At 42.0% G+C, this 72,089-nt stretch overlaps 1 protein-coding gene across 1 annotated transcript; it reads left to right on the top strand.

Annotated features, from left to right (window-relative positions):
- Positions 1–19,661: 19,661 nt before the first annotated feature.
- Positions 19,662–59,994, top strand: LOC126484121 (DNA-directed RNA polymerase II subunit GRINL1A-like). The gene is made up of 4 exons (XM_050107507.1): positions 19,662–19,944; positions 41,838–42,086; positions 55,214–55,514; positions 59,624–59,994. The coding sequence occupies exons 1-4, from the start codon at positions 19,793–19,795 to the stop codon at positions 59,846–59,848; spliced, it is 927 nt and encodes a 308-aa protein (XP_049963464.1). The 5' UTR covers positions 19,662–19,792; the 3' UTR covers positions 59,849–59,994.
- The last annotated feature ends 12,095 nt before the right edge of the window (positions 59,995–72,089 follow it).

Genomic DNA, 72,089 nt, shown 5'->3' with positions numbered 1-72,089 from the left:
TGTCTGTCACCTGTAGTAGCACAGAGCATAAATGTCATGGAGTGAGCATTCAGATGCACAGAACGAGAATTCAGCCTGCAACATCTGCTGCAGCCCAAATTACATAGTTTTGGGATGGCGCATTCTAGCCTGAATAACACTTAGCGTATTTTGAGTGTTATTACTTTGTTGCAACAGGCAGGTCACCTTCAGATCTACCAAACTTTGCATACGTGTTTTACAGATATCTTAACAGTATGATACCATGGAAGATGTGAAGAGCAATGGTATAGTGCTCTTTCACAGCAGTATCATAGATCAAATTCCACTTTATTTGCGTTTTTTCGGTGATGGAATAAAGATGACAGCCAGTAATATTATTTTTCCATTTTCTATTGTACTTATTCATATTTTTGGATCCCTGTTGTATTAATTACGTTATAATGCTACTGTTGATGGCGGCAAAGTGTCACAAAAACCGCGTTTGGTAGTATGAAATTGTCACAGTAAGTACGGCAACCGATGTGCACCACTTGCTTGTCCATTACTATAGTCAGTTTTCTTTATTTACCCTTTTGCTTTTTATATACAAGTAAAATATCTACACCATTTTTCTCCATCTCATTAGAAATGTAAAACTATACGCTACACACAAAATAATAAAAAAATGCAAGATCAGTGCTCGAATTCTGGAGTAATAAGAGAAGTGACATCCAACAATTTTTTTAAGTTTTATATTGTACTGATTCGTATTGTCGGGTCCACTCTAATTAATTACAGTTTCAACGACATTGTATATGAAATTGTCTCATGCAGAAGTACTTAGATACACACAAGAGCTTTATAACCCACATGAAGTGGAGGAAATTAATCAGACTGTCATGTATAAATTTTGTCTGCATATGAACATAGCACCAGTATGTATACATTGCCTGACAGTTTACTCAAACACACTTGCAGATTTATCGAGCACTTGTCTCATAAACATGTGGCAATAAAGTCGCAAAAATTACATCTACAAGACTTTATAACGCTGTGTCTCGATATTTTTCACTATACAGAGTGAACACTGTGGCGTCTTCTGTCATCGTCCAGCGCCGAGACATGCGTGGGTGTTTGCAAGCACAGGGCCGCGAAACTTTTCCGCTGGACCCCATAGACACTACACGCAAGCGACATTTGTTCTATGACTTACTCTTTGATTGTTGATTTCTGTTCCACGTCCTATTCCTTGACGTAAAGCGTGAATTCAAGTGTTGGATACGGGATAATTTACCTTACTGAACTTTTCTCACGCCTTTGCACGAGTTATTGATTGCAGTGTATTATTGTCTGTTCGGTCCGCAGGGCTTTGTTAATAATTTGTTACATCTAGCTGAGTCAAGCCTACTTCCCTTATTCAGCCCGCAAGCACACGCAGATGTTAAACCGTCGACCGAGGTAATTCAAATAGATACAGACAAACACTAATAAAACCACCAAACTCAGGGATGGATTCCTGAATGGAAATGGAGGAGAAAAGATCCTATGAACGTGCGTCTGGAAATGCGCCGTTGCCACAGTAGATGACACTGACCATGTGCTATGTGTCCCTTGTGTTTTGCAAGCTGTGTGATTGATACAGCATACTGTAAGCAAGAGAGTGGTGCAGTGTTCATGTCGGGAACAAGACGAAATGTTGTTCGTATACATCCAAGCAGATGGAAACGGTCAAGAGGCATCACAGCTACACCAAACCAAGTACCCTCACAGATAACAATCACACCACACAACATTTAAAGCCTTTTTGGGAGTTTTTGTGTGACTATGGGTCCTTTTAGACAAATGAATGTGCAGTGAGGTGGTTGACTGTGCGTACACCAGATGAGGAAGACCGAGTTCCACAGGATATTGAGATGAACCCTAGTATAATCTCAGGCAAGTGGCCTGCCAACATGGTGTAAGCCAAAATACGACTATGTTCTAACATTCTGCGTGGTGTCTGTTTGTTCTGAGTCGTGTCTCCCTACCACTTTCGCGCAACGACGCTCTGAGCGTGTTTTTTAGGGAATTGACTAGTTTGGACCTGAGACCTGTTGCCAGACCACACAAGACATGTAGAGTTCGGAAGTGCTTTCATTACCTTGTCAGTGGTTCGGCAGCGTCAGGGGCGGCAGGCGGTGCAGCTCCACACACCTCGCCGTCTCGGCAGCAACTCTTTCGAAGTTCTCCTTACTACTGTTTACCGAAGTTGGTTAAAGAAAAAGGTATCTGGCTGTGTTTTCAACTGACCAATCAGCGTCTCAGTGTTAACCTTAAGCTCCGCCTACAAAAATTCTGTCTATCCAATGAGAGACGTTATACTTTTCGTGGTGGGTCAACGTTTTTAATGTTTGCTAGGTAACAGAGACGTGTATAGTCTCACGCTAAAACTTGCAGCTGGTGTGGCCCTTTTAGTGTTATCGTAAGATCTATACTGTTCTTCTGGAGGGCTCTATCTTTTAACGTGGGCTGGGGGCTGTACCTCCCAGCGGTCGGCCGGCGATGTGGGTGTCCCTTATCCTAGGACCTTCTAGCCTACACGGCTCTGCTCTCGGCTTCTGTTCTCGTTTCTCCCCTCGGAACTGCGTCTGCTTCATGGTGGGAAGGTATGACATGCATTTAGGCGTTCTTGTGTTAGTCTGTGGTATTCCATTAGCTCACTCATTGATCGTATTACTTTGGTTAATTTAATGTCAGGATTTATTCGGAGGTATGTGACATATTGCCGGATTTGGTATCAAGTCAGGGTTTTCATGGAAGATGGTGGATTTGCCTGACACCTTACAATGTGTCCTGTATGAGAACTGCTGCTATCTTTATCACCTGTACAGAGTTCCCTCTATGGGAAGGATTTTGTCGATGGTTTTGCTCCAGACCATCACAATTGTGGGAGTTCTATCTGCAAAATCGTCATCTCTGGGCTACATGTAATCCTCGGGGAATGGTCGAGGCATCTCATCAGCAGCAGTTCCGCATTAATGTGCAAGTAGGGATTGTTGGTGACCACATGCTTAGACCAGTTATTATTCCATGCCTCAATGGAGGAATGCACCTGGACTTCCTGCAGAATACTCTGCCTGGGCTGCTTTAGAATTTGCCCATGTCAGGACGACAGGTTATGTTGTCTCTGCATGAGGAAACACCACCCCACTTCCGCATTACAGTTCACCAATACCTCAACAACACCTTCCCTGGAGTTTGGATAGGTTGCAGCATGGCCTGTTAAATCGCCAGCCTTAAACCCTCTGGATTTTCACCTCTGGGGGTGTCAGTAAAGCGTTCTGTATACTGAACTTGTTCCTGACGTGGAGACACTTTAACAAACAACATTTGTGACACTATTTGGAGAGAGGCTGGAACGTGCAAAAGAGTACAGCAATCCATGATGCGATACGTGAACATATGCACTGCATCCCATGGAGACCAGTTTGAACATCTGTCATGTGGATAGGATGCAGATCCATACTGTGTTCCGGGACGATTTGTTGTCGTTGCATGCATATCATCCATTTCCAGACACTTTTTCATAGGATCTTTTTTCCTCCACGTCTAGGTAGGAATCCGATCCTGTAGTTGGTCAGTTTTGTTATGTTCACCCTGTATAAAGTGCATCGTATCAATACGACATTTACAGTTATACATTTGTTGCACATATATATGTAAAGTAAATCGCCCTCCTTTCACGTACTTCTCTTTACATCTGTAGTAAAGACAACACGGCACCATAGCTGTTACTAAAAATCAAACTTGCAGAAACGTATATAAGACAAGGTGAATATATGCAGTATTTAAGTTTCGCTATTACCATAAATTTTAAACTATAGTTCGTTTAAAATTAGTTGCGACTTTTGACGCTTGGCTGTCTGGAGGCGGACGACATGCCGTTGCCCAGGTAACACCAATGGCGAGACGGCTTTCCCTACCACATCGCCAACGGTTCGGCTGGTAAAGCGCCCCTGTTGCCATACCATGAGTAAATAGTACCATGTGTACGGACGCAGGAGGAGCTGGCCACTGTTCGCGAACAGCTGAGCGTGTTGATGGCCGCGGTCAGCCGTCTTCAGGCTGCTGCCTCAGAGTGTAGCGGCAGTGGGGAGTCTGGTGCGTCGCAAGGTACACCCCAGGTGTTGCATGCTTCACCCACTGTCCCTGCTATCGAGACATCTTCGCATGTACTGGGCGCTGTTGGGCCACCCTCTCCCCAAGGGGAGTGGCAGGTTCAGCGGCGTTCGCGGCGCACGAGGCGGAGGGTCAATGTGGAGGCTGGCCGTGTGGCATCGCCCGCTCTGCCTGTGAGTGGACATGTGGCTGCTCCTTCAGCAAGGTCCGAGCAGGCACACGGGGGGAGGGGTTTATTAGTTATTGGGAGCTCCAACGTTAGGCGGGTGATGGAGCCCCTTAGGGAAATAGCGGGAAGGTCGGGGAAGAAGGCCAGTGTTCACTCTGTCTGCTTGCCAGGGGGTCTCATCCGAGATGTGGAGGAGGCTCTGCCGGCGGCGATAGAGAGCAATGGGTGCACCCGACTGCAAATTGTTGCTCATGTCGGCACCAATGACTCCTGCCGTCTGGGTTCAGAGGTCATCCTCAGTTCGTACAGGCGGTTGGCGGAATTGGTGAAGGCGGAAAGCCTTGCTCGCGGGGTGAAATCAGAGCTAACTATTTGTAGTATCGTTCCCAGAACCGATCGCGGTCCTCTGGTTTGGAGCCGAGTGGAAGGCTTAAACCAGAGGCTCAGACGATTCTGCGGAGATCTGGGGTGCAAATTTCTCGACCTCCGCTATCGGGTGGAGAAATGTAGGGTCCCCCTGAATAGGTCAGGCGTGCACTACACGCTGGAACCGGCTACAAGGGTAGCGGAGTACGTGTGGAGTGCACATGGGGGTTTTTTAGGTTAGAGAATCCCCTCCCTAGGCCCGACAAGACGCCTCCTGAGACGCAGCAAGGTAGGAGTAGGCAAAATGCAACAGGGAATAACAATATTAATGTGCTAATAGTAAACTGCAGGAGCGTCTACAGAAAGGTCCCAGAACTGCTCTCATTAATAAACGGTCACAACGCCCATATAGTACTAGAGACAGAAAGTTGGCTGAAACCAGATGTAAATAGTAATGAAATCCTAAACTCAGATTGGAATGTATACCGCAGAGACAGGCTGGACAGTGAGGGGGGAGGCGTGTTTATAGCGATAAGAAGTGCAATAGTACCGAAGGAAATTGACGGAGTTCCGAAATGTGAAATGATTTGGGTGAAGGTCACGGTTAAAGCAGGCTCAGACATGGTAATTGGATGTCTCTATAGGCCCCCTGGCTCAGCAGCTGTTGTGGCTGAGCACCTGAAGGATAATTTGGAAAATATTTCGAGTAGATTTCCCCACCATGTTATAGTTCTGGGTGGAGATTTTAATTTGTCGGATATAGACTGGGAGACTCAGACGTTCATAACGGGTGGCATGGACAAAGAATCCAGTGAAATTTTTTTTAAGTGCTTTATCTGAAAACTACCTTGAGCAGTTAAACAGAGAACCGACTTGTGGCGATAACATATTAGACCTTCTGGTGACAAACAGACCCGAACTATTTGAAAAAGTTAACGCAGAACAGGGAATCAGCGATCATCAAGCGGTTACGGCATCGATGATTTCAGCCGTAAATAGGAATATTAAAAAGGGTAGGAAGATTTTTCTGTTTAGAAAAAGTGACAAAAAGCAGATTTCAGAGTACCTGTTGGCTCAACACAAAAGTTTTGTCTCAAGTACAGATAGTGTTGAGGATCAGTGGACAAAGTTAAAAACCGTCGTACATAATGCGTTAGATGAGTATGTGCCAAGCAAGATCGTAAGAGATGGAAAAGAGCCACCGTGGTACAACAACCGAGTTAGAAAACTGCTGCAGAAGCAAAGGGAACTTCACAGCAAACATAAACATAGCCAAAGCCTTGCAGACAAACAAAAATTACGCGAAGCGAAATGTAGTGTGAGGAGGGCTATGCGAGAGGCGTTCAATGAATTCGAAAGTAAAGTCCTATGTACTGACTTGGCAGAAAATCCTAAGAAATTTTGGTCTTATGTCAAAGTGGTAGGTGGATCAAAACAAAATGTCCAGACACTCTATGACCAAAATGGTACTGAAACAGAGGATGACAGACTAAAGGCCGAAATACTAAATGTCTTTTTCCAAAGTTGTTTCACAGAGGAAGCTTGCACTGTAGTTCCTTCTCTAGATTGTTGCATAGATGACAAAGTGGTAGATATCGAAATAGACGACAGAGGGATAGAGAAACAATTAAAATCGCTCAAAAGAGGAAAGGTCTCTGGACCTGATGGGATACCAGTTCAATTTTACACAGAGTACGCGAAGGAACTTGCCCCCCTTCTTGCAGCGGTGTACCGTAGGTCTCTAGAAGAGCGTAGCGTTCCAAAGGATTGGAAAAGGGCACAGGTCACCCCCGTTTTCAAGAAGGGACGTCGAGCAGATGTGCAGAACTATAGACCTATATCTCTAACGTCGATCAGTTGTAGAATTTTGGAACACGTATTGTGTTCGAGTATAATGACTTTTCTGGAGACTAGAAATCTACTCTGTAGGAATCAGCATGGGTTTCGAAAAAGACGGTCATGTGAAACCCAGCTCGCGCTATTCGTCCACGAGACTCAGAGGGCCATAGATACGGGTTCACAGGTAGATGCCGTGTTTCTTGACTTCCGCAAGGCGTTCGATGCAGTTCCCCACAGTCGTTTAATGAACAAAGTAAGAGCATATGGACTATCAGACCAATTGTGTGATTGGATTGAGGAGTTCCTAGATAACAGGACGCAGCATGTCATTCTCAATGGAGAGAAGTCTTCCGAAGTAAGAGTGATTTCAGGTGTGCCGCAGGGGAGTGTCGTAGGACCGTTGCTATTCACAATATACATAAATGACCTTGTGGATAACATCTGAGGTTCACTGAGGCTTTTTGCGGATGATGCTGTAGTATATCGAGAGGTTGTAACAATGGAAAATTGTACTGAAATGCAGGAGGATCAGCAACGTATTGACGCATGGTGCAGGGAATGGCAATTGAATCTCAATGTAGACAAGTGTAACGTGCTGAGAATCCATAGATAGAAAGATCCTTTATCGTTTAGCTACAATGTAGCAGGTCAGCAACTGGAAGCAGTTAATTCCATAAATTATCTCAGAGTAGGCATTAGGAGTGATTTAAAATGGAATGATCATATAAAGTTGATTGTCGGTAAAGCAGATGCCAGACTGAGATTCATTGGCTGAATCCTAAGGAAATGCAATCCGAAAACAAAGGAAGTAGGATACAGTACACTTGTCCGCCCACTGCTTGAATATTGCTCACCAGTGTGGGATCCGTACCAGATAGGGTTGATAGAAGATATAGAGAAGATCCAATGGGGAGCAGCGTGCTTCGTTACAGGATAATTTAGTAATCGCGAAAGCGTTACAGAGATGATAGATGAACTCCAGTGGAAGACTTTGCAGGAGAGACGCTCAGTAGCTCGGTACGGGCTTTTGTTGAAGTTTCGACAAGATACCTTCATTGAGGAGTCAAGCAGTATATTGCCCACTCCTACATATATCTCGCGAAGAGACCATGAGGATAAAATCAGAGAGATTAGAGCCCACACAGAGGCATACCGACAATCCTTCTTTCCACGAACAATACGAGAATGGAATAGAAGGGAGAACCGATAGAGGTACTCAAGGTACCCTCCGCCACACACCGTCAGGTGGCTTGCGGAGTATGGATGTAGATGTAGATGTAGATGCAGATACGCATTAGATGCGTCAACGTTTGTCAGCTTTCGTTCTAAAGTCATATTTTCTCGCATTGAAATGTTCTGTAGCCATCAGATATTGTGAACAAGTGTTCTGTGTTGGCGGTGCATCAATAACAACAGTACAGCACATTTTGAATACGAGATTTGCAATAAAAGCGTTGTTGAAGAACACGTTCACAGGCTGAGAATACAACGCTCTACTGCGAAACATTCCTCGGAATTCGACAATAGTAATGGACAAAATGCCATACCACTCTGTTGTGATGCATAAAGCTCCAATAGCGCAGTGGATGAAAGCTGATACTTTGCTCTGGGTTCAAAGAAATGTTCCAAGAAAGAAAGTTTTACCTAGTGTGTATAAGGCGAAGTTAATTGAGCCTATACGTGTTGTACAAGCCAAAACTCCACGCTACCAGGTCGACGAACTGGCTAAAGGTAAAGGGCATAGTTTAATCAGGCTTCCTTCCGTATCATGCTCATTTAAATCCGACTGAGAGTATATGAGCCCAGGTGAAAAGTTATGTGGCAATAAACAGCAAGAAGTTCATTGAGGTTGAAATGCTGAGAAAAGAATCCACTGGAAATGTTACACGACAGGACAGGTCTTGAGTTGTCAGCCGTACTAGGAAGGTAGTTGAGGAGGCATTCATGAAGGACTGTGACGAGTTCTGAGGAATACGTAATTGTCTTGTTATGTTAAAATCTGCTCCTTTTATGAGAACACAGCAGATTTTAGAAATATTGATCTCATTAACTTCGAAATGCAGTTGCAACTGCGACAGAATCGTGAAATATTGTGTTATTAAACTAATAACTGAGTGCAAGTTAGGTAAATAGTTTACGAAACATCATGATGGTCGGATCCATGTTTGGCGACATCGCGGCGAACGCACATTGGAAGCGTGTATTCGTCATCGCCATACTGGCGTATCACCCGGCGTGATGGTATGGGGTGCCACTGGTTACACATCTCGGTCACCTCTTGTTCGCATTGACGGCACTTTGAACAGTGGACGTTACATTTCAGATGTGTTACGACCCGTGGCTCTACCCTTCAATCCCTGCGAAACCCTACATTTCAGCAGGATAATGCACGACCACATGTTGCAGGTCCTGTACGGACCTTTCTGGATACAGAAAACGTTCGACTGCTGCCCTGGCCAGTACATTCTCCAGATCTCTCACCAATTGAAAACGTCTGGTCAATGGTGGCCGAGCAACTGGCTCGTAACAATACGCCAGTCACTACTCTTGATGAACTGTGGTATCATGTTGAAGCTGCAAGGGCAGCTGTAGCTGTACCCGCCATTCAAGCTCTGTATGACTCAATGCCAAGGCGTATCAAGGCCGTTATTACGGCCAGAGGTGGTTGTTCTGGGTACTGATTTCTCAGGATCCATGCACCCTACCCGTTTATCATCTGCATTTCTTCTTGGTGTAGCAATTTTAATGACCAGTAGTGTAGTTCAGAGGCAGCACAATGAAACAGAGTTTCAGTTTACACTGTGTGCATAAAATGTAGCAGATGATTCACTGTTCACCAAGGGGTTGCCGGACACTGGTTTTTCAGGATTGATCCTTTTTTTCGTATAATTTTAGTACTCACTTTTTTCTTTCCCCAGAGTCCCTAATAATCTTTTTCTTATGTTCCTGTTCATGCAAGTACTTTCTTGAATCTCAGAAAACGGCAGACGCTGGGGAATTATAATGAGGGTGTTTACATGCATATATGCATAACAAATGTTCTTGGTGATTACAAATATGATTTGGTAACACAATCAGTCACTTCTTGAGAATAAATGCGCATCAGCTAATGTCAGACTACAGTCTGTGCGCTTAGAGCAGACATTTTGTCCTTGTTCTGCTTTAGACTTAACGCTGCAATTTGGTAGGCTTTGTGACTGCAATGTATTGTTTTCAATTGTTGACATCCATAGCGATAGAAAGTTTTATTTGATCATAATCCTTACTTCATGTAAGTATCACATATGAATACAATTGTTCTTGTAACAAATTTTCGGAAAACATTGTTAAGTCTATGGGTCATTTCTCCTGTAGAAGGTGATCAGTTGTGTGGGGTACAAGTTGGGAGCAGTGCACGAGAGAGGGAGGGAGAAACTCCTGCTCATTCTCATCGCCTCGCAGCAACAATCACTATCCCCTCCTTTCCACGCGTCATGGGCAGGGCTACGCACACAGACTCCAGCAGCCACAAATCATTGCTGCGTAGCCTATTTAGATTATTAAAAGTTATTGTCAGTATTACCAGTTTCTGTTCACCTGCAGACACAGCGAGACGACACTGGACTCGCATTCGGGAGGACGACGGTTCAATCCCGCGTCCGGCCATCCTGATTTAGGTTTTCCGTGATTTCCCTAAATCGCTCCAGGCAAATGCCGGGATGGTTCCTTTCAAAGGGCACGGCCGACTTCCTTCCCCATCCTTCCCTAATCCGATGAGACCGATGACCTCGCTGTCTGGTCTCCTTCCCCAAAACATCTCAACTCAACAGCGAGACGCATTTCCGGTTCACTGATTTTCTTGTGAGACCATCTGGTAAATACACATTCTAGTATTTTCACCATCAGTATTAAACAAGGCAGTTTACATTGAAAAGCCAAAACATTATGACCACCTGCTTAATAACGTGTTTGTTCATCTTTGGAACGCAATACATCGCTGGTTCTGCGTATCAAGGACCTGACAGTTTCTTTGTAGGTTTGTGGCGGTATGTGGCATTAAATTTCAACACGCAATTCGCGCGAAAAACGAGTCGCTGATTTGCATACGCGATGATGGCGTCCGATAGCGACCCAGCTGGGTTGCACAGTATTTACATCAGAAGAATGTGGTGGCCGATACATCAATGTGAGTTCACTATAATGCCCCTCAACCCATTGTAGTATGGTTCTGGCTCCGAGACACATATAATTATACTGCTAAAAGATGGCATCGCTGTTGGGGAAGACATCAGGCATGGAGGGATGTGGGTGGTTCACAGCTGTCAGCGTGTCTTCGACTACTATCACAGGTACAATGTGAGTGGAGGGGAATGTCTCCCACAGCATAATACGCATCCACCAGCCTGCATCCATGGCGCAGTGCACTTTTCGAGCCACCGTTCACCTGGATTATGGCGTTTGTGGAGACGACCATCGACCTACTGCAGCAAAAACGTGATTCACCCGAAGAGCCAACACGTTTCCATTGATCGACGGTCGAATCCCGATGGTCCCACGCCCATTGCAATCATGATTGATGATGCCGTTGGGTTAACATTTGGAGACATAGGGGTGGTCAACAATGTACGATGAATTGTGTGCTCCAAAACACTTGCGCGTGCATCAGCATTGTGCTCTTTCGGCAGAGATGCCACAGATCACCATCTATCCCACTTTACAAAGCAGACAAGCCACTGAGCCCCACGTTCTGTGAAGAGTCATGGATGTCCAACCATTTAGCGCCTAATGGTAGTTTCACTGTCCTTCTACCTCTTCCTGAAGATGCTCACCACAGTAGCATATGAACATTCGACCAGCTTCGCTGTTTTCCTAATACTCGTCCACAGGATCTGCATTATAGTAATCTACCCTTTGTCAAAATCGCTTATCTCAAAGAATTTCCCCTTCGTAGCTCACATCTTAGCTATGGTGATCCACTGACCATGTCTGCTCCACTTACACATTTCTGATACCCCGTCATGTGCCTGCAACGCCACCAGGCATCCAGCGCCTCGGTGGGCAATGGTCATAATGTTTTGGCTGATCTGTTCTAGTGTAGTAAAATGGCGGTTTTAATTGGTTTTAGAATGGGTGAATACGGAATTGAAAATTCGCACAAGACACCCTAAGAGAAAAACTGAAATCTAAACACACTCAAGTGTATCTAAAGATTTTGGAAAATATATTTTCTTGGGTTAAATCGGGACCGAACGAATATTGGGCATTTTATGTTTTATGCAGAAAGGATTTTAGCATTCCTCGTGGCAGGCAATCCGACTTGCGCCAACTCGAAGCACGTAAGGGACATGCATTAAAACAGAAATGTAGAGTTGAATCAAAGAAACTGCAGAATTATTCCGTAAGTAAAAAGAATACAATGGAACATCAAAACGTCGCGTCAAGTGAATCGGCCTTAGCGTAGAAAAGCAGCATATTTTCGACGGTTCTGCATTGGCTTCAAAGATTTCTTATCGATGAACAAAAGTGAAAATGTTGTTGAAGAATGTGCTGGCTCCCAAAAGTGTGACTGACTTCTTAGACAGTTTAAGAGGCTCATAAAGACCTTGAATTTTATTTTTCATTGGCAATAGACGCATCACAGAAGGGCAACAGAAAGACATTTCCTATCTGCATTCGCTATTTTGATCCAAAGGAGTACAAAACAAATTTTTGAGTTTCATTCAAAATGCTGATGAAACCTCTTCAGGAGTGACTGATATGCTACTGCAAAGTTTAGATATCCACAAGTTGAGTGTAAATAAAGTTTCTTCAAACAGTGGCGAATTGCATTGATCATATACTCACCAATGAATTAAGAAAGCGACTACTAAGTTAGATATCGATGTGGAAAGCATAGTTTTAAAAATTGAAATCTTTTTACCAGTTTGTGGAACTGAAATGGACAGAGATACTTAGACATGTACTCACAATATGGCTTTCTTTGACTATAGCTGTAAACAGGATTCTTCTGAACTGGGATACCATCAAAAGCAATTTCCAAAATTTTTGAGGTCAGTTTTTCTGAAGAAAAACCCTGAGCATGACATCATGCCAGAAATACATCTCCATTTTGTGAGCAATGTTGAAAATCTTTTGGATACAGTTACTCTAACACAACATTAGAAGGTTATGATCTAAGTGTCTTTGAAACCATAAACCAAATACATATTGTAACTGATAAGCTTAAACAGAGAGAAAAGGATGGTTTTTATGACTGAAAGGCAAAACACTATTGGATGGCTTATCTTCTTACTTACAAAAAAATGTTTCAGCAGATTTCAAGGGCTTTTACTGTATTTACTTCAGTATGTGGAAAAGACATATGTTACCGCCAATAATCAATATTCATGATGAGCTTGGTTTTCATTGGGAAATGAAAATGAATATATAGACTCTGAAACTACAATGGAAATTCTGAACCTGAGAGATTACGTTTGTATTGATAGCTTGTATGAATAATTCTCTGAATTCAAGGCTAACTTACTTGAATGTGTGAAAATGGACGATAGTGACGTTTCGAAGTGATTATGTTTCTTTTCAGCTGAACCAGAACATGAAGTTCCAAATGTTTATAAGATAACGGAATTCTTGTTCAGTACACCAGGATCTAATGCTTTGTGGAAAAGTTGTTCTTATTAATCAATAACAAATAGAATGAGATAAGAAAACAAGTGTAGTACAGAATTGATCGAGGCAGAGGTCCAAATTATGGTGAATTTTAACCAAACACGTAAAGAATTTTTTTAATATCTAAAACAGGATCTTACATTATTGAAATATGCGAAATATTACTAAAAGTTAGATGAATGTGTATAAATGTTTATCGTATTTGTAAATAAAACATTTCGCAGGTACACTTTTTTTTTTTAAAAAAAAAGAAATCCTGGAAAATTTGAAAATACTCCACAAACTCCTCTGGGTTACCGTCTTTTAGGGATTATTAACGTTCCTCAGAAATCATTAGGGACAGATAACTGTTGCGCTTGTTTCAAGCAATAAAGTAGTATAAACTAACTTGCTTGGCTTAAAATTCATGAGATTGGTTGTGCACGGCTTTACCTAAGCTACATCTACATCTACATCTACATCTATACTCCGAAAGCCACCTAACGGTGTGTGGCGGAGCGTACTTTGAGTACCTCAATCGGTTCTCCCTTCTATTCCAGCCTCGTATTGTTCATGGAAAGAAAGATTGTCGGTATGCCTCTGTGTGGGCTCTAATCTCTCTGATTTTATCCTCATGGTCTCTTCGCGAGATATATGTAGGAGTGGGCAATATACTGCTTGACTCCTCAATGAAGGTATCTTGTCGAAACTTCAACAAAAGCCCGTACCGAGCTACTGAGCGTCTCTCCTGCAAAGTCTTCCACTGGAGTTCATCTATCATCTCTGTAACGCTTTCGCGATTACTAAATTATCCTGTAACGAAGCACGCTGCTCCCCATTGGATCTTCTCTATATCTTCTATCAACCCTATCTGGTACGGATCCCACACTGGTGAGCAATATTCAAGCAGTGGGCGGACAAGTGTACTGTATCCTACTTCCTTTGTTTTCGGATTGCATTTCCTTAGGATTCAGCCAATGAATCTCAGTCTGGCATCTGCTTTACCGACAATCAACTTTATATGATCATTCCATTTTAAATCACTCCTAATGCCTACTCTGAGATAATTTATGGAATTAACTGCTTCCAGTTGCTGACCTGCTACATTGTAGCTAAACGATAAAGGATCTTTCTATCTATGGATTCTCAGCACGTTACACTTGTCTACATTGAGATTCAATTGCCATTCCCTGCACCATGCGTCAATACGTTGCTGATCCTCCTGCATTTCAGTACAATTTTCCATTGTTACAACCTCTCGATATACTACAGCATCATCCGCAAAAAGCCTCAGTGAACCTCAGATGTTATCCACAAGGTCATTTATGTATATTGTGAATAGCAACGGTCCTACGACACTCCCCTGCGGCACACCTGAAATCACTCTTACTTCGGAAGACTTCTCTCCATTGAGAATGACATGCTGCGTTCTGTTATCTAGGAACTCATCAATCCAATCACACAATTGGTCTGATAGTCCATATGCTCTTACTTTGTTCATTAAACGACTGTGGGGAACTGTATCGAACGCCTTGCGGAAGTCAAGAAACACGGCATCTACCTGTGAACCCGTATCTATGGCCCTCTGTGTCTCATGGACGAATAGCACCAGCTGGGTTTCACACGATCGTATTTTTCGAAACCCAGAGTTCTAGTCTCCAGAAAAGTCATTATACTCGAGCACAACACGTGTTCCGAAATTCTACAACTGATCGACGTTAGAGATATACGTCTATAGTTCTGCACATCTGTTCGACGTCCCTTCTTAAAAACGAGGATGACCTGTGCCCTTTTCCAATCCCTTGGAACACTACGCTCTTCTAGAGACCTACGGTACACCGCTGCAAGAAGGGGGGCAAGTTCCTTCGCGTACGCCGTGTAAAATCGAACTGGTATCCCATCAGGTCCAGCGGCATTTCCTCTTTTGAGCGATTTTAATTGTGTTTCTATCCCTCTGTCATCTATTTCGATAACTACCATTTTTTCATCTGTGCGACAATCTAGAGAAGGAACTACAGTGCAGTCTTCCTCTGTGAAACAGCTTTGGAAAAAGACATTTAATATTTCGGCCTTTAGTCTGTCATCCTCTGCTTCAGTACCATTTTGGTCACAGAGTGTCTGGACATTTTGTTTTGATCCACCTACCGCTTTGACATAAGACCAAAATTTCTTAGTATTTTCTGCCAAGTCAGTACATAGGACTTTACTTTCGAATTCATTGAACACCTCTCACATAGCCCTCCTCACATTACGTTTTGCTTCGCGTAATTTTTGTTTGTCTACAAGGCATTGGCTATGTTTATGTTTGCTGTGAAGTTCCCTTTGCTTCCGCAGCAGTTTTCTAACTCTGTTGTTGTACCACGGGGGCTCTTTTCCATCTCTTACGATCTTGCTTGGCACATACTCATCTAATGCGTATTGTACGATGGTTTTGAACTTTGTCCACTGATCCTCAACACTATCTGTACTTGAGACAAAACTTTTGAGTTGAGCCGTCAAGTACCCTGAAATCTGCTTTTTGTCACTTTTGCTAAACAGAAAAATCTTCCTACATTTTTAAATATTTCTATTTACGCCTGAAATCATCGATGCAGTAACTGCTTTATGATCTCTGATTCCCTGTTCTGCGTTAACTGTTTCAAATAATTCGGTTCTATTTGTCTAATATGTTATCTCTACAAGTCGGTTCTCTGTTTAACTGCTCAAGGTAAATTTCAGATAATGCACTTAAAAAGATTTCACTGGATTCTTTGTCCCTGCCACCCATTATAAATGTTTGAGTCTCCCAGTCTATATCCGGCAAATTAAAATCTCCACCCAGAACTACACTCCTGGAAATGGAAAAAAGAACACATTGACACCGGTGTGTCAGACCCACCATACTTGCTCCGGACACTGCGAGAGGGCTGTACAAGCAATGATCACACGCACGGCACAGCGGACACACCAGGAACCGCGGTGGTGGCCGTCGAATGGCGCTAGCTGCGCAGCATTTGTGCACCGCCGCCGTCAGTGTCAGCCAGTTTGCCGTGGCATACGGAGCTCCATCGCAGTCTTTAACACTGGTAGCATGCCGCGACAGCGTGGACGTGAACCGTATGTGCAGTTGACAGACTTTGAGCGAGGTCGTATAGTGGGCATGCGGGAGGCCGGGTGGACGTACCGCCGAATTGCTCAACACGTGGGGCGTGAGGTCTCCACAGTACATCGATGTTGTCGCCAGTGGTCGGCGGAAGGTGTACGTGCCCGTCGACCTGGGACCAGACCGCAGCGACGCATGGATGCACGCCAAGACCGTAGGATGCTACGCAGTGCCGTAGGGGACCGCACCGCCACTTCCCAGCAAATTAGCGACACTGTTGCTCCTGGGGTATCGACGAGGACCATTCGCAACCGTCTCCATGAAGCTGGGCTATGGTCCCGCACACCGTTAAGCCGTCTTCCGCTCACGCCCCAACATCGTGCAGCCCGCCTCCAGTGGTGTCGCGACAGGCGTGAATGGAGGGACGAATGGAGACGTGTCGTCTTCAGCGATGAGAGTCGCTTCTGCCTTGGTGCCAATGATGGTCGTATGCGTGTTTGGCGCCGTGCAGGTGAGCGCCACAATCAGGACTGCATACGACCGAGGCACACAGGGCCAACACCCGGCATCATGGTGTGGGGAGCGGTCTCGTACACTGGCCGTACACCACTGGTGATCGTCGAGGGGACACTGAATAGTGCACGGTACATCCAAACCGTCATCGAACCCATCGTTCTACCATTCCTAGACTGGCAAGGGAACTTGCTGTTCCAACAGGACAATGCACGTCCGCATGTATCCCGTGCCACCCAACGTGCTCTAGAAGGTGTAAGTCATCTACCCTGGCCAGCAAGATCTCCGGATCTGTCCCCCATTGAGCATGTTTGGGACTGGATGAAGCGTCGTCTCACGCGGTCTGCACGTCCAGCACGAATGCTGGTCCAACTGAGGCGCCAGGTGAAAATGGCATGGCAAGCCGTTCCACAGGACTACATCCAGCATCTCTACGATCGTCTCCATGGGAGAATAGCAGCCTGCATTGCTGCGAAAGGTGGATATACACTGTATTAGTGCCGACATTGTGCATGCTCTGTTGCCTGTGTCTATGTGCCTGTGGTTCTGTCAGTGTGATCATGTGATGTATCTGACCCCAGGAATGTGTCAATAAAGTTTCCCCTTCCTGGGACAATGAATTCACGGTGTTCTTATTTCAATTTCCAGGAGTGTATAGCATGGCCGGGAAATCTACTCCAAATATTTTCCAAATTTTCCTTCAGGTGCTCTGCCACAACAGCTGCTGAGCCAGGGGTCCTATAGAGACATACAATTACCATGTTTGAGCCTGCTTTTACCGTGACCTTCAAAAAATGGCTCTGAGCACTATGGGACTCAACTGCTGAGGTCATTAGTCCCCTAGAACTTAGAACTAGTTAAACCTAACTAACCTAAGGACATCACACACATCCATGCCCGAGGCAGGATTCGAATCTGCGACCGTAGCGGTCTTGCGGTTCCAGACTGCAGCACCAGAACCGCGCGGCCACTTCGTCCAGCATTACTGTGACCTTCACCCAAATTATTTGACATTTCGGATCTCCGTCAATTTCCTTCGATAATATTGCATTTTTATCGCTATAAACATGCCTCCCCCTTCACTGTCCAGCCTGTCTCTACAGTATACAATCCAATCTGAGTTTAGAATTTCATTACTGTTTATATCTGGTTTCAGCCAACTTTCTGTCCCTAGTACTATGTGGGCATTGTGACTGTTGATTAATGACAGCAGCTCTGGGATCTTTCTACAGACACTCCTGCAGTTTACTATTACCACATTAATACTGTTATTCTCTGTTGCGTTTTGCCTACTACTACCTTGTCGCGTCTCAGGAGGCGTCTTGTCAGGCCTAGGGAGGGAATTCTCTAACCTAAAAAACCCACATGTGCACTCCACACGTAATCCGCTACCCTTGTAGCCGCTTCCTGCGTGTAGTGCGCGCCTGACCTATTCAGGGGGACCCTACATTTCTCTACCCGATAGCGGAGGTCGAGAAATTTGCACCCGAGATCTCTGCAGAATCGTCTGAGCCTCTGGTTTAAGCCTTCCACTCGGCTCCAAATCAGAGGAGCGCAATCGGTTCTGGGAACGATACTACAAATAGTTAGCTCAGATTCCATCCCGTGAGCGAGACTTTCCGCCTTCACCAACTCCGCCAACCGCCTGTATGAACTAAGGATGACCTCTGAACCCAGACGGCAGGAGTCGTTGGTGCCGACATGACCAACAGTTTGCAGTCAGGTGCACCCAGTGCTCTATATCACCGCCGGCAGGGCCTCCTCCACATCTCGGATGAGACCCCCCCGGCAAGTAGACAGAGTGAACACTGGCCTTCTTTCCCGACCTTTCCGCTATCTCCCTAAGGGGCTCCATCACCTGCCTAACGTTGGAGCTCCCAATCACTAATAAACCCCTCCCCCCCGTGTGTCTGCTCGGACCTTGCTGAAGGACGGGCCACATGTCCACTCACAGGTTGTGCGGGCGATGCCACACGGCCAGCCTCCACGTTGACCCTCCGCCTCGTGCGCTGCGAACGCCACTGAACCCGCCACTCCCTTCGGGAGAGGGTGGCCCAACCGCGCCCGGAACCCGCGAAGATGTCTCGACAGCAGGGACCGTGAGCGAAGCATGTTAACACCTGGGGTGTACCATGCGACACACCATACTCCTCACTGCCGCTACACTCCGAGGCAGCAGCCTGAAGACGGCCGACCGCGGCCATCAACACGTTCAGCTGTTCGCAAACAGTGGCCAGTTCCTCCTGCGTCCATACACAGCAGTCACACATCCTATCCATCCTAAGAAATCAATTTACTGTAGAGGGTTAATCAACTTTTAACTAGACTGCTAATCCACTAAAGGCGGCTGATAGCTGACTAAACTGTGGTTACTAGACACTTCTTGTTGAAAACAATGAAAATAAGCACTACCTGTCTCTGGACTGTATTCAAAACAAACGCTAGCACTATTGGCACTACAGCTGACTAAAGGGACTCTCTCTGACTGTATTCAAAACAGACACGAAATATATGGAACACTATTACTAGTACTCGAAAATTAAAGCTCCCTAAAAGCAAAAACACACGGAAGAAGTGTCAAGTAAGAAAAATACAGTTAATATTTAAATTAACGTAGCTCGCTGCACAGCAGATGTGAAGCAGACGGCAGTTACGACGACACTGACACTATTGGCACTATAGTTGACTAAAGGGACTCTCTCTGACTGTATTCAAAACAAATACGAAATCTATGGAACACTATTACTAGTACTCGAAAATTAAAGCTTCCTAAAAGCAAAAACACACGGAAGAAGAAATGACAAGTAAGAAAAATACAGTTAATAGTTAAATTAACGTAGCTCGCTGCACAGCAGATGAGAAGCAGATGGCAGTTACGACGGCACTTTGTCCTATCGATGCTACCTCCCATCATCATGTTCCTTGCTTCTATGAACGATGTAGGTATCTTGAAATTAGCGTCCTCGAAAGTCCGTGCTATCGATATCGGTCACGTAAACAGTAGTATTTGTTTTGACTTTCTTGCACAATGGGTTAAACTGCTGTGTTGCATTGTGATTTGTGAGTTGCATGTTCGGGCCATGTTCCATGATCGAATAATCAAGAGGATACCTGGCAAATTGCCTCCTCTATCTGGCAAAGAAAAACAAGGACATTTGGATGATTTGTCGACGATTCCATATTCGCAGTTATTGGACCTTATTGCCAGACAGGAGAAACTTGTATCCAATAAGTAAGATCTTATTTCGCCGTTAATCATTCGTATAAATCGCGGAATGTTGGTTCAAAATGCGACAATACAGTCAGTGAGTAGCAAATAAGCTCTTCTGACTAATTGACAGGAACTAGGCAATAAATCACACTTGTATTCAGTGGTATGTTATATCCTCACAATCAGACTTTTGCATGGAAATGGGGGGCTTTGAATTCACAACTTGTAGTTGGCAAGAGAAAGAAAGATCTTTTATTGATTATCAAGTCTCCATAGCATTCGTGGTGAACCCGAATTCCACCGATAAACTTTCCCAAGTTGTTCAGATATAAGTCCAAAGTATGTTAGTTAGAAGGACCTGTGGCTCGTTAGGAAGTCATGCGTTTTGTTTGATTTCATACCACATTTACCTTTGTGTTTGTATTGCACTGAAAATATGTGCGTAACAGTGCAAATGTCGGCAGTGTATCATATTTTGTTCACTTCACTCACGACAGTTGACAACAGCACCCACTTTACTCTCTGTCCTTAAGTGTATAGAAAAGAAAAAGTAATGTACAGTCGTCTTTATAACCATCTTATCTCAAATAACATACTGTCAAAGTCACAGTTTGGATTTCTAAAAGGTTCTGATATTGAGAAGGCTATCTACACTTACAGTGAAAATGTACTTAATTCATTAGACAAAAAATTGCAGGCAACTGGTATATTTTGTGATCTGTCAAAGGCATTTGACTGTGTAAATCACAATATCCTTTTAAGTAAACTAGAATATTATAGTGTAACAGGAAATGCTGCAAAATGGTTCAAATCTTATATCTCTGGCAGGAAACAAAGGGTGTTATTAGGAAAGAGACATGTATCAAGCTATCAGGCATCATCCAACTGGGAACTAATTACATGTGGGGTCCCACAAGGTTCCATTTTGGGGCCCTTACTTTTTCTTGTGTATATCAATGACCTTTCATCAGTAACATTACCAGATGCCAAGTTTGTTTTGTTTGCTGATGATACAAACATTGCAATAAATAGCAAATCAAGTGTAGTCTTAGAAAGATCAGCCAATAAAATATTTGTAGACATTAATCACTGGTTCCTAGCCAATTCTTTGTCACTAAACTTTGAAAAAACACACTACATGCAGTTCAGAACTTGTAAGGGGTGTCCCAAGAGTATATGTCTAACATATGATGACAAGAAGATAGAAGAAGTGGACGGTGTTAAATTCTTGGGATTACAGCTTGATAATAAATTCAACTGGGAGGAGCACACCACAGAACTGCTGAAGCGTCTTAACAAATCTCTGTTTGCAATGCGAATTTTGTCAGACATAGGGGATATAAAAATGAAAAAGCTGGCATACTATGCTTACTTTCATTCCATAATGTCATATGGGATTATTTTCTGGGGTAATTCATCAAGCCAAGCTAAAGTTTTCCGGGCACAAAAACGTGCAGTAAGAATTATATGTGGTGTGAACTCAAGAACATCCTGCAGAAGCCTGTTTAGGGAACTAGGGATACTAACTACAGCTTCCCAATATATTTATTCCTTAATGAAATTTGTCATTAAAAATATATCACTTTTTCAAACCAACAGCTCAATTCATGGAATCAATACTAGAAATAAGAATAATCTTCACAAGGATTTAAAGTCACTTAGTCTTGTACAAAAAGGTGTGCATTATTCAGGAACACACATTTTCAATAACTTGCCAGCAGCCATAAAAAGCTTAACAACCAATGAAATTCAGTTTAAGAGAAGCCTAAAGGATTTATTGGTGGCCAACTCCTTCTACTCCATTGATGAATTTCTGAGGAAAACCAACTAATTTGTATATAAGTACAACATAACTTCTGCACAATTTCAGTGCAGTAATGTGTTCACTGAAAATTTGTGTGTGTGTGTGTGTGTGTGTGTGTGTGTGTGTGTAAGTATAATCTAACTTCTGCACCATTTCAGTGCAGTAATGTGTTCATTGTAAATAAGTATTACAGTAGTTGTATTACATGTTTCTCACCTTATAAATAAATATAAAACTTTTTTATTTTAAATTCAGTGCAATAGTATTTGTAAAATGACTCTTAGTGTTCATTAAAAAATGACGATCATTCCACTTGGGACCTGTGGAATGGTACATTAGCTTATTTGTTTTAGTTTAAATATTTGTCATGTATTGTTGTTTTTCTGACATGTTCCACATCCTGGAGGACCTCCTCACTACGGATCAATTGGAATGAAAGTAAATCTAATCTAATCTAATCTAATCTAATAGTCGGTACTGCTCAGTTCTGTGACTCTTTTTCTTCGGCATTGTTAGTTGTACGTTAACAGTGATACACAGCAATTTAATTAGGTTGACTGACGAAAAGCCGGCCGATATGGCCGTTGTTATGGGTTCGCTAATGCAATGGAAGTGTTGTACAGCAGTGGTATGCTGAGTTGTTCGCGCAACGACTGCAGCTAAATCATATTGTACATGTTTCGTTTGAGGATTGTTGCATCACTCTATGTTTTGTGTTGCATGTTTTGGTAATTGCGTATTGCAGACATTTTCATAGCTAGAAAGTCATTTGGGGTAACAAACCGAATTAGCTATAATTATTATTCAGTAAGAAGTCACCAGAAACAGTTTGTCCCATATTCCAAAATATATAGAAAACATGCCTGAACAACTTCTCTCTCACATCTTGTTGACAACCAATTTTAGTAGCATGCAGCTTTATGGTATTACAGACAGTAGTTCTTATCTGAAAACAATAAGGCACAATAAAGGTAGGCTTCACAATATTTCCGATAGTTTGTTTTTTATGGTGCAGGTAAAAATTTTAGTTAGAATAACAACTTACTAATAACGATAAAATTTGTGTAAGGTGATTACCAATGTAATATGAATTGTGCAAGCTGTTCTGCTTGGTCAGCGACGTATACTGTTCACAACTTTACACTCAGTACTTGATCAGCAGCAGCAGCTGACATGACACTAGGTCGCTCTTCCTCACTTTCTGTTGCAGTTGATACAAAGCCTCTTCCAGTTTTCATAGTGATTGTCTCTCTGGTTCTATATTCCTTGTATTCATTAGGTGCCCATTCCTTATGAACTAAACTATCTCAAAGCATCTTTCATATTTGTCATTAATATTTTTGGAATATCTTTGCAGTATGTTTGTTTTGCCATGAATGTAACATGGCATAATGGTTAAGACTCTGTACATGTGTGATATGAACAGAATATGAATTCCTGCCTTTCCAGCCTGATAACACGACTGCTTTGTGGCAAGTTTTAATATCAGTTTGCCCATATATTTACTAAATCTGCTGCCTATTTTAACTGATTTTCTATATTTGTGATTAGTGAACAACATGATATTGTGCTGATGGACCAATGGTGTCATTAACATGGTGGAGATATGAGCCTTGAGAAACAACAAGTGGTTGATGTGACTAATAACACTAAAACATTTGAAAAATAAAATCTTGTAACTTTAAAATCACATTGTGAAAAACAGGGTTTTTATCAGAAATGTAACTGTGGACCATGCAGTCTATATTTTAAAAAAAGTTTGGGACGACTAGGGACCTGAAATATTTGCATTTGTGATAAATGCAAATACAGGTACAAATTCTGCCTGAAATTCCAAAAACACAAAATTGCTAAATAAATGCTATATCAGAATGATTCGTACCCAGATGAACTATTTTATCATAAATGGTTGGCAATAGTTTTATTTTCTGCACATAGAACATGTAAGTAATTTTCGGTTGCTGGTATTGTACATCATCTGGTGAAGCCCAGTTTGGAAAGGTAATCTGGGCAAGACGAATGTTTTTGCAACGTAAAAAGAGCACAAACCCAACAACATATCAGCAGACTTGATGCTCTGGTGCGACACCAGTACAGGCAGTTGAATGGTCTGTATAAGATACACACCACATAATGCAATGTAGGACTCAGCTGTGGTACTTAGCATCTTCAAACAAAGCAGTGTGTACATTTGTTCTAGTCAAATCTCAAAAGCTGGTGCAGTGATAGGAAAAAGAAGACTTATGAATGTATTTCAGCCACACTGAAAGTCTTCCCCCTAAAGTGCCATTAGTGCTAATATCAAGTCATCTTCTGTGCGAAGCACTTTGTCAATTCTATTTGTAGCTCTGCCAAATATAGGTCACACAGCTATGAATGCACACAAAACATTCTGCAGATTTTGGATATGGTAGTTATTGAATTGGTTGAAAAAAGAAAAATAATGTCAAACACCTGCCATCAGAGAAGCGCTCTGTTCACCAGCAGGAAAATGCTGCTGCTTCTCATCAGAAACATACATTTGTTGAAGTGTAAATAGTTCCAGAAGAAGAAAACAAGCATAGACCACCTTGGAAAATTATTGAAGTTTTTGCAGAAGCCAACATTCCATTCAAAAATCTCATCAATCACCACTTTTCTTAACAGTAAATTTCAAAACATAAAGGCTTCACCTTCAGGCACACTGTATAACAACCTTTTAATTTTGTGCATCTAATCATTCACAAACAAAAATAATTTGGATGTGAATTTTAGCAAAGGTAGATGCTACCTTTTCATGTCTCCAGTCAAATGACACATTCATTGACTTTCGCTAACGCACAACCAGACTGTCATCTACCAACCTAACCTAGGCCTACACTGCAGATAAATGTGACACTACTAGCTTTATTTAACATCAGTAGCTTTTTGTTATGGTACAAGCATAGTCAGGTCACAACCAAGTTATCACATTCCAACCTAACCTGGACCGAGGGATACATTACTGTTCATTGTGTCCACACACACACACACACACACACACACACAAGTAATGAATTACATTATAAAGAAAACAGTGACTGGCTGACATCTGTGACTGAAACAAGTAAACAAAAACAACCCAGATATCTACAGGCTGGCACAGATAAAGGTAGCCCATGCATGTATAAAGGAACTGCAGTGAATTTACAGAAATGAAAAGCTGAAATGGACGTACCATTTTTTTACAGTGAAAAACACATTTATAGAGGATGTTGAAAGTAGCTGCCTGCAACATCAGTGCACAGTTGTTCACGTCTAAGCATATTCAGACACACTTGGCATAAAGTTCAACTGATTTGCCTTTCAGTTCCTGTATTCTGTTCGGATTTGTGTCAGACCTTTCTCTTTAAGTGTTCTCACAGGAAAAAAATCATGTGGTGTTAGATCCGGCTAATGTGGTGACCATAAATACTAGCTGACAGTTTGTCCCTCAATGAAGACATGGACTCATTCCAGGAATATTTCAGATGCATGACATTTTGCCCCATCTTGCTTGATGGTTGCCACAGGTTCTGGAAATAAGGGAATTTCAAACACATCAGGAAAAATTGAAAAAAGAAAAATAAAACTGGAAAAATATCATTTTTGTCTCAGTAGATGAAATGGGTTGTTTACTGAGTTGTCATGCATCTTCGTTGACTGGGTGCAGCTGAATTCATGCACCACTTCCCTACTCTCATTCCTACTGCTTCTCCCCGTCCTACCACTCCCCTCAGCTTGCAGTCAGTTGTGTGTATGAGTTGTGTCTGTGTGAATGTGTGTGTGCTCTCATTTTCTGACAAGAGCTATGGCTGAAAACTTAGTTGTGATTGAGATAGTCTTTCTATGTGTTCTATGTGCCTGTCTGTGGCTTGGCAATCATCTTTATGGTGAGTTGCTGCCAATCCTCATTATTATTGATTCTCAGAGTATTTGAACAAATTAACTGTCGCATGAATTGATCACTGTCATTTCATTTCATTAACATGCTGTCTGTGGCTCGTGAATAGCTGGCCACTTGGGTGGATTTCCATGATGCGCCAAAACCGAAAGCCATTTCTGCAGGTATCTGTAATGCATCTAGCCTACTGATCTGAAGCCGTACAGTTCCAACTAATGTGCAGGGCCTGCTTGTTGGATCTAGTCTCACCGATCTGCTCTCAGGCCGTGTCTGTTTGTGTGTGGTGTAATGTAGCGGATTTTCGGGGTTTTTTATTCATGGACCCATGGTGCTCCCCAACAGGTCAGAGACCATGGGCGGTGGAGTTCAGGAATTGCGACTGTCTCACCGCAAGCACATTGTACAGTGTAGTGTTTTATAAAAATTTAATTTGTTCTAGTACATTTTGGCACTTGAAAAGTAGTTTAAATATTATAAAGTGGGGATGATAATAAGAAGAAAATTGTGTCAGTTGCTGGCGGTATGTACACTCTGTACTCGTATATTTCTTGAAAGAAAAATCGCACAATACCTGTAAAATAATATATATAATAAAGTAGGAAATAGCTGACAATAATGAACATAGTAGAACCAACATTTTACTGGTGGTCACATACAGCATTGGTTTACACAATTCTTCCCCACCTTACACACTTCTCGCAAGAGGCCTACTTCTTTCTGAGGTTATTTCTGAAATCAGTGAAGGTATTTTAAATCTGTCTTGTGACTCCAAGGAAATGTGCATTTTTGTCACCGAATTAGTTCTGTTTTATTGGAATGAGAAAAATATCATTGGTCTTAATGAAACACACGTAGCATTTGGCTTGATTTCTCCTTCTAAAAACTGTTCATTACAAAAGATTTTATGTTATTACTTAAGATTTTGCTCACACCAGGAAACACCTTCTCCTTGCTGGTTTCTTTTATATATTTTCTTGTTTGTACTGCTGTTTTTTGTACCATAGTTGCAAAGACTGATCGTCAACTTATGTGTTATTTTATCCTTGAGGTCTCAAAATTCGTCAGGGAAAAAATGCTAAAACTTGTGTGGAAATCAGGGAATTTCACTTGGTGAAACTTGTGGCAACCCTGTGTTCATTGGGTTGAGCACAACATGTATCAAAAATTTCCATAAATTTATCTGTCTTGAGGTTAGAGAGTTAAAAACAGTCAAATTATGTATGTTCCTGTTACACCACACCAAATGCTTTTTTTTTCCCCCCATCATGGTGTCATTGCTGACACACAGTGTTAGGGTTCTCCAGTGCCCAGTACCTCGTGTCCTGTGAATTCACTTAACCGTATAGATGAAACTATGCTTCATCACCATTGATAAAATGGAAAGTGCCTAACAAACCACTGTTGACGTTATTTGAAAACCACGTGCAGTAGTCTACATGTTTCTGACAGCCATCCTCCCATAACTGCTGCACAACTGTCAGACGATATGGCTCCAAGTTAAGACTTTTCAGTATCTGCTGGCATCTCCTCCTACTTACATGTGCCTTTTGGGCCAGTTTACATGTAGACTTCTTTGGGCTCTAAATAATTCTTCGGCAAATGTCTGCAACAAATTCTGCTGTGCGAACTGAAGGGATTCTTTGTCAGTTTACTTTTTGCACAGTGCATAGGTGTGCCAATTTTTATACAGATTCTGTTTGCTCTCATTCCTGGTAGTCTTCTATCCAGCTACTCGACCCCAAAAATTTTGCGAGTTTGATTAATTGAACCTGTTTTCACATAGTTTCCACAATTTCAGTTCTATCTTCTATTGAGGAAGTCATTTTGCAGACTGCAAAGAGAGACATCTAATTTCACTGGTGAAATAAACTGAAATGCTGACAGAAGAATGCTAACAATTGATTATTGCGTAAATATGTCAATTGTTGTAGCTGTTTATTCTATTTCAGAAGTAGAAATATTGCATGTGCATTCAAAGGGGAGGCCAGCTATTTTTAATTGTGCCACCTAATATATAGCCTATGGTGACACAATTCAAGGAATATACCTGTGGCTCATGCTGTCATTAGACTCCTTTATTGCCGTGTTATACTTTGTCTAATGTGCTGATAAATACACCCAAATATCTCACAATCTGGTTGCTACATTTTCACATACCTAGCCATGACCCATTTGATGACTTCGTCAATGCATAACCAGACTGTCATTGCTTTATATGTGATGCTCACCTGCAATCATCTTGTAGACATCTGTTGAAGAAGTTGGGCATGCTGACTACTGCCTCATAGTATATTAATTCCCATGTGAAGTTTGTTGCAAATATTCCACTATAGTTCAAAAGGAACAACAATGTATATAATTACAATACCAGAAAGAAAAATGACACGCATTAATTTCATATTAAGGTTAGCAGGAAAGGGGTGCACAATGGTGCAACAAAAAAAAATTTAATCATTTTCCCAGTGATATAAAACATCTGACAGACAGCAAAGTAAATTTTGAAAACAAACTGAAGAAGTTTTCTCCTTGACAACTCCTGTGCCACTGAAGAATTTGTATTACTTTAACGTGTATATGGTAGTGATAGGAATTTGAACTCACTTCTGTATATCTCTTGTCTTTTTTGTAAAAAAGAAAAAAAAAATGCTTTGAAAATTTCAGAATGTTCCAACTGTACAAATTAATGTACGACGTAAATGTAAAATTACTCATTCCTTATCATTACGATCTATCATGCAAAACAATCCATGGAACATGTAAGTAACCAACTGACCAGGTATTGCTTCAAGGTGGGCTTTCTTGGTGGAGACTACTTTCCTTTGTATAGTAATGTGTAATTTTGCCTGATATTTAGTTTTATATATTCACCAGTTCTCCACTTGAAATAACTTCGTGTCTTGTTCTTAATAACATTATCAGCAAAAGCAGCCACATTGTCCATGTTTATATAGACAATTAAGGATACTAAGGGATAGTATATGGAAAAATAGAGTTCTCCTCCTACTACAATGAGGCACAGACTTTTGAACACAGGCACTATCAGATGACCACATAACAGGAGAGCTCCTGTAGTAATTAAGAAAGCTGACATATAAATATGTTTCAGGAGCTTTAGTCATCTGAACCGTGCAGATAGTGTATGTCCCCAAGCTTATTTGGAGGCAGGGGCTATGTCAATAAAGCTCTTTAAGAAGTTGGGCCATACTGGCTGAAGTTAAATTCTGGTATAACAAACCTGAGGCTTATGAGCTAAGATATGGCCAGTGTCACCAGTCATCAAATAATGTAAATTCCAAGCTGGCATCAGTGACTTAATGTGCAGCATTACAGTGGAATATTTTGTGTTCCAGGGAATAGAACATTAGCCTACTTGCTAATCAGGACTCTGAGACAAACATTTATAATCATATAAAAAACCACACTCTCAAGATTTACTGTGCTCTGACAAAGAGGATGACTGCTGATGTGGAACTGCGGTTAATGGGATATCAGTTCATATCAAATGAAAATGGTCAAATAGGAATAATTTAACTAGTGGCAGGGAGAATTTGGAGCATGAGAAGATGCGCCAACAATCTGTGCAGTCACATAGCTGTGTGCTGTGCACAGTTGAGGTTGTTGATACATTGTGGCTTGGATGTCAGAGTGAGTGCATTTCGGAAGGCGATGAAAAAAACAAACAGGAAAGAAGAGAAAGAGTGGACAGTGAGTAGAGAAATGTTTCAGGGATAGTAACAAAGGAAAACACCACAGGGTTGTGTGATGGAAGAAAAGGAGCTAGGCAAAATCAAACAGTGGAACATCAACAGTTATGAAAAGGATCAATTGGCACTCACCTTAAAGACAACAAATTGAACTGCAGACAGGCATAACAGAAAAACTGTTACACGCAAAGTTTTCAGCCAAAGCCTCCTTTGGAAAAAAAAGAAAAACACACCCACATCCACACAAGCAGGCACATTTCATGCACAAATGATCACTGTCTCCAGCCACTCTAGCCAGACTGCAACTGTTGTATTCAATATAATCAACACTGTTGAGTGGGACAGGGAAGTGGGAGGGGTACCAGAGTATGGGTGGGGGAGAGAAGAGCACTGTCTGGTGGAGCATGCAAACACTAGAAGGCATCAGGACCAGGTTGTGCCCAGAGGCTATGGGGTAGAGGGGAAAGGGGGAAAGACCGGTGAGTGTGTTGGTAGAGAGCAAGCACAATAAGGGTGAGGGGGTGTGTGAATTGGCCGGAGGTTGTAGGACAGATTGTGTGGAAACTGTTGTGTGGAGGGTGTGGGGACAAGGTTGAGGCTGGGATAATTTTGGGAGCAGAGAGTGTGTTGCAGGGATAACTCCCATACGCACAATTCAGAAAACCTGGTATTGGAGGGGTGGATCCAGGTGGCTCGGGCCATGAAGCAATTATTAAAATCAAACACATTATGTTCAGATGCATGTAGTGCCACAGGATGATCCACTTTCCTCCTGGTCACAGTGTGGCTATGGCCATTCATCTTGCTGGACAGCTGATTGGTAGTCATACCATTGTAAAAATCTGTGCAGTTATTGTAGTAGAGCTGATATATGATGTGCCTGCTTTCACAGGTGGCTTTGCCTCTGACCGGGTAGAATAAACCTTTGACAAGACTGGAATAGGAAGTGCTGAATGGGGGGATTGGGTAGATCTTGCACCAGTATCTTCCAAAGCACTATAATACCTGTGGCAAGGGACTGGTATTGGGAATGACATGGGGATGGACTAAGGTGTTGTGGAGGTGTAGGTGACAGAACACCACTTCAGGAGGGGTGGGATGGATCATGGGTAGGATGTCTCTCATTTCAGGGCATGATGACGGATAATGGAAAGACCTGAAGATGGATGTGTTTCAGTTGTCCCAGGCCAGGATGGTATTGAGTGACAAAGGGAGTGCTGCTTTGTAACTGCTATGCTGCTTCGGGGTGGTGGGAGGATTGGGTGTATAAAGGGATATGGTACAGGAAATCTACTGGGCAGACAGCGCTGCCTTATGATCACCCAATGGTTGTTCACAAGTGTATTTGTAAAATTCAGAACCAAAAGACCCAAAATTGCAGCCTGTAGTCATGCTTGTGAACAGAAATTTGGCTACCGCGGAGTCGCCTGATAGCTGTCAGAATCTATACAGCAAAATAGTCTGTTTTCCAAGCAGCAGACATAAAATTACAACCTGTAGTGGGGTATGTAATCATTATTTTGAACAGGTTTTTGGCTACCCTACAATTGAGCAGTGGCTGTCAAAATTTGTACTGCGAATTTGGGATGTTTCACAAGTGTGCTTTCAAAGTTTGAAACCAAAACATCCAACATGGCGACCTGTAGCGAGGTATCCAGTCATAATCATGAACAGCCATTCATCTACCTTATGATTGTCCGATTGTGTTCAAAATCTGTACTGCATGTTTCAGGTTTTTCACAAGTTTATCTTCAAAATCTTCTGTGGAAAATCCAAAAAATGCATCTTATGGTGTTTCCATCATGCTCGTGACTGTTATGTATGCAATCACTGATTGATTGGGGAACTGTGAAGCTCGGGTTGGTTTACTGAACTGAGTCGTAATCTGCGCAGACGGAAAAGAGAGTATGAAGCTGAATATTGTATCAGCTTCTCTTTTTTTTTTTTTTTTTTTTTTTTTTTTTTTTTTTTTTTTTTTTTTTTTTTTTTTAGAGCCACACTGTATCATCAGTCTTGCCTGTGCACAGCATGTGGCTACGTGGCGGTGCGGATTGTTGGTGCCTCTCCTCATGGCCCAAATTCTTCCCGACGATAATTAGATTATTTTTATTGGTTCCATTTCTTCCCTCATATCTGCATATTTTCACTTATTTTTCTTGCCAACCTGTGCCACACAAACTTGTGAATTTCAACCTAACCAATCCCCCCCCCCCCCCCCCCCCCCCTCTCTCTCTTACGTGAGCTCAACACACAAATGTCTCCATACCTCATCCATTCGCACCCTTTTTCCCAAGTTTTTGTATATTTTTTATGTATTTGTTCCTACGTATTTTTACATATTTGTGAGTATTTTTGTGTGTCTGTATTTTTGCGCATCCTTTTCTGTTATGCAGCTCCTCTCATAGCCACCTAATGCCTTCATTTTCCTATGTCATTTCCCGTTTCCCAACACCATACCCGCCACAATGGACCCTTGCTTGATCTTTCTGGCGCATTTCAAAAAAAGTATCCCTTTCCCTGGCTAAAACCCGGTCCCATATCATACTCCTTAAATGCTGCCTAAACCATGGAATCTCCCACTCCCCTCTCCAACAGCCTAATCACCTTTGCAGATTCTACCAGCCCATGTCCCTCACAAGCCTGATACTGCAAAAACACATATCCACGGCCATAGCCAAACTGTAGCCAGGAGGAAAGTGGATCATCCTGTGGCACTACATGCATCTGAACATAATGTGTTTGATTGTAATAATTGCTTCGCAGCCTGAGCCACTTGGATCCACCCCTCCAATACCAGCTTTTCTGAATTGTGCACGTGGGAGTTATCCCTGCAACACACCCTCTGCTCCCAAAATTATCCCAGCCTCAACCTTGTCCCCACACCCTCCACACAACAGTTTCCACCCAGTCCGCCAATTCACACCCCCCTCACCCTCACTGGGCTTGCTCTCAGCCAACATACCCACTAGTCTTTCCCCCTTTCCCCTCTCCCCATAGCCTCTGGGCACAACCTGGTCCTGATGCCTTCTAGTCTTTGCATGCTCCATCAGACGGTGCTCTTATCTCCCCCACCCATACTTTGGCATCCCAGAACCACCTGTGCTGTCCCCCTATGATATTGCTGCTGTGCAGTCTCTACTATATACATCATGTCTCTGTAATTAAATCCCTTGTTCTCCAGCACCTGGAAGAGCATTCCAGTCACCACCTCCATAAGCTATAAAACTTGCTGATAGCCTTCTGCCACCTTAGAGCAGCACTATCCAACCTATATCCTACACACATTGTTCCTCCTCATGAAACCCTCATAGCACCCAGACCCTGACTAACTGACCTTTTCAACTTTCCACATCTCTCAAATCTCCCTACCAACACTCCACCAAATCCATAGCCAAAACAATCCCCCCCTGCGGGTTCGGGGGTTAGAATAGGCCCGCGGTATTCCTGCCTGTCGTAAGAGGTGACTAAAAGGAGTCTCAAACGTTTCGGCCTTATGTGATGGTCCCCCGTCGGGTTTGACCTCCATATCTCAAAATTTTTTCCGAAGAGCGAGCCGATTGGGGAAGGGCGCCTTACTTGGTGCATTGTGTCCGTGTTGTGTTGAGAACTTTCGCCATCTTATTCGTCGTTGCATTGCAGTCTTGCCCGCTCTCCATCACTTGGGCATGGATGCGCTCCTGCGTGCACTTTCTGCCGAGCACTGTGCAGGGCCATTTTCTGCACTGACGACGCCCATGGACCACATGTCACCTAACATCCAGCACGGTAGCCAGTCCGTTGTGGTGGGGCCGCCATGTACCCTCTTGGTTGTAGCCCCCTGACAACACAGGGATCGCTCTACTGATGCCTGCGCCGTTCACTCCCCACGTATGCCAAGGAGTAGATGCCCATCTCCCTGGGGTATCAGGACTCCCGGCAATGGCCATCCTGCCAGGTGGTTATTGCTGTGGCTGGGTGGCGCCCGTGGGGAGGGCCCTTGGTCGGAGTAGGTGGCATCAGGGCGGATGACCCGCACTGAAGCGTGGTACATCATCTATCGCTGGTGGGCCTCCACCAGCAGTCTCTAAGCGATCGAGGTCTAACCTCAACGGGAAGAAATTTGATCAGAGATCGTTTCCCTCCCTAGCTACTCCATGGGAGGAACGTCTTGCTAAAGAAGACAGTGGAGATTATTCACCCCGGTACCTCGTGTTTACACAAGTAAATGGGGAATCATTTATGTCGACCAAGCCCCAGTTTTTTGTGGAGCATTTAGAGGACAAGTTCGGGGAGGTGGAGGGCCTGTCCAAGATGCGCTCTGGTTCTGTGCTCATCAAAACGGCATCCTCTGCCCAGTCACGGAGGTTGCTCAATTGTGACAAGTTGGGGGATGTTTCAGTTACCATCACGCCGCATAAGAGTCTCAACATGGTCCAGGGTATTATATTCCACAGGGATCTTCTTCTGCAGTCCGACGATGAATTACGCGCCAACCTCGAACGACGAGGTGTTCACTTCGTCCGGCGCGTCCATCGGGGTCTGAGGGATAATCAGGTAGCCACCGGTGCCTTCATCTTGGCCTTTGAGGGTGATGTCTTACCCGAAAAGGTTAAGGTGATGGTTTACCGTTGTGATGTGAAACCATATATCCCTCCTCCGATGCGATGTTTTAAATGCTGGAAGTTCGGGCACATGTCATCTCGCTGTACTTCCAGCATCACGTGTCGGGATTGCGGACGTCCTTCGCATCCTGATACTCCATGTGCTCCGCCTCCCATTTGTGTTAACTGTGGAGAACACCATTCCCCCTGCTCACCGGACTGTCGGATCTTCCAGAAGGAAAGGAAGATAATGGAATATAAGACCCTGGACCGCCTGACCTACACCGAGGCACGGCGGAAATATGAGCGGCTACATCCCGTGCCCATGTCATCCACCTATGCCGCTGCTGCACAAGCAGTCCGATCCTCTCCCGTGTCGTCACATACTGTTGCCTCTCAGCTATGTCTCAATGAACCAGCCCCCTTGGTTGTGGGGGGCACTTCGCCCACTGTTGCTCCATCTACTCCAGGAGCAACACCACCCCAACCATCGGGGACATTCGTCCCCCCTTCCCAGCCGGAGAAGCGTGGGGTTGTCGTCCGTCCGTGAGACTGACCCAGTGGGGCCCTACCAGCCAGACCCTCCCAAGGCACAGCGTGCGAAGCCGTTGAAGAAAAAGGCTCCCAAGCATCCTGACATTGCGGTGGCACCTGTCCCACCGCAACCTTCAAACTCTGCGTCTGAGGACGAGGTGGAGATCCTGGCGTCCGCTGAGGACCTCGATCTCGCCAGTCCCTCCGACGCCATGGAAAGCCCTGGCACAGGTGCTCACTTGGAGGCAGCAGGTGACCCAGCGGCGTAATCTGCCTTCCCAGTCCCGTCACGCCTTTCCCAGCCGTGGACAACACCATCCTCCAGTGGAACTGCAGCGGTTTCTTCCATCATCTAGCTGAGCTCCGCCAACTTCTCAGCCTTCACCCTTTCTTCTGCATTGCTCTCCAGGAGACTTGGTTTCCAGCAATGAGAACCCCCGCCCTCCGTGGCTATCGGGGTTATTATAAGAACCGAGCAGCTTATGAAAGGGTGTCTGGTGGCGTCTGCATATATGTCCTTCACACTCTGCACAGCGAGTCTGTCCCTCTCCAGGCGCCTGTCCCTCTCCAGGCGCCTTTAGAGGCTGTCGCTGTCCGCGTGTGGACGCCACAGGCTGTTACCGTCTGCAGTCTTTACCTTCCACCGGATGGTGATGTCTCGCAGCCTGTCCTGGCTGCACTGGTCGCCCAATTGCCGCCACCTTTCTTGCTATTGGGCGACTTCAACGCCCATAACCCTCTGTGGGGTGGGTCAGTGGCAACAGGTCGAGGCGCCATCGTTGAGCATTTATTGTCGCAGCTCGATCTCTCGCTGTTAAATGATGGTGCCCTCACACACTTCAGTGTGGCGCATGGCACCTACTCCGCCATTGACCTCTCCATCTGTAGCCATAGCCTCTTCCCGTCTGTCCAATGGAGTGTGCATGACGACCTGTGTGGTAGTGACCACTTTCCGATCTTTTTGTCACTACCACAGCGCCACTCTTCTGGGCGCCCTAGCAGATGGGCTCTGAATAAGGCTGACTGGGACTTGTTCTCCTCCACTGCCGCTTTTGAGCCTCTCTCTACCGATGACATTGATGCGGTGGTTCAATCGGTCGCCACCGGCATCGTTACTGCTGCCGAATCTGCCATTCCCCGTTCTTCTGGGTCCCCTCGGCGGAAGGCTGTGCCTTGGTGGTCGCCTGAGATCGCTGAAGCGATTAAAGATCGCCGGCGGGCGCTCCAGCGTCACAAGCGACATCCCTCCTTAGCACACCTTCTCGCCTTCAAACGGTTGCGTGCGCGGGCCCGCCTCCTTATCCGCCAAGGCAAGAAGGAGTGCTGGGAGCGGTATGTGTCCACCATTGGCCTCCATGTCACTCCCTCGCAGGTCTGGGCCAAGATTCGACGCGTCTACGGCTATCGGACCCCTGCCAGCGTCCCTGCGCTCTCACTGAATGGAGCCGTGTGTACTGACTCCGACGTCATTGCAAATCGCTTAGCAGAGCATTTTGCTATGAGTTCCGCTTCTGCGAATTACCCCCAGGCCTTCCGCTCCATTAAAGAGCGGCTGGAACGTCGGAGCCTTTCGTTTCACACCAACCACCCGGAATCTTACAATGCTCCATTTAGTGAGTGGGAATTTCGCAGTGCCCTCGCTGCTTGCCCTGATACCGCTCCTGGGCCAGATGGCATCCACTGTCAGATGCTGAAACACCTTTCAGTGGACTGCCAGCGGCGCCTTCTCAATCTTTACAACCGTCTTTGGGTCGAGGGGGAGTTTCCGTCGCAATGGCGGGAAGGCATTGTCATCCCCGTTTTGAAACCTGGAAAGAACCCTCTGGAGGTGGACAGCTACCGTCCCATTAGCCTCACCAACGTTCTTTGCAAGTTGCTTGAACGGATGGTGAGCCGGCGCTTGAATTGGGTACTGGAGTCTCGGGGCCTTCTGGCTCCATCTCAGGGTGGGTTCCGTAAAGGCCGCTCCGCCGCCGACAATCTGGTGAGCCTGGAGTCGGCCATCCGTACTGCCTTTTCCCGCCGTCAGCACCTGGTCGCTGTCTTTTTCGACATGCGGAAGGCGTACGATACGACGTGGCGTCATCACATCCTTTCTACGCTTCATGGATGGGGTCTTCGGGGTCCTCTGCCGATTTTTATCCACAATTTTCTGTCGTGTCGTACCTTCCGCGTGCAAGTCGCGGCCTCGTATAGTTCCTCCCACGTCCAGGAGAACGGTGTGCCACAGGGTTCCGTTTTAAGTGTCTGTCTGTTTTTAATAGCCATTAACGGTCTTGCTGCGGCCGTGGGAAACTCTGTCTCCGCTTCCCTGTATGCTGACGACTTCTGCCTTTATTACAGCTCTCCCGGCATAGCAGCTGTTGAATGTCAGCTACAGGGCGCTATCCGTAGGGCGCAGTCTTGGGCTGTAGCGCATGGGTTTCAGTTTTCGGCAGCCAAGACCCGCGTTATGCATTTCTGCCGGCGCCGAACAGTCCATCCTGAGCCGCGGCTTTATCTTGCTGACGAACTCCTTGCTGTGGTGGAGACCCACAGGTTTTTGGGGGTGGTTTTCGATGCCCGGTTGACTTGGCTGCCTCATATCCGGCAGCTGAAACAGATGTGTTGGCGGCATCTAAACGCTCTGAGATGCTTGAGCCACACCCGCTGGGGCGCCGACCGCTCTACCCTGTTGCGGCTCTACCAGGCGTTAATCCAGTCCCGTCTGGATTATGGGAGCCTGGCTTATGGCTCAGCATCCCCATCTGCGTTACAGGTGCTGGACCCAATTCTCCACAGCGGGATACGCCTTGCCACTGGTGCTTTCCGCACCAGCCCTGTGGACAGCGTACTAGTGGAGGCAGGTGTCCCTCCACTGCGTTTCCGACGCCAACGTTTGCTGGCCGCTTATGCTGCCCATGTTCTAAGCTCGCCCGGGCATCCTAACTATCGTCTCCTGTTCCCGCAGTCAGTCGTCCATCTGCCGGAACGTCGGCCCCGGTCGGGTTGTCCGATCGCCATACGCGTCAAGGAGCTTCTCTCCGGGCTTGGGCTTGTCCCTGTTCCACCTCCTTTCCGGGCACCTCTGCGTACACCCCCGTGGTGCGTTCCTCGCCCTTGCCTTCGGCTAGACTTGGCACAGGGCTCGAAGGACTCAGTCCCTCCAGAGGCCTTCCGCCGCCGCTTTTATTCCATCCTGGCCACGTATCAGGGCTCTGGCATTGTTTACACCGACGGCTCGATGGTTGCTGGTCGAGTCGGTTATGCGCTCACTCTAGGGGACCATTCCGAACAACGTTCCTTGCCGGCTGGCTGCAGCGTTTACACTGCTGAGCTGGTCGCCATCTTTCGTGCCCTAGAGTATATCCGCTCCTGCTCAGGTGAGTCCTTCGTTATCTGTAGCGATTCCCTGAGCGGTTTACGAGCACTCGACCAGTGTTTTCCTCGTTCCCGTCTGGTGATGGCTATCCATGAGTCCCTGCATACTCTTGCGCGTTGCGGCCGCTCTGCGGTCTTCGTGTGGACCCCAGGCCATGTTGGGATCCCCGGCAACGAGAATGTTGACCGGCTGGCGAAAGAGGCGACTAGTGCACCATCTCTGGACGTTGGCCTCCCGGAGACAGATTTGCGAGCGTTCCTACGCCGCAAAATTCTGGACCTTTGGGACACTGAATGGCGCGCCCTGCCTTCACGCAACAAACTTCGGGCCATCAAGGGGGCTACCGGTGTGTGGTGCTCCTCCTTGCGGGTCTCTCGCAAGGAGTCTGTTGTCCTCTGCCGGCTGCGCATTGGGCACACTCGGTTTACGCACGGCCACTTATTGCGCCGTGAGGACGCGCCTCTATGTCGCTGCAGCTCCGTTTTATCCGTGGTTCATGTTTTATTGGAGTGTCCGTTTTTAGCCGCGCTCAGGCAGTCGTTCGCGCTGCCTGACTCGCTCCCTGCCCTTTTAACAGATGACTCGGCTATGGCTGACTTAGTTTTACGTTTTATTCGGGCAGGGGGTTTTTATTCTTTAATCTGAGTGTTTCTGTTTTTATCTTATTGTTTTGTGTTGACTCTGGCCTTTGGCCTCCGGTTTTAAACTGATTTTTTAATGTGTTTCTAAGTGGTTGGCTTTTCCTTTTTTATTTCTATGGTCGGCCAACCACCGTCACACTCTGTGTGGTTTTAGTTCGTTTTGTCTTGTCCTTGTCTCAGTTTCTCTTGTTCTGTATCGTCTGTGATCTCTTCTGTTCCTCGTTTTTATTCTCTGTGGGTGTTCTTTGTCTTTGGAAAAAGGGACCGATGACCATGGCAGTCTGGTCCCTTTAATCCCCCAAACCAACCAACCAACAATCCCAGAACACTGCTGGTAACCTTTCTACCGAACTCCTCAGCCACCCAAAAGTTTCAGTCCTATTCAAAAGCATCATCTGCAGCCCTACACCCAGGTTTAACCCTGTTGCACTTGTCAAAGGCCTACTCTCCGACTGCTGATCTCTGCAATAGAAACACTTCGTTGCCACCAATCCCTCCAACCAAAGTTAACCTAATCCCAACACTGAACCCTGCCTATCCCAGTTGATACCAGCATCCAACTGTGATAACCTCTCCCTCCCACCTAACCACCCCGTCCATTTTTCAGGATTTCCTTACCTCCAACTTGGCCTCCCGTCCTCGCCCAAGTCCCTTCCTAAGAACACCAACTTTTCAGCAGAACAAAGGACAGCCATGTACAGCCTCAAAATAGACCCTCACCTAATCATCATACCTGCAGGCAAAGGTTCCACCTCTGTTGTTATGGCTCACAAAGACTACCTGGCAGAAAGTCTTTGCCAATTGTCTGACTACTCCATCTATAAACTCTGTCAGAGTGATCCCATCCCAGAAGTCCAACACAACCTCCAGTTCATGCTCATAGCCTTAGCCCCTTCTGAGAACCTCTTCTCTGAATCCACTTCCGTCCTCTTCCCCATGACATCCTGCACCCCACCTTCTACATGCTCCTCAAAACAAAAGCCACAAACCCAATGATCCTGAATACCCTGTTGTAGCTGTTTATTGTGCCCTCAGCCTTCATTGACCAACACCTCCAACCTATTTCCAGAACCATTCTCTCATGTCAGAGATATCAGCCTCTTCCTTCCCTGAATTTCCAGCACAACCACCATGACCACTACAAGTCATTGGTGACACCATTTCCCTCTACACCAACTCCCTCATGCCCATTGTCTTGCTGTTATTCAACATTACCTCTCCCAATGTCCTTCAGACTCCAGACCGCTACCGCATTCCTGATACACGGTACTAACTTTATCCTAATACACAACTGTTCTCCTTTGAAGGGAAGGTATACAAACAAAATTGTGGCACAGCTGTGGGCACTCACATGGCACACTCGTATGCCAACCTATTTATGGGCCATCTAGAGGATGGCCTTCTAAAACCCCAAATCCCTCGTCTGTTTCAGGCCCATTGACAATATCTTCATGATATGGATTCAGGACCAAGGCACTGTATCCTCATTCATTTACCTTAATACCTCTTCTCCCATCCATGTCACCTGGTGCTCTTCAACCTGGTGTGCTGCCTTCTTGGACATTGAACACCTCCTCCCTGATGGCTCCAACTGTACCTCAGTCCACATTAAACCCACCAACCACTCCTGCGTTTTACTGCTGCCATCCCTTCTACACCAAAAAAATGCCTCCCATACAACCTGGCAGTGACAAGAACTCCCTTGCCCAGTATACTTGAAGGTCTCACAAAGCCCTTTACAGACAGGCACTATCTCCCAGACCTAGTCCTCAAACAGATTTCCTGTGCCATATCTCCACACACCCCCAATCCTGCCACCACCCAAGAAAGAACAGCTACAAAGAAATACACCTTATGTCACCCAATACGTTCCTGGACTGGAACAACTGAATCACATCCTTTGTCTTGGGGGTTTGATTTTCTGTCATTGTGACCTGAAATAAGAGACATTCTACCCTAGATCCTTCCCACCCCCCCCTAAAATGGTGTTCTGCCACCCACCCAACCTCCCCAACACATTAGTCCATTCCTGTGCCATTCCAAATCCCAGCTCTTGCTGCAGGGATCATATCACTGTGGAAGACCCAGGTGCAAGACATACCCAATTCACTCATCCCCTTCCCACTCCAGTCCTGTCACAGGCCTATTCTACCCCACCAGAGCCCAGGCCACCTGTGAAAGTAGCCATGTCATATACGAGCTCTGTTGCAATCATTGCACAGCTTTTTGTATTGGTATGACCATCAACCACAAGAATGAATGGCCACCGCAAAACTGTGAGTGAGCTAAGTGCACCATCCTGTGACACAACATGCAGTGAATCATAATACACTTGATTTTAATAGCTGCTCCACTCCACCACCAGCTTTTCTGAACTGCATAGATGGGAGTTATCCGTACAAAACATTCTCCACTCCCGAAATTATCCCATCCTCAACCTACGATGACCTATTGTCCTCACACCCTCTACCCAGCAGTTGCCGTCTCCTCTCTCCTACAACCTCCTTCCATTTCATGCTCCCTCGCCCGCATTGTGTTCCCTCTCTGCCATCTCACATGCCAGTCTTACCCCCTCTCCTTTTCTGCTCCCCGTTCCCCCCTGTAGTGTGTGCGCACCCTGCGAGATAACTCTCTTCTTTCTCCCCATCCATACTGTGCTATCCCTCCCCCTTCGTTTCCCCACTCCCGATTGCTGCTTTAGTTCAGCACAACAGTTTCAGTCTGGCTAGAGTGGAGATAGGGGTCATGAGTGCAGGGGGTGTGCATGGTTTCCTTTCTTTTCAGAAGAAGACTTTGGCCTAAAGCTTAGTGTGGATCAGTCCTTTTGTTATGCCAGTCTGCAAATCGGTGTGTCATCTTTGCAGAAGTAGTGATCTATCATTTTCGTAATTGTTGATTTCCAATGTGGATTTTCCATTGTTTAAATGCAGTTTTGATTTCCCGAGGTTCACCAACGTGTAGAATGTGAACTGTAAGGTCTTGAATGAATTGTGATAACATGGAGAGTTGGGTTGCACTTACTGATCCACTTGTTACCAAAATGAGAAATGAATGAAAATCCAGAACATCATACAATTGTATTATACAGAGGCAGCTCATTACAGAAGTTTTGTATTGGATAAAACAGGAAAGCACAATCTGAAGTTTTAATATGACCAAAAGATAATTTTATGTGACCACCTTTACTCACTCTTGTAAAGAACATGTTCCTTTCTCTAGACACAAACCCAGGTGAAAAAGGAGGAATAATATGTGGTCAATGGTGCAGGAAAAAAGTATTGGATGGGGTTGTGGGAGACTGAAGAAGGAGAATGAGGTGTGCTAAGTCATTTAACTGTAAAATTTCAAATGATATCACTAGCAGTGATGTTGTGGTTTCTTTGTTTCAGGCCTTTCCTTAGCAAGTTACCTGATAAAGGAGAAAAAATACAAAAATTTTTAAGTGCTTTGAAAGAAGAGCAGGCAAACAGGAATGAAGCTGAAGAAGTTACCAGTGTTCTTGCTGACATGAAAATTGGAAGTGATGATGTGGAATGGTCAGGCAGTCCCAGTTTAAATGTTAATGGTCAAAAGAAAGTAAGCCAAGATGAAACACGAAGGAAGAATATTTCATCTTCAGAAGACTCGGAATTTCAAAGGTATGACTTGAGCTTTACTAACAGTTTTGTGATTGAAATGTGTATCATCTTTACAGAATCACTTTCGAGGTTTGTGGTAGAAAATTTAATGAAATTGTTATACTTTTTGGTAGAATGTTGTATGAAGTTGTCATTTGAGACTGAGCACATTTTTCCTTAATTTGCCTCCAGAACTTTGTTAAATTATTTGTCATTCTTTAGTTTTTATGTGTTTTAAGAATAACAGGGAACGGTACACATACATGAATGTGAAATACCGAGCTTGTGACTCATGTGTCATTTCTTCAGTGAAACAACTGATAAATAAAAGAATAAAACTGGGGAATGTATTGAAAGCTGCTGTAGATTGAAAATGAAGGAATAAGCTGCCTAATAAGTGTTGAACACTTTTCTCTTTTTTTCCCATATGTTTCTTTGCTTCTGAGGAAACAAACGAAAACCTATTTCTCACACACACACACACACACACACACACACACACACACACACACACACACACAAAGGCTGTAGCAACACTAATTGTTTATGGGCCGTTGTTAGTGTAGGCTAGTGTAGAACGAAAAGGAAGCATTAAACAGTGGTGAGATGGAAAAAAAGGGTGACATAGAACATTGCACAGTAATTGCTGCACCCCTGGTATATGACATGACTGCTCCCACACATGGTCCTAAGTGATTTTTGTGCACTGTGCAGGATTAGATTTGAAAACTCGAGAGCTTAAAGGTGGAAAATAGAGTAATATGTAAGACAGAAATTACTGACAAAACATCATGTATAGTTTAGTAAGAGTGGAAATCTAATTGCATTGCATGTGGAGTGAAAATCTAAGTGCATTGCATGTAGTAGAGATTTGTGCAGGAAAAAATAGACAGATCATAAAATAAAAATTATATAGAAATCTAAAAGGGAGTAAAGAAAGTCATAGTTACTAACACAAAATTCTGAGACCGAAGAAATTAATGTAAATTGAGGCTACGGATTGGCGAGAACCAAAGACATTGTTCTAATGCCAGTTCCCAAAATGGAATTCTGAAAAACTGGTGTCTGGGGAAGATTCCAAATGGCACACGTTGTGAAACAGGCACCAAGGTCATTACTGGCACGTTGTAGAGCATGTTCTGCAACATGTATGTTGCCAGTATACTTCCTGTATCTATGCCCATTCGTCCCAACTGATAACTTGGAGATAGTCATGCCATTGTAAAAGACCAAACAGCATTTTCATAAGAGCTGGTACATGAAGTCATACCTCTTTGATAGTGTGTATTTTGCCACTTACAGGGCTGGTACAGATGGTGGTAAGATGGTGCACAGGGCAAGTCTTACAGCAGAGACAGTCACAGGGGTAAGAGCCATGGGGCAGGGAAGTGGGTGGCAGAAGGAGCATAGGGTCTGACAAAGGATATTGGACAGATTTGTCAGACCCTATGCTCCTTCTGCCACCCACTTCCCTGCCCCATGGCTCTTACCTCTGTGACAGTCTCTGCTGTAAGACTTGCCCTGTGCACCATCTTACCACCTTCTGTACCAGTAAGTGGCAAAATATACACTATCAAAGGGGTAGCTATCTGTGACATGACACTTCATGTACCAGCTGTTATGCAAATGCTGTTTGGTCTTTTACAATGGAACGACTATCACCAAGTTATCAGTTAGGATGAATGGGTATAGATAGAGGATGTATACTGGCAACATACGTATTCGCAAAGCATGCTCTACAACGTGACAGCCATTATCTTGGTGCTTGTTTCACCACGTGTACCCTCTGGATTCTTCCCCTAGGCACTAGTTTCTCAGAATTTCAAAGGTGGGAACTGGCATTACAACATACCTTTGATTCTTGCCACCCACCTAGCATCAATTTACGTTAATTTCTTCAGTCTCAGCATTTCACCTTAGTATCTATGTCTTTCTTCACTCCCTTTTAATTTTCTATATCTTCTATTTTCTGGCCTGTGTATTTTTCCCTGTCCCCAACCTCTACCACATTCAATGCACGTAGCTTTCTGCTCGTACTAACTTGTGCACGATGTTTTGTCACTAATCTCTGTCTTACTTATTATTTTATCTTTCACCTTTAAGTTCTCAGGTTTTGAGATCTCATCCTGTGCAGAGCTGAACAATCAGTCTTTCTTTCCCATCCCACCCAAGTAAGTTTCCCATAACCCGGCATTGTGGGCAACTGTTCCAAACTCTCCCCATTTTCTAATCCTTTTCCTTCACCCCTCTTTCTTCCTCTTCAGCCCTTTTTCCAGAAGGAGCCATTGGCTCCAAAAGCTTGCAAATTCCAGCACTGTTATGTTTGTTGTCCTGCTGCCACTTGGTGAGTAGACTTTTTATCTATGCAATTACACTATGTTTTCAAAAATTGATTGATTTCATGAATACTCCAAAATGTTACTTTGGCAAAGCTCAATTTTAATTTATTATTATGCTGATTAATGTGGATATAGTGAGCCCAGTAAAGTATATAATTTTCATTAGAACATTGTTAATTAAAACTAATGGCTAATTGAAAGTTTTACTATAATGCATAATGGGAAAACATTGTGAACTAATCAGCATATTTGAATAGAATGACATATACCATTATAAAGTCTGGTACCTCATTTTTCAGGAACATTTTATTCAGCATCAAACTAATTAAAATCCAAAATAATTAACATTGAAGTTCATATGTTGCTATATTTTCCAGTGCCAGTCATTAGATTCTGAACTTTGACACTGTTGTGCCATATTTTTTTAATTAGTTGATACCCTTCAATAATTAAACCACTAATTAAGAATTTAAATAATTTAATATTATATATAATTATTTTCATGGTGGATGCCACACTCGTAGTTAGGATATTCCTGATGCTAAAACTGTATACTTCTATAATTCACTAATCTTCAACATTACTGTAAACGAGACAACTGTTAAAATTCATAGTTCTTTCAAAACAGCGAAATCTAACCTAGCCGATTTTCAAAACATTATGTAGTTTCTGAAATTAACAAATACTTTTATACCAGTCCTTAAATAGCCCACTCCATGCCAAAACTGCCAGTCTGCAGGGTCCAGTTGTAATGTTAATATCTATGCACTTAAAAGTCCATGGTCCAAAAGCTCTGAAGTAACAACTGTCAGTTAGAGTGAAAATCGGGGGTCAAGAAGTAATGTGCAAATTTGCGAAAGTCTGCTCTGACTGCATGATATCTGTGCATCTGAAAATCATGGGTGTGATAGTAAATTTGCAATGTCTAAGTGTTACTGTGCTATAAAATGTACTTTGTGAATAACTTAGTTGTGTTGTTGACTCTCTAAGCACAAGTAATGTGTGTGCTGTGTTTATTGTGATGATATATTGCCACTGTGTCAGATTTTTGTGACATCCAAAGAGTACTGTATCACTGAATTAAAAGCCAGGTTATTGTATTGTGGATAAGTTATGCAAGGAACAGGTAAATTATCTTTACCTTTAAGAAACTTTTTATTGTATGGACAACATGGATTTGGAGTAACAGTGATTGATATAAAATTAACTTACTATTAGGAAAACAGTCTCAGTCATGTTTTTTTATTTTTTTGCTGCTGATTGGTTTCAGCCCATCACAGGGGCCGTCTTCAGGGCAAACATACTGTGAAATTACAATGTATATCTTAGACAAAACTAATGACAACCATCTTATAAGAGTGGATTACGTAAATATAATGTTTTTGCTGCTGGTCGACTCATTTGACTCACCCTCGTAAATGTACATGGTTTCTTTAAATTGAAAACTTAACGCAAATTGTATTTATACTTCAATTTTTAATCCTAGACGTCTACCATTGGTCACCGCTGAAGGCGTTGATTACGCTCTCGTGCTCATAGCTTGCTATATAAACCCAAGCTTAAGGTAAATTCTCTACAGTCTCCTGCCACACCTTGGTAGACATGACACCACCAGTAGTCGTAACAGTGGGTAAAACATTATATTTACGTAATCCACTCTTATAAACTGGTTGTCATTAGTTTTGTCTAAGATATGTATTGTGATTTCACAGTATGTTCGCCCTGAAGATGGCCCCTGCAATGGGCTGAAACCGGTCGGCAGTAAATAAATAAAAAAAATGCGATTAAGACTGTTTTCTTAATACTATGTTTACTGTATTGTGACTGAAGTGGCTGTCAGATTTTCTGTGTGCGAATAAAGTGGGAAGGAACCACTTACCTGTAATTTCAATTACTGTGTGTTCTGAATCATTTGGCACTATCCTTTCTAAAGTCAGTTTTGAGGACATTATTTCAAAAATGTTAAGCTATGAGACTTCAAAATACACAGTGTGTGGAGCAGATAAGAGGAATGTCATGACCAACATTTTGGAATATGGCTCATTGAGCGGAGAAGGTCTAAGTTAAGAGGATTTGTGAGTAAGTGTTAATGCTCTACTGGTGGATGTAGCAAAGTATGTCATTGCCCTGAGCACAGACCCTGAAACTGTAATCAATGTACCTGAAATGAGGTTTTGTGTGTTGAGTATCCCATGAACAGGTTACTGTGGGGACATTCTGTAACAACCAGTAAATCTGGCGGTAATGGGATAGGAACTGTAGGAAGGTGACGGATAATATGATAAGTGTTTTGGATGCAGAAAAGAAGACAGAAAGTACTTGTTTGGAGGTACTGGTCACTCTAGACAGAAAATCTTTTTGTGGTACTATTGTAAACGGCAGTGCGTAAGGGATAAGTAAGGAAACCAAGGGAATTGGGTTTGTGGAGTTTGGGAGCAATTGCAAGGAGGAACATGGAATCAAGCAGAAGGTATTGATGTTGATTAGATGTTTAAAGCAGTTTTTGGGGGTAATATTGGACTCTGGGATTTGCTCATAGTGGTAAGGTCTGTAAGCCAATGTGTCATGAAACTCGTGAAGACTCTCAGTTACTTCAGCAGCATGGCTCATAAACAAAAATGGAGGCCTTGTCAACTGCAAGAATGGTTAAATCAGGGTTCTTTAAAGTCATGGGTGTGATGTACTCTCTTGGAACATGTACGAGAATGAGGGTGAAACCGCATTAAGAGATTAAGAATATCTGGAAAGTTACTAGGTACTGGCTACATAACATGGAAGAATGGTCATGGTTGGGGAAGGTTGGTACTGGATAGGACAAGGATCTGTGTCTGCTTTGGTTCGCTCTGACCAGTAGGGTGACAAGGAAATAAGTGTTTCTACACCACACAGACTGCTAGTTTCTTTTCTTTTCTTTCTTTTTTTAAATCATACATTGTAGAAGGAAGAGCAATATGAGATTATATTTAAAAGAGCATTGCATATCTTTGATTGAGTAATAGTGGTGCAATTTCATGTGTACAAATAGTCATGTCTCATGAGTATTAAATGTAGTATTTAAAGTGATTTTATATGTACATTGGTGTACTTTATAGTTGAGTAACTGAAAATTTCTTTTTCTGACTTTTCTTTCCCGAAATACTATTTAAATCTTGAATATACATCTCTAGGTCTAAAGTTTTGCTGTCCAGAGATTGATAAATTGCCGTGTAACTGCATTTTATTTGTCTTGTGACTTCATAACTGTACGTATAACAAATGATATAATTGAAATGCATAACTGTAGTGTTTGACAGTTTATCTTTATTAGTTGGCCCATGTATCGATACTTTTTGTGACAAACATAAATATAAAATGTTTGAGCTGCCATAGGGAAGTTAGTTCTGGGGTGCAGGTGCAGCAGTTGTGAGATGACTTCATCAGGGGGAATCAGGTGGCACGGGAAATTGTGATGCAATCCATGGTCTTGTAGAGTCTGTGCCCAAGATGTAATAATAGCCGAACAGCAAGGAAAAAAATTAAGGCCCTTAAAGCAGGGCTTGACAGTGCTAGGAAAGAACTAGAAAGTTTAAGGGGGTAGATGTGTAATGTGAAACAGCATGTGGTAGCTGGAAACAGGGACCACAGAAAGAGAACATTATCTGACAGCTTTGTTATCGACACAAAACATAATTTTGCCCAGTTACCTCACAAGGAAAACTCCCCAGTAGATGTAGCTGGAGCATAGAAGGCTTTCAACAGGAATTCAGTGGATTCAAGAGAAAGTAGGAACGGGAGGAAGGTCTTACTGTTAGATAGTAGTAATGGAAGAAGAATAGGCCAGATGTTACAGGAAGAACTAGGAAACAAGTACCAGAAATTATTTCAAGTGGAAGCCGTAACCAAGTGGGAGAGGATATAGGTTCTTCATACAAAATATTTGGAAAGACGTATCGTGTTCTAATAAAGAATGGTACAGGAAAAAGGATTGAGAGGGATTTTACCCGTAGTCTCGAGAGTGGTTTAGTAAAAACAGCTTCAGCAACGAGGTGTACAGATGCTGAGTTTGTTCCTGTTTTGAGATGTTATGATCAGCCGTAGATGAACATCTCTGTGAGCCGGGTCAACATGGGCTTAGATCATCTGCTTCTATCTGGTGAGAAATTGAACATAGGTTTGGTTTCTATTGATGCTATTGACAGGGAGGGTTTTACAACACTTGACCTACATGCGAACAGAAATGGGCAAGGGAAATTGGGTGGGCTGTTGGTAGACTCTTTAAGGGGAACACTGATGCTCATGGGTGCATCCCTGTAGTCAGTAGTGTGAGAGCAGAAAAATTTTTAGTGTAAAGGCTATCAGTAATAAAGTAAGCAAATATAATGAAAATTTTGAACCTATGTTTATTTGTAAAGAAGGTTAAAATAAACTTGTTGCATCGAAATATTAGAGGGTTTAAAAAGTAATATCAACTTTTGATTTGTTTAGATGAACTGCATCTTGTAAATCAGGTGGATGTGATGTGTGTTTCTGAATACCATTTCATCCCAGATATAGGAATGCCAAATGTGGGTGGGTACAACTTAGAGTCCAGTTATTGCAGGCCAAATATGGAGAAAGTAGGAGTTGCCATGGAGTTTTCGGTTATCATCATTTTGAAGCTTGTGCTGCAGAAGTAGACTTTCATTTAATAATAATAATAATAAAAGTTACAATATACACAGCTCCATTTGTTAATTTTTTATTGTTCATAAAACAGCTTGATGGATTTTTAAACTTCTTAACTACCGGGCAGAATGAGATAATATTAAGTGGAGATTTTAAACTCTGGATTACAAATGAGATGAAAATGTCATGCAAACCTAAGAAAAGACTCCACTTGGCATCAAGAGATATGAATGAAAACGGGGTTAAATAACATTACAAACTGTCCTGTAAAATTCTACGCAAAGTCATCAATTTCTTGAGCCTAATTATCAGAAACAAGCTTAACTCATTTATACTACAATGGATCTGAAATAATGGCATTGTGAAGCAATCAGCATTGCAAAATGCATCAGTTAGAACACATGGAGAGCAGATGAAACATGTTTCTTTCAGTTTTACTAATCACTTGCACAATCCCATCTCTCCCAATGTTGGAGTCTGCAAGGCTGTCTTGTCCTAAGGTAATTAATGCAGTTATATGTGAAGTAATTAAGCTGACCACTAGGGCACTTAGGACTAGCCCCGTTGACAGCCTCTGCATGGGTATGCACTTTGCTGTTGCTGATCCATCTGGGGAATTACAGTTAATAATCTTTTGTAAACAGTGAGGCCATTTGATATTTGTGCAGGCAACTGTCCGTTAGAAAATGGTGCCACAGTAATTGAATTTTCACATTTGTCTGTTCCACCTCACGTGCCTGGTGGACAGGAGTGGATAAACAGCTAACTTACTGACAGTCATGGAGCCGAGCTTTAGCCTGTGCGAATGGCTGCCCTGGCCGAAAACCTGTTGGCAGAGGTGGCCAAATGGATTGTGGTCACACTGAACAAGGCAGTGCCTGCCTGTGGTTGGACAGCTTGTGTGTGCCTGTGCCCCATGAGCAGAGTTGAAACAACCTATTTTAGACCAATGTCAGAACAAGAGATTCTGAATTTTTTCGTTTGACATACAATAAAACCTGTTTTTACGTTAATTTTTGTGGTCCTAATAGAAGTCCTATTCTCTCAATACAATGCTTTCCAGTCATTAACGATTCCATGGTACAATATTTCCCGCATTTTAAGTTTTCTTTGACGCTATCACAACCTTTAAAATTGATTTTCATACAGATTTCTGCAAAAAATGCATTGTATTTCCACTCAGTCAGCCCTGAAACAATGCAGCAAACTTGGACTATATTCAGAGTTATTGATCACGTATCATAGTGTTACTGCAGTAAACAAGATTTTTGTTGTCAGTGTGTTGAGTCACTGCTGTCTGTATTATATCTTCGCAGTATTTGGAAGGGTGGGAAAGTATGCTGAGTCACTACTTTAATGATCATCACAATTTGATCATGGTGACTTGTAGCAACCTCCCTTTTGCTCGTTGCATTGTATTACAAAAGCTTTAATTAAATTTCGCAGTCATATATACAAATTAACATCACATTTGAAGATGGCTGTCTCTATAATGGGCTTTCATGAATTGCTGTTACTTCCGCTTGAAATATGCTAATCCGTACTGTGGATGCACTCTTAGGTTGGTATGACCTGATGTGAGACGTAAACATTCTTCCACAACGTGCTCCACAACATGATAATATCTACGCTCTTTCTTACCCTTGATGTCCCTAAATCAAGTAACCTCCCTCTCAGCAACAAGCTGTAATATAATGCCTATGTTCTCTGTTTACAAAGACTGCCAACTGTAGTGTTTTAACAAATATTGTATTCAAGTTTTATGTATCATAATTTCATAATGATTATGAATAACAAGTCTCACATTAGAATAGAGATATTTTTTTAATGTGGTTTCTTGAAAGAGTAGAGCTAATCACTGTTAGAAAGGACCAAAAACAATTATTTCAGTTTTTTTTAAATAGGCAAAAATTTATAGTGTTCTCATTTCATATTTTAAATAATATAAAGAGAATGACAGTAAGAGTAATTTATTAAAAAAATATAAAGTGAATGTCAGTAAGGGCAATGTATTCATTTTTGCTTTGTGTTTCCTATGCTTTCCTGTGTTACACTTTCCTGCATTTTACACTTTTTTAGGTCAGTGTGCTGAAAAATGTAGAAAGGGGGTTTTACTGTATTTTGAAGAAACTGTGGTATTCTGTTTCTAAACACTCTTTTTAAAATATTTTAGATAAGCACCATAAATTTTAGTTGAAAGTTGTGGTTTCAGGTAGGTTGATATCCTGAGCTGCTTGGTAGCTTTCCTGAAGCTGGTCTTTAGGATTTATTTTACATTCCTGATAAATTCATGGTACATAGTGCCATGCTGTATACAATCGTAGGGGCACTGCAGCTGATGTTAGGTAACAATTTCCTCTTACTTCCTGGTTTCGTGACTATCCCCTCCCAGATAATTTGACAGATGTATCTGGCTAAGAAACTTGTCCGGATGGCACATAACTTTCTTGTTGTGCAACAATAATTGAGGTAGGATGCAATATTATTCTTGGTACCAGATCATGTCAGCATACATAGAAATGAGCAAGCAGACACAGTACACAAAGCAGGTTTGTTGCGAAATCAGTGCACTATAATGTACTGAACATTGTGAACAGTTATCTTGCTCTTCAATCATATAGGAATGTTTAGATAGGAGAAAGAGCACCTTAAAGTGATTAAGCTTTTCTTGGTGAAACTAACTTTCCAACCATGGTGTTCCATATTTGGTTGCAAGTAGGACAAAGTGACATTGATTCATATCAGTGAGAGGCACATTCCTCTCACCTGTGACTTTTTACTAAAGCAAGAAAACTTATCTGTTTTTGAGACCTGTGGCATATTCATTTCAGTTCACCACATAAAATCATTATGGTTTTTGATGAGAAGGTCTTTTATTTTAGTTGACAAACATAAAGGGAGCATTTTAAATTTTGTGATTTTCTAGAGTCCAACAAGTATGTAGTGTAGTGATTAACTACATGTATCTTCTTCTGCAGTATTTTAATTTTGTTTGTGTTTGTTGTTGTTTTACTGTAAATTTTAGGAATGAATGTAGAAAATGTGTTCATCATATATATGTGCATCTGCGTGCGTGCGCGCACGCATGCGCACTCCTTAATGGAAACTTCTGACCACACAGCAGGTGATCAAGAAGTCAAGTCAGTTTTGTTGTTGTTTATACTACACTCTAGTCGGTTGTACTAAATGAGAACACCAAGAATTTAAATAAACATGAAAATGCACTGCCTGACGAAAAGATGAAGTTCCCAAAAGACATGGTTGGATGTAAATGTAATTTCGTAAACATGCACACCATCAGCAGGTATGTTAATGGTTACATTTGGAATTATCTGTGACAGACAGAATGGCCACCAGCGTGCATTAGTGTTTGTCGTGTTTACTGTTGTTATCAGGTCCATTAGAGTACGTAAGTTGGGTAAACAGTGTCAGCTGTTAAGTGATGACTGAAGGACACGTAGATGCTACATACTCATATGAGAAGGCATTATCAGTACCTGACAGAGTTTGTAGGGTCCCCATTGTGGGTCTGCATTTGGCTGACAGATCAAATCATGCAATATCCAGATTTGTGGAGCATTTGTATGCAACATTGGTCCACTGTTGGACACCCTGGGAATGAGAGGGCAGGTATACTCATCATCAAGGTTCTGGTCAACCACATCTGACCACTGCATGATTCAATCACCATATTGTGCACCAAGCAAATCATAACCCCCTCTATCTACTCCAGACAATATTGTCCCCTTCAGAATAGTTCCCTTCAGCAGCTGTACACCAGTGGAGTCATCATTTCCAGTCTTGGTAACAGTGATGAATAGCTTGAACTGGTAGGGCCTTTAACATGTTGCTCACATTCTTTTGAATATTCTCCAGAGTCCCATTTTCAATTTCAGGAAAAGAAAAAAAATTATAGGATAACTTTGGGAAACACGTGATTGACAGTTTGTCCTGCATGAACAAATGTTTTATTCGTGATAATATGATTCCTACTAACAAAAAAGGCAAATCACTGTTGTTTTGATTTTTGATATGTCCATGCAACCTTTTTTTGGTCAAGGAGATGTCTCAGGGTGCCACTCCTCACTTTGTCACTTTGTCTCATGATCGTACTCAGAAATCCAAGATTCATCACTTGTAATAACAAGATTGAACCATTTGTGCCCTTTGACTATGCTCTATAGACGATCAGTGTGCACATTTCTGTTGTGATTGCCCTTCTGCTCAGTGTCAGGTTTTTCAGCATCTTTTGCCACAGACCTTTTGAATGCGCAAAACCTAGCTCAAAATTTGATGTATGGTGAAAGTATGCAAGTTTAACTGGTCATTGATCATCCTTGTTGTTAAACACCCATCTCATCTCACAAGAGCACACACACACTTTTAATTTTTTCATCAGTTTTTGAAATTTAAGGTCTCCCTGAATGAGGTTCATCTTCAATATGTTCTCAGCCTTCCAAAAATGATTTGTACCAGCAAAAAACTTGATCTCTTGATAAGGAATATCCCCATAGGCCTGTTTCAACTTTTCAAAGGTCACACTCTCCCTAAGTTAACATAAAACTTGATGTCATAACGTTGCTCTAAATTCTGCTGTTCCATTTTCGTAACACACAACAAAAACACAACTTCAGTGACAGCACTCTCAAAAATTATGTGATGCTTTTATGGACCTGAAACTCGGGCTAAACATCTGGAAGGGATGAACACACCAATCTACACAATTAGAACAACATAGTGTTGCCCGATTGCCTGCAGTGATATCAGTCTTATTATTACTGTTCTCACATACCTTGTACATCTGTCATCTGATAAAAAAGTAAAGTTGCATGGCCTGCATGGCTGGTGACCCTGATGAGAAGAATAAATAATGGACTCCCAGCAACTTTCTGTCTCATCCATCAACATTGGTCAAAGACTAGCAGCAGCTAGACTAGGGAATTACATTCCCATGTGTAGGCTGTTGTTAACACCACAAAACAAATGCTTGCTATGGAAGTGGTACTATAGCTGGGAAGGATGGACTGCTGACAAATGGCATCACATTATGATCAACACTGAATTGCAAGTGTACGCTACCTGGATGACCATTGTCAGTGAGTATGATGGTGACCTGGGCAGAAATCCTTTTGTCAAACATTTTGGAGAGGCACAATGTTGCTACTTCTGACATCATGGTGTGAGTAATCATTGGGAATGACTTCAGATAGCAGCTTGTAGTGTGAGGCAACTCTGATGGCACATCCATATGTCATGAACATCCTGCATTCTCATGTGTTACTTGTTGTGGATGCCATTTTTCTATAGGACCGTGCACGTCCACAAATGGCACATCTGTCTTGAAGTGTCTGTGATGTTGAGGTACTCCCATGGCCAGCAAGAACCCCGAATCTGTCTCCCCAATAGAACTTGTGTGGTACGAGCTCAGGTGTCAACTCCGTCACAGTGCCTGTATGGAGTGTGCCGGACCAGTTACAACAGTTGTGGGACAGCCTGCCTCAGGAGAGAATACAATGGTTTTATGACACAGTCAATGTGTGCAGTTTCATTTCATCTCCTTTGGTGTTTCACTTTTTTTAATCAGGCATTGTAGCCCTATAACTAAATTGTAACACTGTGAGATGCAAAGATTGTAAGGCATTCCAAAGAAAGTAGTTTCCAGTATTATGAAGCTAAATAGAAGCTTCGAAAACTTTCCTCTTTGTGGAACTTGATATATTTAAATGTTATATGTACTATAATTGATAATCACGCAGTTGATTTAATGTTTGGTGGTGTATTCATATCTATATTTTTCAGGTGGGAAAAAGAGTTATACTCAGTGGAATTGCTCTCAGTGGATGTTTATATAATATTATGAAAAGGATATATAGTGGAGATACTAGGTCGCAGATAGACATAATGTTATCATTATTTTGTCCTTGATATTCCATTGTTGTATGTATTTTTTTATTTTAATTTTGACATTTCTGTGAATCTTGTACAAATTTTTCTGTGTACCTCTAGATTGTTTCCAAGTTTGTACAGTAGTTGGCTTTACCAAGTTATGTGGGAGATGTTTCTGGATTGACTCTCAAAGTGGCATTTCTTGAACTTCTTGTTTTTGTAGTATCCTTATGATATGTGATTTCTTTTTGATCCTTATAAATAAATTACACCTTCCAGCCAGGAAAAGCAAGAAAGAAATCTAACAGCCAGCCAAGTTGCAAGAGAGTTTGGAGAAGTACCCTATGTAAAAAGTGTCATTCACAAGGTGGAAAAGCCTGACACAGAAAAACAAGAACGTTTCAAACCAAATATGTCAAAGAAATCTGCAGATAAGGAAGAGAAGCCCCAGATACAAAAAACTAGACCCCATTGGGAAGTCACTGCAGCCACACCTCCACCCCCAGTTTATAATGATGTTAAGGCGTTAACCCTAGAGGAATCACTTGCACTTCAGAAAGAACAGTTATTGAGATTAAAGGTCAGTATGACTTGCTTATTTACTAAATATTGAATGTCATTTCTTGTAATAAAGTTTTACATAGAGGTAGAACAGTTTGTAGAGAATATAAATTGTAGAAATTATGTGGCTAATCTATTCAAAATTGGGACAGAACAGAGTTGTTTACCTACCATTATCATGCCTCTTAATTTGGATCAACTGAACATACTGATACCGGATGTCAGCTTTGTCCTGTAAAATAATGCTGTTGTGGCATGTGATGTCTTACATTCACAAACACAGAGAGATCAAAACACATATAACCTTTTTTGTCCCTATATTATTTTCTGGAATGCAGGTTGTGGTGTCAGACTGATCTGTAGTGTAACCCGAAGTGTAGCTTGCACTGCAAGATGACAATTTGATTATTAATCTGCATAACCAATGAATGTGAATACGAAACCTTAGTTGTTGTGATGTAGCTTGATTCCTAGGTTAGGCTGAAAGGTTACAGGTTGCTTGTGAGTTTGTGAAGAAGAATTGAAGGCTACAGTTAATCCAGTAATTCCAAATGCTATAAATGTGGACCAATGTGAAAACGTACAATGAGAACCACTGACTTGCATCCTCATTTGAATCTTGTGGAAGCTTAACAATGAATTAGATGCTGACAGTTTAGTATATTGTATTCATGCTGATTACCCATTGATATTACAAGATAATGTTCATACCTCTTACATGGAAACTTCTCATGCACGAGATCTGAAGTCAGTTTCTTAAGTTGAACTTTTTTTTGGAAATACTTGTCTGACAGATCCCGTAATCTCAAATTTATTTTTTTTCTCAGAATTCAGTATTAATTTTTTAAAATGAATCATCTCACTATGTTGGATCTAAACCTTACTTCCGAGAACACTTGGTAAATCATTCATTTTGTAGCCACTACCAGAAAAAACAAACTGTCCTTTGCTGCTGCAACAATCTGGATATATGTGCAGAGTTAGGATGAGCCCCTATTTCACTTACAAGGAAACAACATGGCAATCAGGTTTTTCTAATTTTTTCATTCTTATGGTATTTGAAGTTCAAAACTTGAATATGTCACCAAAAACATTTCGATGTGACTCTCAAAAATTCTCAAGAAAGCAAACTTTGCTTTACGAGCATTTCCATGAAGCATAAAGTACACAAAAATGGGGCAGGAGGGAGTGGGACAGTTTTAGTACTCAAGGCATAATCACTGGTTTAAGCTTTGATATAGTCACTATTTTTTCTCGTTTGGTTCCGTTCAGTTCAAATACCTACGTCATTCAAATATGAAATTCGTGAAGTGCGTGCTAAACACATCATTTTTACGTTTTTTTGTTTGTACTTCATGAAAATATTTGTAAAAATGCATCTTTGTTTAAAAATTAGCATCGGGTCAAGAAGTGAAGCTGGGCCACCCAAGTGGCAGCCAAGCATTGTGCCACACAGACATGTGACCTGTTGGAAAAATCGTCATAGTGTTAGTGAATTAAAGATGCTTGGAAAACTTCAAAGTTGATTTTCTCATAAATATTTGAGAGTTGCATTGAACTGCTTTTGGGTATCAATATTTGAGTTTTGAACTTGTTGTTTCCATAAATATAAAAAATTACAAAAATCTAGTTGCTGTGTGGTGTTCTTGTTAGCAACTCAGTAGTCTGGATCTACATCCATTTCAGTACATTAATAATTATTTCTTCCACTCCAGTATATTCCTTGTTCCATTTATTCGCTTTCATGACTCTCCTGGTAATTCCTAACAAAAATCTCTCCATGACTTGCAGGACAATCCCCAGGTTTTGATCAAAATCCACATTAAAACACCATGGATTATTACTATTAAACACAGACTGTTATAGACATATTGGAATCTTTCTTTATTATTAGTTAAATTTTTAGTTCTGTTTGGTCCTTAACAAATAAATTTTCAATTTGTTTTTTTTTTTTCTGGAAGAACAGATAACTCCCTCACATCAGAGTCTTTAAAGAATCGAACCCCCTTGTATGAAACTGCATCAAATGTCTGATTATTTTAGAAATGAGTTAATCTGCTAAATATTTCGTTAAGCACATGGGGCTGTAAATGAGAAAAAGTTCAGGAAAGGTTTGAAATTACGTTTAAAGTTTGTTGGAAGTCACTAAGTGCTCTTCCTATCGAATACTGGATGAGAATATTCTGTGTAATTCATGCTCCATTTTAAGAAAAGCTGGTGTTTCATACATTTCAATGTTTATGACATCATATTTCCTGAACTATGCATAATGCATAATTTTGCATGTACAGGGTGTCCATAATTAAAGTTCCAATTTCAAAATGTTTTAGAGAGAGAATCACTGCACAGAATGATATTAAATTTCAAGAAAATGTAAAATGTTATTGGTGCAGGGTGCAAACATCTTGGGGGTGGGGGGGGGTGGGGGGGGAGTATTGACAAATAGATGGTGCTGTAAGCATCAGAATAAACATACCAACAGATGCACAACACATGGCTGCTACTCAGTTTGTGCCCATAATGCTCAACATGACTATCTGCATGAAGGATCATGCACTGCTGGCAAAGCTCTTTTAGAAGAACAATAACTGTTCACCAGCAGTACTGCAGACATTCCGGACACTCAAGAATTTAAAAAAAGGCGTTGTTCCAGTGTCTGCTGAGGGTATAGAGAAAAGATTACAAAACTTGAAAATGCATGTTCTTTTAAAATGCAATGTGCCGGAGGGAGAAAAGCAGTTGATCCAATGTCTGTCAAAGATGTATCCTCAGCATTGCAAGAGGAGTTGAGCAGTAGTGTGCAAACATGCAGTATATGGGGAATTGCCCGAATGTTGGACATGCCAATGAGCATAGTGCATAAAATCCTTTGAAACATTCTGCATTGTTATCTATACAAAATCACCCATGTTCAGGTGTTGCTTCCTGCTGACAAACGTTTGCCCTGGAATTTCTTGCTAACATCAGAATGGACAGTGAGTGGCCGTGAAATGTTCTGTCAATAGACAAAGCCCATTTCCAGCTCCAAAGACATTTCAGTATACAGAATATGGGCAAACAGAAATCCGCACATGCATCAACCAACACCACTCATTCTGCAAAGATGACTGTGTGGTGCAGATTGAAGGCATCTTTTATCGTAGGGTCGTATTTTTTCAAGGAGATCATCACTGGTAAACACAATGAGAGTCTTTTGCATGCCAATGTCATTCCAACACTTCAACAGAGTGGATGTGTACATAGGATCATTTTTATGCAAGATTGCAATGTTGTTCCACTGCACATTGCACTGCCAGTGAAATATCGGCTGCAGAGGACTTTCAGATATGGTAGAATTATCAGCCATCATTTCCCTACAGCGTGACCATCCAAATCCCCTGATCTTAGTCTGTGTGAGTTCCGGCTTTGGGGTTATCTGAAAGAATGATGTGTTCAGTGCTCCAAGTAGGAACATAGCTGAACTGAAGGCATACATTGTGCAATGTATTCTGAATGTGATCCCTGCAACACTCCAGTCATTCTGTTTTTTGATTTCAGCTTGTGGCAGAAAATGGTGGATGTCACATTGAAACATACCTTCTGCCAATCTGACAATAATTAGAAACCGATATTGCTTTTTATGCAGTTTTTGGCCTCAGGAGAATTAAAAAATTATTTTTCCTGTCAGATGTAGTACAACCGTGCCTTGGTGGATGGGATTACCTAACTAACGATGCCACCACTGTCAACTGCTGAACGTGTGCAGTCGTGCACAATGAATAGTATGGATGGTTTAATGCGCTTCTCAAACCATAGATGTTGTATTGGAATTCATCTGTCTTTCGTAGCTGAGCCCATTTATATTCATCCTGTGTCAATAAGGCGCTGTTTAAATTTGATGTCATTCTGAGCAGTGGTTCTCTTTTTTACTGTGTTTTCAAACTGGAACTTTGATTATGGACCCCCAGTACATTGAGTGGTATATGTGGCTACTTTCTGCAAAATTTGTTGTAAATAGATTTAGTACTAAAGAAGTAATCAATTAAAATGTCATGCCCTGTGATGAAGTTTTACTGCGTGAAGACTGTGTAGACTGTATATTTGCACTTTTAAATACTGTTTCAGACTGTAACATTGTTTTTCTTACAGGAGGCACAAGTGAAGCAGGCACAAGAGCGCTTAGCTGAACAGTGTGGTAACATGGGTCTCAAGTTATCCAATATAAGTGGACAGATGCTTTACCGTCAGAGGCGGGAGTCATTGAGTGACAGTTCTAATACTGACAGTGGTGATGAAGAAAAGCAAGCATTCGAAGAAGAGGAAGAAGAACGTGAAAATGATGTAGCAGTTATCGTGTCATTAATAGACAGTTAAATTGTTTCATGGATTTTCCTTGTAAGTGACACTGTGCAACATCTATGATCAGTAAATAGTTGATGTAATATTATTTCTATTTTTGTTGTATAATAATACAAATATTTTATGCTGACTGTTTAAATAAAGTGCATGGTTTATATTGACTTTCAGTATTAAAATTTTGAATACTTAAAACGTACATTGGGGGGTAGTGTCTTATTTTATATTACAGTACAGAATGTGTACACTTGTGAGGTGGAAGCTTATTTCCTCATATCCTCCCCACTTTTTTCTCCCCAGGACTTGGGCAAATCAAGTGGTGATTTTTCTGTTTTTAGTGTGATGTCTATATTGCATTTGTAATGTACATAAATAGCTGCTCAATAGTTTTAGTTCAGTGACTCAGCAGGTGAACTAGTCATCTACACCTACATTTACATAAGTACTCAGCAAACCATCATGAAGTGCATGGAAGAGATGTATCCCATTGTACCAGTTATTAGGGTTTTTTCCATTCCATTCACATATTGAGTGCAGAAAGAATTATTGTTTGAGTGCTTCTGATCACTGTGTATAGGTTTTAAAAATCAGTAACAACCTGAGAAAGAGGGAATGTTACATTCACTTAGTATGAGAAGGAATAAACTATTCATTAACTTCTCGTCTTAGTCTGTGTGACAGAATGTAACACACAAAAAAATTGATAACTTATTATTCAGCATGCATGTCAGCTCCAAAATAATGAAATTGACCTTGAATCAGTTGAAACATGTTTCTGCGTTAGATGAATAGCCAAGGATGCCACAGGTTCTGGAAATCAGGGAATTTCAAACATGTCAGGGAAATCAGGAAAATTTGAGAAAAACACAGGAAAAATCTCATTTTTGTCTCAGTAGATGAAATGGTTTGTTTACTGAGGTGTCATGCATCGTTGCTGTTTGGGCGCAGCTGAGTATGTGCACTGCATCCCTACTCCCTCATCACTACTGCTTCTCTCCTTCCTACCACTCCCCTCAGCTTGCAGTCAGTGCTGCCACCACTTCTTGCCGCTAGCCCAGCAGCTGCCAACGAGAGGTGGGAGGCATGAGGAGTGATGTGTTTGGATCTGATATTCAGATATTGTAGACACAGCGGCTGGAGACGGCAGTCACATGTGCATGAGTTGTGTGTGATTGATTGTGTGAATAAGTGCGTGCTCTCATTTTCTGACAAAAGCTATGGCTGAAAATTTAGTTGTGCGAGGGTAATTGTCTTTTCTATATGCCTGTCTGTGGCTTAACTATCATCTTTATGGCGAGTTGCTACCTATCCTAATTGTTATTGATTCTCTGAGTATTTGAACAAGATATCTTTTGTATGGACTGACCACCATGGTCTCATTTCACCAACACTTTGCCTGTGGCTCATGAACAGCTGGCCACACAAGTGGATTTCCTTGATAGGCCAAATCTGCAGGTCGCTTCTGCAGATATGTGCAATGGATTGGGCCTACTCATCTGAAGCCATTCGGTTCCCACTAATGTGCAGGCCCTGCCTGTTGGATCTAGTCCCACCGTTCTGCCCACAGGCCGGGTCTGTTTGTGTGTGGTGTAATACAGCAGATTTTCGTGCTTTACCCAGGACTGGGGTGCTCCTCAGCAGGCTAGAGGCCATGGGGGATCGATTTCAGGAATTGCGACTGTCTCCCCTCAAGTACGTTGTACACTGTGGTGTTTTATAGACTTTTTTTGTTCTAGTACATTTTGGCACTTCAAAAGTAGTTTATATGTTAGAAAGTATGGACGATAAGGATAAGAAAACTGTGTCAGTCGCTGGTGGGTTGTACACTATGTACTCATATATTTTTCAAAAGAAAAATCACAAACCACTTGTAAAATTGTAGATATAACATAGTGGGTAATAACCGACAATAACAAACGTAGTAGAACCAACATTTTATCGACAGTCACCTACACAGCATTGTTTTACACAGATTGAACCCACCTTACATTTTTTTTTTTTTAAGGGGCCTACTTTTTTCTGAGATTATTTGCGAAATCAGTGAAGATATTTTCAATCTGTCTTGCGACTCCAAGGAAATTCGTATATTTATCACCAAATTAGTTCCGTTTTATTGAAATAAATTAACATCGTTGGTCTTAATTAAACATACATACTATTTGGCTTGCTTTTTCCTTCTAAAAACAGTTCATTACAAAAGATGTTGATGTTAGAACTTATGATTTTTACCCACATCAGGAAATGCCATCTGCTTGCAAGTTTTTCTTTAGATATTTCCTCGTTTACACTACTGTTTCTTGTACCGTAGCTGCAAAGACAGATTCTCAACGTACGTTGTAACTTACCCATGAGATCTCAAAATTTGTCAGAGAAAAATCCTAAAATTTGTGTGGAAATTGGGGAATTTCACTTGGGGAAACTTGTGGCAACTCTGATAACATTTCTTATTACACTAGATTGATGTTTGTGTCTAAATGTGCTATCATCCAAGCATATGGCTGCTTGAAATATACACCACATCCTGGACATGGGCCTATAGTACAACTATTATGCTATATGGGGCATTCACCATGAGTTGCATGGGACCTGTGGTAGCATTTGAAGGCACCATAACCGTTGTGCACTGTGTGAACATTATTGCAGACCACATACGTCCTTTCATGCCTAATGTCTTTCCCAAAAGCGATGGTATTTTCCAGTAATATAATTGTCCGTCTCACACACCCAGAATTGTGCTACAGTGGGGGCTACTAAATTTGTCAGATTTGAACCTGATACAAAACGTCTGGAATCCAGAATGGAATTTTTACTCTGCAGTGGAGTGTGCATTGATAGGAAACTTCCTGGCAGTTCAAACTGTGTGCCAGACCAAGACTTGAACTCTGGACCTTTGCCTTTTGCGGACAAGTGCTCTACTGACTGACCTGCCAAGAAGTTTCATATCAGCTCACACTCTGCTGAAGAGTGGAAATTTGATTCTGGAAACTGTGGCTAAGCCATGTTTCCACAGTATCCCTTCACCCAGGAATGCTGGGTTTGCAGGAGGGCTTCTGTGAAGTTTTTGAGGTGGGAGACGAGGTACTGGCGGCATTAAAGTTATGAGAAAGGGTGGTGAGTAGCTCAGATGGTAGAGCACTTGACTGTGAAAGGGATAGTTCCCAAGTTCGAGTCTCGGTCCGGAACACAGTTTTAATCTTCCAGGTAGTTTCAACATCTTGGATGCTGTTGGGCACCAGCTCCACTGCAACAAACCATCAACTCATAATATACAGAAATTGTACAACCTGTGCATCAACATCTGCTGCCATATACCTCTAGAAGCATACTAAGGAACTGTCGAATCCATGTTGTGCATAAGTGCTGCTGAATTGCGTTCCAAAAGTGGACCAGCAAGCTATTAAGAGGTGGTGACAATGTTTTTGGATTTTCAGTGTATGTGGGAGCTCTCTCTTCAACGAATTTTATGCTCCAGTTCTCGACTTTATAACTCTGTTCGCTTTCTTTCCTCATTGCTAACTCTTCCTCCACCTCCTCCTCCTCCTCCTCCTCCTCCTCATTTCTACCCACCTTCCTTATCCTTGCAGATTTCAGCCAATATCGTCATTGTGGATATGATGAAGTCTGGGAGTCAGAGAGATGCCAGTCTTTTAGTAAAAGTTTCTTCTTGATCAGTCTGCGGTGCATATTGCCTAGAAGAATGACATATTATGAAAAAAACTACAGGAAAAGAAAGAGTTAAGTCCATTTTGTACATTTTTCAGGAGAGCAGTTATCTGCATCTACATCTATATTATGTTGCTGCTTTGCAAACTATGCTTATGTGCCTGGCAGGGGGTTCATCAAACCACCTTCACACTAATTGTTGATTCCATTCTCAAACAGCCTGTGGAAAAAATGGAACACTTCTGTCGTTCCTTTCGAGTTCTAATTTCCCTTATTTTATTATGATGATTGTTTCTCCCTATGTAGAGCATCGTCAACAAAATATTTTCTCACTCAGGGGGAGAAAGTTGGTGATTGTGTGAGAAGATCCTGCACTTCGAAAAATGCCTGTTTTTTAATGATGTTCACTCGAAATCCTGTATCTCCGGTATTTCTCGATAATACTCCTATCTGTAAGGATCCCAGTACTCCAAAAGAGGTTGGGCAAGCACAGTGTAGGCAGTCTCTTTAGTAGATCTGTTATATCTTGTACATGTTCTGCCAATAAAACACAGTCTTTGGTTCGCCTTCCCTACAACCTTTTGTGTTTGTTCTTTCCAATTTAAGTTTTTCATAATTGTAATTCCTAGGTATTTAGTTGAATTTATAGCATTTAGATTTGATTGATTTAGTGTGTAACTGAAGTTTAATGAATTCGTTTTAGCGTTCGTGTGGATGACCTCAAATTTTTCATTATTTGGGGTCAATTGCCAATTTTGGAACTGTACAGATATCTTATCTAAATCATTTTGCAATTGGTTTTGACCTTCTGATGACTTGACTAGACAATATCCAATGGCATCATCTGCTCATATTGTCTCCTAGATTGTTGATATAGATAAGAAACAGCAGAGACCCTATAACACTACCTTTGGGAACACCAGAAATCATTACTTTCTGTCGATTACTACGATATGTGACCCCTCTGACAGGAAATCACGAATCCAGTCACGTAACTGAGACAATATCCCATAAGCACGCAATTTGATTGCAATCTGCTTGTAAAATATGGAGTCAAAAGTTTTTCGGAAATCCAGAAATACGGAAACAATTTGAAATCCACTGTCGATAGCACTTCATGTGAACAAAAAGTGTAATAAAAAAGAATAAATATTACTAAATTTTATTGACTATGCATATGAAGACACCTTTGTGTAGGATATAATACTATGTTCTGTGCTTATTTGTGTCTTTTGGCCATCGGACTTTGCTTACATTTTAGTTGTAGCTGCAGGCGGCGGACTCCGGGAACCCCGGCGCTTGTCGTATTCAAGAAAATTCTCCTTCACTTCACTTCAATAAATAAAAAAAGTACTTGATATTGTTGTTCAGTATAATATTATCTACACACACATATGATACGTAGACCTCGCAATGCTTCATATCTAAAATCACACATCTTCATCGCCCTTCTACATGTGAGAGTGTGTAGGAAGAAAAATGAAAAACTGTACAAAAATGGAATGTTTTTTCTTTCATTTGTCTGCCCTTACCGTGCATTCATAATGAAGGTCTTTGCCAACTTTCTAGTTGTTCGGCATTTCTTTTTTTAAATTATTTTATTATTATTATTTTTTTTTAATAAATTTTAATTTTACTGCATCCTGGTGACCTTTCATCATGCACCTACATAATTGCCCACACACTGTATGTTGCCATGGTATGTGAGATGTACAGTGTTTTATACATTCGCCGATAGGGGTCGATGCCCTATATTGTCAGCTTCCTTATTATTTAATGGGATGGATATGTCAGCTAATCGCATGTATGTTAGAATTCTACAAGAAATTAAAAGATTGTATACATAATATGACAGTCCATTACATATTTGAATTTAGCACGCTAACAATAATGTTCAGTTTGCTTCATTCTCGCTGTTGTGTTTCGCGCTGGAGCGCTGCCCGATTTGGCGGCTAAGAGCTAGACACTAATGGTCAACTTGATAAAAGCTACCATTGCACGTGCGTGCACTCGCTTTCTTAGTGTTGATTTCACATTGAGTATCACATTTTCACCTGAGTGTCACATATCGAAGAACTGCTGTGGCGTTTGTCTTCATTCTGGGAGCAGTGGGTGTGTGCTTATTGTTCAAAATCCAACGCTGTGGCAGAAGATCTCCATATTTATGGCCCGGGCATCATTATTACGTATCGCACTCGCATTTTCAACGGAGAGAACCCTGATCAACAGCATCTGTCGATGAGGTAAGTACCGGCTTGAACAACTATATTTCACTAGTCAATGTGTGAAGCATTGTGAGCCATGATACTCAGACATTTTTTGTTGCACTCGCATGTTCTTGTCACCAAACTTCACTATCCACTTGTTGAAAGACACATATAGCCATCCAAAACATAGTGTAAATTGTTTGACCTTAAAGCTCATTTCTTCATATGGTGTTTGGTTTCCAATGAAAATTCATACAAGTATTGAATTACAACAATATACATAACATGATAGCTTGTACCTATGGCTGACATTCCATTCATCATTCATATTATGAACATAAATTTCTTAAGTTTTAAAAGTCATAAAATTTTCATTAATTGGGTTCTGTTACTACAGTTTGTTAGTTTCAATTGCTCTTTGTTCACATCACATGTACAAATTAATCACATTATCATGACACAGTACAAGCCTATGATACATTTATGTTTCATTTTATAGATTGGCTTTCATCACTTATGGGAGCTCATTTCTTCCTTAGATAGACGAGGGAGAAAAACATTGGAAATAGAACTAAAACAATGCGCATTGTTGGCCTAACTACGCTTGGCACCGCCTCCTTTGTTTGGGAGGGAAGCAGGTTCAAGGATTTATGAGGAAATGTTACTCATACAATGATGGACTAGTTGCCAAGGAACTTTTGTTTCACTCAAATAAGGTGTACCGACTAATCACCCATGTAGTATTATGTTGTTTCTTCTTGTGCTAGTGCTGTTTACTTCAGTGCGAAACATGACGTTTGAACCATTGCAGACTTAGCCTTCTCAAATACCTGGAAATGTCATTATTCAAGCTTTCATCTGACACAATAAAAATTAACTGGTTTTTGTAAAATCCCATGCTTCAATGTTTATGTGTACCCTTCAAAATAGGTACTGATAATTGTCACAGAAACACACTGCAACGATGAATTTTTCATTTGCCTTACATCTTTTTAAAATATCCTTATAACTAAATTGTTTACTCGAGGTGTGGCCCGTTTCTTCATTTGGTACCTGCTACTCTCGACGTAATTCTCTTCTTCTGCGCAAAGACGATGCACTGCTCGCTGAAAGAAAAAAACCTAAAACTAATTGCATTTCGTAGCTCAGTGGCCACTGATACATTTGGTCATTGCATACGTCTGCAGATATTTCCATACTTCGTGTAACTGCATAGACATTAGTTTATTCTGTTACCCATTATGATCATTTACTCTGCAAAGAAAATTATTTGACATTTCTCACGGTATTTTTCCGTTAGTCCTTAGCCTACATGTCTCATATAGTTTTCATAATGCTTCCTTTTGGTTGTAAATATGTTGTATATAGCTTAGTATTTAATTAAATCACTGTGTACATATATCAATAGATTCCTTAGTTTTTAGATAGTAGATATATTTGAGTAGTATTTCTGTTTACTTTGTATTTAGGTTAGGTACATATTGCATTCCAAATTTGATAGCGTCTTCTGCCAGTCTGTCGCGAAAGCACACAGGTCAATGTCTCCTCTCCTTCTACTGACATCAGCGCATATTGTTGAGCACGTGTCAGCTGACCCATAAGCTAATTTCATTTAGACTTTCACTTCGCATGAAGCGGTGTGTTACTTCTCATTGCTATTAATTTTTATGCCTACGTGTACAAAATCAAAGGAATTATCTATGCCTATACATATTACTTTATCTTAAAATACACTCCATGAAGAAAAATTACACTATGAATTATGTACACTATGTACTATTATCTTACAATAAAAAATTTTCTATAATGGCTTTTATATCTTTGTGAGGGTGGAGACACTTGTCTCTTCCTGTTTTCTCATAAACTAACCTGTACATCCCAGGATATGGTATTTCGGAAATTACATATGGTCCTGATCGGGCGTGGTCAGCACTTGGATGGGTGACCATCCAGGCCGCCATGCGCTGTTGTCATTTTTCGGGGTGCACTCAGCCTCGTGATGCCAATTGAGGAGCTACTTGACCGAATGTTTCGGTCAAGAATACCACCATAACAACAGGGAGAGTGGTGTGCTGACCCCATGCCCCTCCTATCCGCATCCTCCACTGAGGATGACACAGCGGTTGGATGGTCCTGGTAGGCCACTCATGGTCTGAAGACGGAGTACATATGGTCCTGAATAGAGTAATTGCCACTTCTTATTCAGTTTGCCAAATTTGTTGATTTAGGGTGCGTCCGTAAGAGGACTCGTTGCCCTTAAAAAAATTGTGTAACACGTTTCAGTTTTTTGTCATAAATTTTCCTTCTATACTCAGCCCTGTTTTCTAGTGTAACTATGGCTTGTTTGATTTTGTGTCATTTCTGTAGTGGGTACCTTTGGTATGGCAACTACCACTCATTTGTTTGTTTTTTTGGAACATCAATTCATTAGGTGTGAAACCTGTTGAAGAATGTGGAAGGTTATTGAGCACTTGCAAGAAAGGAGTTATGTATCCCACCCATCGGGTGTGTTTGTGAGGTGTGTATGTCCTAATAAACTGGTTAAATTCTTTAAAGACTCGTTCTACTGGGCTTGCTTCTGGGTGGAAAAGGCTTACTAATATGTGCTTTATGCCCTGTGAGGTATAAATTGTTTCCACTTTTGCCCAATGAAATATGAAGCATTGCCAGTTGTATCTTTGGTTTACCTACGCTTCTCAAATACTCTCCCTCGGTTCTTTTTCTGATATTTGTGGCTGTTGCATTTTTAATGGCATACATTTTGATATGTTTTAAGAAAACATCATATAGTGCTACTATGTATCTTACTCCTCCTTTACTTCTTGGATATGGGCCAGCTATGTCCAGGGATACTATATCTATAGGGTTTTTAGTATTGGTTGTAGCTCAGTATATTTTGACACATTGGACTGTTTTTATTTTGGACATATTTCACACTTTCTTAATACTTCTAGGAATCGACTTCTCAAATTTTAAAAATAATAAAGTGTTTCAATTTTTTCAGCACTTTTGCCTACCCCATAATGTTCCCATACTTCATGTGTGTGTCTCATAATTTCGTCAATATAATCTTCATGAGCACGCACACACACACACACACACACACACACACACACACACACACACACACACACACCATTGATCAGATTTTCCGTTTCCTATGAAACAAAATGCCCTTATACTCCTGACACCATTTATTTACTTTTCTACCTTCATCTTGCTGAAGGTTTTGCATGACTTTACTCCATGTGCAATCTTGCTGTTGTATAATTTTCATTTGTTTACAAACCTTATGGTAATCAGTCTGTTGTGCTGTACCTTGCCTTAATAATGTTCTGATTTCAGCAGCCTGCTCTGTTGATTCACCAAATTCCTCTAAACCTTGTGGTTACCTGGACAAGGCATCTACAATAACATTTTGACTTTCTTTAATATAAATGATCTCAAAACTGAATTCTTGTAAAAATAGAGACCACCTAGCTAATCGACAGTGTAATAGTTTACATGTTCAAAGAAATAACAGTGACTGATGGTCAAATAAACTTTGGTATTCTTGCCCCACAAAAAATATACAAACTTTTCAAATGCCCATGTTACACCAAAACTTTCTAATTCTGACGTAGAGTAAGATCTTTCTGCTTCTGATAATGTGCGAGTAGAAAAACTGATGAACTTGGGTGCTTCCTTACCTTCTTCTTCTCGCATCTGGAATAAGCATGCCCCCAACCCTTCGTGCGGTTCTAAGTGCTCCAGTCCAGTCATGGTGCTGCTACGGTCGCAGGTTCGAATCCTGCATCGGGCATGGGTGTGTGTGATGTCCTTAGGTTAGTTAGGTTTAAGTAGTTCTAAGTTTAGGGGACTGATGACCTCAGCTGTTAAGTCCCTTAGTGCTTAGAGCCATTCGAACCCCCAACACTTGAGATGAGGCATCTTTGCATAGACAAAAATCCTTGGACGTGCCAGGGTGGCTAAGAATGTTTGCATTGACTAATGCCTGCTTAATGTTATTAAAGTCGTCTTGACACTTATCATCCAATAACCAAAGCCTATTTTTTCGTAACAAGTTGAGCAATACATCACTGTTCATCAGTTGCTGTGGTACAAATTTATGAAAAAAGGATGCTAGTCCTAAAAAAAGCTTTCAGTTGTTTTTTATTCCTTGGAGCTGGACAATTGTGTGTTTTCAGATCAGGTAATATACCTTGTTCTGACATAACATGTCATAAAAATTTGACCTCCTTCTTTCCAAAACTAGACTTTTTTAAATTGGCTGTTACTCCGTAATCTGTGTTGAAGCACCTGTTCAATGAGCCTGATATGTTCTAAGCAAGTGGGTGTGGCTATTGACATGTCGTCTACATAAACAGTGACTTTGCTAAGCAGTTCTGGTCCCAAAATCTTGTCCAATGCAGATATAAACACTCATGTGCTAATGTTCAGTCCAAACTGTAGAACACGGGGTTTGTAACTTCTGTCACCACAATCAAATGCTGTATATTTTCGACTTTCTTCATGGAGCTTTGTTTGCCAGTAGAACATTTTGAGATCGAGTATACTGAAATATTTTGTATTGTAAAACTTTAGAAGCTGTTCGTCCAAGTTTTCTGAATATGACATTACACAAAATGTTTCATGTGAAGAGACTTCATATTTATATTCATAGAGCTGGCCAGAGTGGCCGAGCAGTTCTAGGCGCTACAGTCTGGAACCGAGCGACCGCTAGGGCCGCAGGTTCGAATCCTGCCTCGGGCATGGATGTGTGTGATGTCCTTAGGTTAGTTAGATTTAAGTAGTTCTAAGTTCTAGGGGACTGATGACCTCAGAAGATAAGTCCCATAGTGCTCAGAGCCATTTTTTATATTCATAGTCTTTGATTACTCCTGGCTCCTTACTGAAAACATTGGCATACTTAAATAACAAATTAGAAAGTTCTTGTCGTTGCGTCTTATTTAGTACCTGTGATTCACCTACTTTCTGCTCTACCATTTCGTAACTAACCTCAGTGTTTGTTTCTTGTTGAGTATCAAATTTGTTTGTGAAATATGAGAGCTATTCAGAAAGTAGGGAACATTTCCGTCTGACACCGCTAGGCTCGTGTCCATCTTGTGTGTTTTGGTATGTGCATGCTTGGCAGCTCAGTCAGCATCCATCCCTGATGGCGGGAACGACTCTGCATGTCTGGTTTTTTTTACGATAATCGAATTTTAAAAGTACATTGAAATCGAAAATCCCGTCAGTTGTGAGGAGCGGTCTGTGATACGGTTTTTGTTGGCTAAAACCTTAAACCTATAGAAATTTATTGTGAACTGCGAAACTGGCCGGCCGTTTTGGCCGAGCAGTTCTAGGCGCTCCAGTCTGGAACAGCGCTGCTGCTATGGTTGCAGGTTCGAATCCTGCCTCGGGCATGGATGTGTGTGATGTCTTTAGGTTGGTTAGGTTTAAGTAGTTGTATGTCTAGGGGCTGATGACCTCAGATGTTAAGTCCCATAGTGCTTAGAGCCATTTTTGTGTGAAATTATCACTCAAATGCTAGGCTACCATAAATTTTGTGCATGATGTGTGCCCAAAATGCTTACAGAGCACCATGAAGTACAGTGAATGGGGGCAACGTTGATATTTCTGGAGGCCTACCACAAACATGGTGATTCATTACTGGATCGAATCATAACTGGTGGCAAGACTTGGGTAAAACACATCAACTGCAAGACAAAATTACAGTCCATGGAGTGGGCACACAAGGTCCCACCAAAAACCAAGAAAATGTTTGCAAACCTTGTCAGCTAGGAAGTTCATGGCGACAGTGTTTTGGGTTAGGCAAGGTGTGCTTCTTATTGATTTCCTCAAACGTGGAGCAATCATAAATTTTGCCTGGTACTGTCAAACTTTGCACAGCCTTAGAAGAGCAGATCAAAACAAACGACGAGGAAAGCTGATGTCCAAAATTTTATTTTGCACGACAATGCCTGGCCTCACATGGCAAACTGCACTAAAGAACTCCTTAATTCATTTAAATGGGAAATTTTCTCTCGTCTGTTCTACAGCCCCAATCTTGTACCAAGTGACTTCAACTTGTTTCCCAAGATGAAGAACGGGCTTGCAACGCAGCGCTCTGATGACGAAGCGGAACTCCAGGCGGGTGTGACTCGTAGCTGAAGTCTCAGGCGGCACAATTTTACGATGAAGGTCTTTCAAAGCTTGTCCACCGGTTTGATAAGTGCCTCAATGTGTTTGATGGCTATGTGGAAAAGTAGTACGTCAGTCACTATTTCAGATATACTGTCATTGAGGTTACTTTTCTCCATAGGGTCAAACTTTTCTCCGTTTGAAAAAAAAGTTTCTTTGGTTCATAGATGCTACACTATTTGCTGTATATCTGTGAACAATGTTTT

Source organism: Schistocerca serialis, chromosome 1 (assembly GCF_023864345.2).
Source record: "Schistocerca serialis cubense isolate TAMUIC-IGC-003099 chromosome 1, iqSchSeri2.2, whole genome shotgun sequence".
Classification (NCBI taxonomy): domain Eukaryota; kingdom Metazoa; phylum Arthropoda; class Insecta; order Orthoptera; family Acrididae; genus Schistocerca; species Schistocerca serialis.
Note: the sequence above shows the minus strand (reverse complement) of the source record. Positions and strands in the feature narration are given on the sequence as shown.

Excerpts from the sequence above, each read along its gene's own strand:
- LOC126484121 (XM_050107507.1), top strand. The coding sequence starts at position 19,793 with ATGTTCCATGATCGAATAATCAAGAGGATACCTGGCAAATTGCCTCCT. Across the intron at positions 19,945-41,837 it reads GAGAAACTTGTATCCAATAA|GCCTTTCCTTAGCAAGTTAC; the intron begins GTAAGATCTTAT and ends TCTTTGTTTCAG. Across the intron at positions 55,515-59,623 it reads AACAGTTATTGAGATTAAAG|GAGGCACAAGTGAAGCAGGC; the intron begins GTCAGTATGACT and ends TTTTTCTTACAG.